Source organism: Chenopodium album, chromosome 17 (assembly GCF_948465745.1).
Source record: "Chenopodium album chromosome 17, dcCheAlbu1.1, whole genome shotgun sequence".
Taxonomy (NCBI): Eukaryota; Viridiplantae; Streptophyta; class Magnoliopsida; order Caryophyllales; family Amaranthaceae; genus Chenopodium; species Chenopodium album.
Window position 1 is genome coordinate 46310084 of NC_137850.1, and position 63661 is coordinate 46373744.

The 63661-nt window shown below is 34.8% G+C and overlaps 9 protein-coding genes and 1 pseudogene across 10 annotated transcripts; 8 read left to right on the plus strand and 2 right to left on the minus strand.

The window, feature by feature from the left end:
• Positions 1-536: 536 nt before the first annotated feature.
• On the plus strand, positions 537-3571 carry LOC145588231 (uncharacterized). The gene is made up of 2 exons (XM_081644880.1): positions 537-1024; positions 2873-3571. The coding sequence occupies exons 1-2, from the start codon at positions 761-763 to the stop codon at positions 3149-3151; spliced, it is 543 nt and encodes a 180-aa protein (XP_081501006.1). The 5' UTR covers positions 537-760; the 3' UTR covers positions 3152-3571.
• Positions 3572-5331: 1760 nt separating this feature from the next.
• Positions 5332-9809, plus strand: LOC145588233 (reticulon-like protein B11). Its single transcript, XM_081644881.1, has 6 exons — positions 5332-5500; positions 5613-5793; positions 5890-6031; positions 6120-6189; positions 6299-6480; positions 9309-9809. Exons 1-5 carry the CDS (start codon positions 5440-5442, stop codon positions 6469-6471), a joined length of 627 nt encoding a protein of 208 aa, XP_081501007.1. The 5' UTR covers positions 5332-5439; the 3' UTR covers positions 6472-6480; positions 9309-9809.
• Positions 9810-10643: 834 nt separating this feature from the next.
• On the minus strand, positions 10644-14129 carry LOC145588234 (protein TIC 21, chloroplastic-like). The gene is made up of 4 exons (XM_081644882.1): positions 13808-14129; positions 12604-12861; positions 11532-11735; positions 10644-10999 (listed from the first exon to the last, which is right to left on the minus strand). Exons 1-4 carry the CDS (start codon positions 14072-14074, stop codon positions 10889-10891), a joined length of 840 nt encoding a protein of 279 aa, XP_081501008.1. The 5' UTR covers positions 14075-14129; the 3' UTR covers positions 10644-10888.
• A 4774-nt stretch (positions 14130-18903) lies between these two features.
• LOC145589919 (receptor protein kinase-like protein At4g34220) lies at positions 18904-23774 on the plus strand. The gene is made up of 2 exons (XM_081646626.1): positions 18904-20840; positions 23050-23774. The coding sequence occupies exons 1-2, from the start codon at positions 19094-19096 to the stop codon at positions 23712-23714; spliced, it is 2412 nt and encodes an 803-aa protein (XP_081502752.1). The 5' UTR covers positions 18904-19093; the 3' UTR covers positions 23715-23774.
• Positions 23775-34800: 11026 nt separating this feature from the next.
• Positions 34801-36110, minus strand: LOC145589148 (F-box protein At2g17036-like). The gene is made up of 2 exons (XM_081645702.1): positions 35778-36110; positions 34801-35691 (listed from the first exon to the last, which is right to left on the minus strand). Exons 1-2 carry the CDS (start codon positions 36108-36110, stop codon positions 34801-34803), a joined length of 1224 nt encoding a protein of 407 aa, XP_081501828.1.
• A 5463-nt stretch (positions 36111-41573) lies between these two features.
• On the plus strand, positions 41574-42557 carry LOC145589149 (F-box protein At2g17036-like). The gene has a single exon (XM_081645703.1). The coding sequence runs from the start codon at positions 41574-41576 to the stop codon at positions 42555-42557; it is 984 nt and encodes a 327-aa protein (XP_081501829.1).
• Positions 42558-46350: 3793 nt separating this feature from the next.
• LOC145588235 (F-box protein SKIP23-like) lies at positions 46351-47892 on the plus strand. The gene has a single exon (XM_081644883.1). The coding sequence runs from the start codon at positions 46506-46508 to the stop codon at positions 47760-47762; it is 1257 nt and encodes a 418-aa protein (XP_081501009.1). The 5' UTR covers positions 46351-46505; the 3' UTR covers positions 47763-47892.
• A 3136-nt stretch (positions 47893-51028) lies between these two features.
• Positions 51029-54363, plus strand: LOC145588236 (F-box protein CPR1-like). 2 transcript variants are annotated; one of them, XM_081644885.1, is made up of 3 exons: positions 51029-52360; positions 53043-53133; positions 54066-54363. In XM_081644885.1, the coding sequence occupies exons 1-2, from the start codon at positions 51168-51170 to the stop codon at positions 53089-53091; spliced, it is 1242 nt and encodes a 413-aa protein (XP_081501011.1). In that variant the 5' UTR covers positions 51029-51167; the 3' UTR covers positions 53092-53133; positions 54066-54363. The 2 variants fall into 2 exon arrangements, with proteins under 2 accessions (XP_081501011.1, XP_081501010.1); XM_081644884.1 differs by having other exon boundaries at positions 53043-53129.
• A 679-nt stretch (positions 54364-55042) lies between these two features.
• LOC145589150 (F-box protein CPR1-like) lies at positions 55043-58455 on the plus strand. Its single transcript, XM_081645704.1, has 2 exons — positions 55043-56238; positions 58314-58455. Exons 1-2 carry the CDS (start codon positions 55043-55045, stop codon positions 58453-58455), a joined length of 1338 nt encoding a protein of 445 aa, XP_081501830.1.
• A 641-nt stretch (positions 58456-59096) lies between these two features.
• LOC145589151 (F-box protein CPR1-like) lies at positions 59097-60308 on the plus strand (annotated as a pseudogene).
• Positions 60309-63661: the final 3353 nt, after the last annotated feature.

Below are 63661 nucleotides of genomic sequence, written 5' to 3' on the forward strand. Positions count from 1 at the left end.
GAAACAGAGTATAATAATTTGTTCAATTTTTACGAAATAGGGTAAATTGTTTTGTTCCATATGTGCGAAATGTTGGTGTCTATTTTGTACAATGTGACCGAAATAGAGCAACTGTTTCACTCGTATAGAACAAAATGTACTCGAAAAAAAAATATTAAAAATTGATAAACTTACATTAATTCCAAGATTTTCCATATCAAAATTATCATCCATTGTAATCCCAATGAGTATTATAAATTGATTTTGGTACTGTTGTGACAAAGTTATTAAATTTATTTAGATTCTTTACCAAGTTCAAAGAGGAGAAGAAAAGATAACTTTTATATTTCTATTAGGGTTAAAAAATAAGGGAAAAAGGGTTACGTCAAGTAAACCTAGGTTGCGTTTAGCACCCCCCACGTTAAAATTTTCTTAATATAATCCAATAAATGATAACGGGGCAAAAATAAAAGAATGGAGGAAGTATACATTTTAGTATTTTACATACCCATCCTATTTTACATACTCCGTTTTTAACCATTGATCAATCGATTCTCTTCTTTTTGTCTGTTCTATAGTCTTTCCGTCAATAATCCGTACTCGTCTCCTCCCGGAAAGCCGCAATTTCCTATCAAATTTCTAGGGATTTCAATTCACAACTTAAACCCAATTTGACCCCCAAATCACTCAAAAATCATCAATTAATCACAAAATCTTCTCATAATACCTTTCGATTTCTCACACAACCATCCGATTTCTTTCAATTTTTCGAATCAAAACAATGTCATCGGGTCAATCGAGGTCGGTGTTAGAAGGCGACTTACAGATAGTTGCAGTAGAAGATAAGCCGTCTACAATGTCCGCTTTGCCGCCTAGACCGCCGCCGTCGACGAGCAACGCGATCGTGGAGTACACTCGCGCTCCTTTCAAAGAAGAAGAGGAAGATATTGAGATTAAACTACGTCGTATTCTTGAGAATGTTCCTGTTCGAGTTAGTAATACTTCTGGTAGTTCTGCTGGTTCTGGCTCCGGCGATTTTCATCAGGTTTCCTTTCTCTAAAACCCTAAGCCCTTAATTTTCATTCATTTATTTATATAACTCTTTATGTTGTTTTTAGGAAATTTTAGTTGTTAATTTTATTTATTTAGTTGTGATTTGGTAGCTAAATGCAGTTTAATTTGCAATAACAATAGATTATGAGAACTTGGGGGAGTAAATATAGTGGTTGAAGTTGATATCTTTTTGAGTCGAAATTAGGGATTATTGTTTAACAGCGAAAAGGGGAAATTTTGATGATTGTGGTATACAGTGGAATCTTGCTAGTGATGTGATTTAAGGGTGATTTTGCTTATTTGTTTAATGAGTTTTTTCTGTGGATATTGCTAATTGTGTAAGAAGTTATGTGCGTAATGTACTTCGGGTTGTAATTTATTTTTGAAATCGAGCTTGACTCCTGCAAAAATTAGAGAAAGTGAAATGATCATGTCCAATTGTTGAAATTTCTTAGGAGTTTATAATCACAAAACAAATTGAGCAAAGGGGCGGTTTTCTAGGTATGAATTATAAGTTGGAAGTTGGAGTGGATAGTTTGGTTTATGGAAATGGTTCAGTTGGGAGCATGAGTGATAAGGAAACGGAGACACATGGTCGACATGGATGATTTGTGTGATGAGGAAGTTTATGATACAGCTCAAGTTCAACATCATGTTTTTTTTTTTCATTGCTTGATGTTGTAGATGGAAGTAATAGGTAGGCATATGGCTCTATTACCGGGAATGGGTGCATTTAGTTTGTCAATGAAAACTATAATTCTATACATAAGCAATACTTCTTATATAATTACAACCTTTATCCACTGGAAGGTTTTAGCAAATAGGAAAATCTAGGGTGGGAGAAAAGGAGGAATCTTCTTTTGCTGGTTTGATCACAAATGCATCTTCTGTTTGCTTTGTGTAACATTCTTCTTGTAGCTTCATTTGTCCCTTATATAAGTCGTTTAGGTTTAAAGGTATCAAAGTTTTTGTTTTCAAACTTTTCACTGCAACTCTCGACTTGAATTAATAACCTTGACTGCTGCTGAATGGTGGAACCATATATTCTCTTGCTTTAGTATATTTGTCATGTTTAGCTGAGAGCCTGTGTGTGCCTTTGAACAACCTTCTACAAGTTTTACTGTTTTAGTATTCATCGTTGAACTACGTGTTTATTCTGCAAGAATCTGACTGTTGTGTGTTAAATATATTTGGCGTTCTTTTTTTCTCATGTACGGGCAATGCCATGCTGTCATGGTTACTGTATAAGCATGAGGTTGAGTTTGGGCATTGCCATACTGCCATGGTTACTTTATTCTCTTCTTTGATGTGCCCATCCTATAGCTCCTCTGATGTGTAAAATGCATTTGCTGGAGAGCCATTGAGAAATGAGTGATTACTTGGTGTTTGTTTGAAGACAAAACAACTGAAACTAAGATTGTGATTGTGTTGGCATGCATTATTGGAATAAAATGCAAAATCTGGATGAGGGAATCAGGGTGGACCTTACAACTGAAGTACATAATTTTCTTTATCTTAGACACAGTACCTCAAGTTAGTTTTCGTCATTACCTTTTAGTCTTTTACTAGCTCCTTAAAAAATTGGTCAACATGTTGAACCCAATTGATGGCAGTTTTGCATAGTTGTGCAGCTGACATTCTTGACTCCTACATTTCTGCCTGTTTATCTTACCTCTGTGGGTGTGTATTTGAATAAATAAATTAATCTATATGGGTTGACCAATGGCCTATTTCAGGTAAGCTGCGCTTATGTTCTTGTGTTTATTCCCCCCTTCCTATTTTTTGTGACCCAAAAACAGATTCTTGTTATCCTGGTTTGAATGCTAAATTTGTATTGCAGTACCGGCAAATGAGGCGGAAAGAGCAAGACAGGCTTGTCAGAATGGAAGTTGACTATCAAAGAAGGAGAGAGGTTGCAGAATTCGAATATAGAAGAGAACAAAGACTGAAAGCTGCTGAAGAACAAGCAGCTAAAAAGCGTGCAAAACGCCAAAAAAAGAAGCAGAGAAAGAAGGAGAAGAGAAGCAAACCCAATACAGCTGGAGAGGAGCATCAGAAAGTGGATGTTTCCGATGATAGCGGGGATACTGATAATGATGAGAAGACAGGAGATGATTGAGCACTTTTGGCAGACTTTCTTCGGCAGTGATTTTTCTCCAATTGCCACATAACACAAAATTGCACAATTTGTAATTGGCTGAAGCAAAGTAGAGATCTCCATTTGTCCTGAACTATGGCGCTGCTGTCCTTGCTAACTCTGAGATCATCCAAATGGAAATTAAAAATTGATAGTTGCATGGTTGAGCCAAGTATGGTTATATTGAACAAACCCTCAGCAGTTCATGTTTTTGGATACTCATGATTGAGCAAATACAATTACATGTATTTGCATAGTGCGGTTATTGGGCATAATAGTATGTTTTATAGATTGCTGTGTTGTAAGCCTCATTTACTTGCTAACTGCTATGTAACGGACTAATCGCTATGTACTTGCTTAATTCAAAGTTTCATGGCTGTGCACAGTTGTGCCTTAGCCCCATATGACTGAGCCACCCATTAACTTTGAAATGAGATTTTGAAATTCAGCTAACAAAAAAGAGTGAAGCAGGGGATTAATAAGGATCAAAAAGTTTGGAAATCATATCAACTTCTACTTGATACTTCGTATGTTTTATCTGTGTAAAATGGTTTGAAGATGAGACTTTATGACAATTACTGTGTTTAGGGCTATGATTTAGGGCCTATTCCGATTTAAATAAAACAACTAAACTGATTGGAGCTGAACTAAATAGAAATTAAATGAATTGTTTATGAGTGAAGGAAATTAGGAACTGAATTGATTGGAGCGGAGCTGAACTGAAATTAAGCTGAACAGAACAGACTCTTACTTTACTATCTTAAGTTCAAATTGTGTTGAAAAAACAGAATTAGTTAAAAATAAGTTTTGGATGCTAATGTGTAGTTACACTTGCTTCACTCTCACACATACGAAGTATTTTACAACCGAAAAAAAAACACCAACAAATGTTTTTATTTTTATTTTTATTTTTATTTTTAGACGAAACCAACAAATGTTAAATCCATTGTAATTAAGTGATTATTAATTTATGGGTTTATTTTGTTTAAAATTAACATTGATATTATTTGATAATGTATGATAAAATTAAACACCGATTGGACTACTAGTGTAATTTCATCATTATACATATTCCATCTATATTATTTACTCATTGTACAATTTATATTTTTGTCTATACGCAAAAAAAAAAATGTCAATAAGAATATATTAAAAAAAAAAAAACTATGATTATGGAGTATATAAGTAAAGGTCACAAATCGTGTACCCCAATGGAGTTTGGGTTGACTCACGATGGGTCGGGGTGTTTGGGTCGAGTTATGACGGGTCATTTTATCCTAACAAACCAAATCAAGTCGAGTCAAGCTTAATTATATTCGAGTCAAAGGTGGGTACAAGTATGGTCAGGTACAAATCGAATTTGGGTCAAGTTAAATTTGAATCGAGTCATATTGAGTTCAGGTGAGCTCGGATTCGGATTTAATTAGGTTTATTTGGGTCAAAACGGAATTAATAGACTTTGGATCATGTTATTTCGGATTCGGTTAGATCTCAGTTCAAATCAATTTAGTTTCGATTAGATCTCACTTTGAATCAGTCATGTAATTTATAACTCATTTTTGAGCTATTTTCTATTCAAGTATATAAATTATCTTTCAATCCTATCAACCCCATTAAGTACACTTTATATTTAAAACCCACTTGGTCTTTATTATAATCAATAAGTTGATAACTAATTAACTAATAAGTTTTGGGTCGGGCTTAATAGAGTCATGGATAGTTTTGGATCAAGTAAATTTAGTTCGGGTAAAATGAGGTATTTGTGTGGGTATAGATGGTTTCGGGTTAAATTGAACTCAGGTCTTGAATTATCGGGTTTTATTAGTTTCGGATATACAATGAATCGATGTCAGGTTGGGTTTGAATTTTAATTTACCGGGTATACAATAAAATCAATTTCGAGTTAACTTCGGGTTGGTTCCACATTAAATTTAAATGTAAACATTCGGATCAAGTAAGTTTTTAATTTTGACACCCCTATATATAATCACATACAGAGTATTTTTTTTTTGACAATCAAATACGTTTTTTGGACAACAATATTTTGTCATTTCCGGTAGCAACAAATTGTATGAATATTCCCTCTATTTTCAATATCCTACGAGTAACGTAAAATTGTCGTCACCATTTCAATTTTCATTTCTATCTCAACTGCTTTCCCTAATATCCAATTTCTCTCTCTCTCTCTCTCTCTCTCTCCTAAGAATCTCGAATCAGAAACCCTAATTCTTCAAAGAATCGGAGAATCCACAAACCCTAGCAATCATATAATGGGCGATTCTCACACTAATCGTCGCATTTCTGTTCATCAAACTCTCGGTGCTGGTTATGGTACTCTTTCTCTCTCCTCAATTTTTCATCCAATTTCGTTTGATCTCTGCAATTTCGATCATTCTTGCTGATTTCTTGACGCAAATTTGATGAATTTTGATGTAATTTTCAGTTGCAGACGTGCTATTATGGAGAAAACGTTTCGGAAGTATTTTGTTGCTAGTCTCATCAACATCATTATGGCTTCTCTTTGAACGTGCTGGTTATAATCCTTTAACTTTCGTCGCTAATGTGCTTTTGCTTCTTGTTGCTATCCTCTTTTTCTGGGCGAAATCTGCTTCTCTTCTCAATAGGTAATTGATTTTCTTTGGTTTTAAGTTTTGATGATTTCTTTGATGTTGGTTGAAATTGAAATGTGGTGAATTTGTTTGTTGTGATTGATGAACTAGACCTCTTCCACCTGTCCCTGATTTGGAAGTATCGGATAAGTCGATCGAGCAGGCGGCTGATGTGATTCGAGTTTGGCTTAATCGTGCATTGGCTGTTGCTCATGAGATTGCTGTTTGTGGGAATTTGAGGGTTCTTATTCAGGTTTTGTGACTTTATGTGATGGGAATTTGTGTGTTCTGTTTGGAATTTGTTCATAATTAGTCTTATTTATTCTGAATTTTGTGTTTAGGTTGCAGCATTGTTGTGGTTGATTTCATACATTGGTAGTTTGTGCAATTTCGTCACATTTGTCTATATTGGTGAGTGCTTTTATATGATCACGCTTTTCACTGCTTTTTTGCGTGCTGCTCTTGGCTTATGGGTATCACTGTGTATTAATATTGATGTTTGATTCGATAAATTGGGTAGGATTCCTTCTTGCTCTATCGGTGCCAGTGTTGTATGAAAAATACCAGAGCCAGGTTGATGAAAAGATGAATGTAGCATGTAGACTACTCGACGCTGGTTACAGAAAGGTTGATGCAACTGTTTTAAGAAAGATCCCAGTGTCATTGTACAAGAAAAAGAAGAAGACTCAGTAGGCTGAAGTGGTAATCTTCTTTCCTGATTACTTTACTTGGTATAGCTTTTGAATTGGAAAATGCATCTTTAGTATTTTCTTCTTATTATGATGGTATGTGCTGGGGTTATGTGTAAGTTTTTTGGCCTTTGAAATCAATGTTTACATTTTTATGTTGATGTTCCTTGTGATCTTAGGTGAGTGACTTACTTAGCCATAGCATGACATTAGTGTCAAAGCATTGAATTGAGAATATTGGGTTTTGGAATTGAAATAGATTTCATCCTGGGCATACATACATCATGTGCAAGTTTTCCTTTGGTGTAGTTGTAGTTTCCTCTCCACACAATGCTGTTATTTCTAAAGAATCGCGGATTATGTTTGTTCCAAGCTTATACTGCACTGTATGTGAAGCCTGAAAATTTCATTGTATATTTGCTCTGGTATTTTGGGGTAGGGAGATATGTTCCTCTGGTGAACCTTAATTAGTAATGTATACTTTTCCTTTTCCATTAGTCCTTCTCTAACAAGGGGGAAGTTGTGCTAACATTTACTTCTGATATTGATATTTTAGGTTTGTGTTTATGTGGTTTGTTTATGCCATAGGTGTAAAATCTAGTAGAAATCTTAATTGGTATGCCACTATCCCAAAGATGTGTAGATTTGCTTGAATGGATTCAACAGAGAGGGCTTTGAAAATTATAATATCTTTTTCAGTAATTGTATTGTAACTAATGTAAGAAAGACTAATGATAAACAACATTAAAGAACACATGGATACTAATACTGTCTTAACTTCATCCAGAGGCTTGTTAATAATGACCTTGGGAGTTTATATGTTACTCGTACCCCAAAACAGAAACAAAATTAGCCCCAAAATAGGCCCGAATAGGAAATCGTAGCTCAAAAGTGAAGGATGGGTTTTGTGTGTGTGTGTGTGTGTGTGGCGCGGGGGGGAAGGGGGGGATTGTATGAATTCAAGGCATAATTTAACAAATTGAATGGATTTAGGAGTTATGTGTTGTACACCATTTACTCCAGTTATTTTGTGCTTCAAGGCTGTAGTGTTGAGAAATTTTCCTTTGATCATTGTGTGTATTGTTGTCTTTATTTCTTTTTCCATCCAGCTACATGTAATGGAATAAGGAGCTACTTGTTGTAGACTGGACCATTTGATGTGGATGCGAGTGTTTTTTCTGTAATTCTGGTTCTATATAATTTACCTTATAATTTCCTGTTTTAGGTATAAGTGAAGTTTAGATTGATTTGGTGCAGTCCTGTTTTATAAAAAATGATCTGATAATATCATGGTGTGGATATTTTGATCAAATTATGCTCTGTACCTGCTCTAAAATTGATTAGTTACCTTATCTCAGTGTGATATCTTGTTGATTATGGCAATAATATGGCAGTTGCAAGTTGCAAATGCATTTAATACCTGACTTAACTGTATCATTCTGCTGTATTATGATATAAAGCTAGCAATTGTGAGAAGCTTTAAACTGACATTTAGTTTTTTCTCTACTAGTGATATGAAGTGTTTTTTTTTGTTTGTTTAGGAAAGGGAAAAGATGTACTCAATTGTCTCTTCTATATTTATTTATTTATTTTTGGCTGGTTTTGACTTTGTGAGGGTAAGGTTTCTTTTCCATTAAGTCACTCCTCCATCTGAAAACATATTTATCAGTCTGGAGCTTTGTAAACTTTGATCTTGCATGATACATCTAACATCTTTCATGAAGTTTTTAATGTGAGACTAAGTTATTATCTAATGGATATTGTTAACATATGTGAAGAAATAATATTTTTTTTCCCCCAATTGAGGTAAGGGAGAGGATGGTCATTTAGCACTATTGATTCTTTTTGAAAGGTTTTTTTTTTTTTTAAGAGATTATGGGATAGCACTTGAGTGAAATGCATGTAACCTCTAAAAAACCTCTTTTGAAAGTTTCCTACGAATCCAATCTTTTGCAAGCCCTAGTGATGGAGGGCTTGATAGTGTACCTTTTTGTAGTCAAGTGATAGTGACTGTCTGATGATATATGGGTGGGAGTGTGGGACTGATGATGACAGCCCTATTTAATTATGAGACTATGGCATAGGAACGTTGCTTTATAAAAGGGGGACATGGATGAAAATTACTGAGCGGCATCATTGTTGAGAAGAGGAGTCTTGAGAAAGGATGTGGAGACTCTTTCATCTTAGTATGCCATGACAATGTTGCTTTATAGAGGAGACGTGTGTGTCAAAAAAAAAAAAAAAAAAAAAAAAGAGGAGACGTGGATGATAGCTTTTTGTGTGCTTATAGAAGAGGATGATTCCTCGACTATAACCTGCTTTTTCTTATTTTAGTTGATGCCATTGTAAATAAGTCAGCGGTTTCAGTTCACACTGTTTCAATCTTGTATGATCGGACGGGAGGGGGGATGAGACTTCGGATGCTGGACCTACACATGTTTATAGTATTTTACTCGCCTTGATAAATCTTCTTTACTAACTAATCACATCAAGGAAAGGAATTTATCTGGGTGGTCTGCATCGATCTTGTGCAACATTTCCATTGTATATTGGCACTTTGATTCGCTCTTGTGGATCTGTTTATTAGAATGTAGTTATGAATTACGGTGTTAAAGATTTAAAGTTGGTGCTTCTGATGGGAGCCTAGAACTTATAAACTGGTAATCCCATGATTGGAGCATTGAACTATATAAACTCATTCTGTTCACTAAAGTTACTTCTGATGTGTCATTAGTCTTTTCATTTTACATCAAATTTGAGCATATCTGGTTTACTCTATTGCACGAAGATTCTCTTTTTGCTTGGCCATTGTGTTCACCTATTATCTGATGTATTTTTCAGATAAAATTCAAGAGGATGTTCGAGCTGTGCATACTACACTTGTCTAGTAACACAATGTCCTAGATTGATGTTCACATTGGTCGTAGCTGGGATTTGGTTTGAGTGACTTGACTTTTTCTTTACAAGGTTTTAAGGAGTGGGTAAATTTTGTAGTTGGAGATCGATTGGCTTTACGGCGCTTCTTCCAGAACTGAGAAAGAGTGTAAGATATGTTCTAGGTGGTGAATTGGAGATCATCACTTTTTCTGATGGAGAAATAGGCACACATTACTGTAAAATCATCAGCATTAGTTTTCCTTTGTATTTTTTCAGTGATCAAGACTACATGAAGCTGGAAATGGTTGAGCTCTTTTCTTGGTGAAAATATAGATTAATAGCTGAAAATGTGTGCTAACTTTTTTTTTTGATGGAAATGTGTGCCCATGTAATTTTAGCAAGCTATAATAGGACTTAGGGCCTGTTCATATTTACTGAGCTGAACTGAACTGAACTGAACTGATTGGAGCTGAACTGAACTGAACTGATTGGAACTGAACTGAACTGAACTGAATTGAGCTGAAATGAATATTTTATGTGAGAGGGAAATTAAGAGCTGAACTGAACTGAACTGATTGGAACTGAACTGAACTGAACTGATTGGAACTGAACTGAACTGAACTGATTGGAGCTGAACTGAAATTAAGTAAATATGAACAGGCCCTTAATGATACCTTTCCACATTTTGTTTGGACAGGTGTTCACAAACAATTCTCATTCATTTTTGGGATTAATCTAGCATTCTGATATACACGCTATACAAATATAATTACGTGTATTGTTAGACAACACATTTTTTTTTGGAGGGGAAAGACTGGGAGAGGCGTAAAATACAAAATGTTGCAATTTAGAAAATAAAACCAAAGGTTGTTTTACATACAAATTAGCCCTATTATATTTACCTTGTGTTTTGCAAAATTCCATTCAGTGGAAATTAAGGTTTGATTGTATAACCTTGTGTTATTAAATAGTTCATCTCCTGCGACCTTATTTTACATATTGCTATAAAAGTTCTGCAAATATATATACATAATATTTTTTTTTTTTACAAAAACCATAATCTTCCTCTTCCTTCTACCATGGCAGCCAGGGGTGTGCATGGATTGGATATCGGATATCCAAAATTTGGGAAAATTTATATCAATAGAATTAGGAGGAATAAAGATAATTAAGACTGAAAAATTGTTGCAAGATAATAGTTGAATGAGCTGTACTTGTAACCCAGAGAGTAGTAGCTCCTCCATTCCTGCAGTTAATGCTGCTAAGCAGAATATATGAATTCCATAATATCAGTGGAAGTCGAGCAAAATATATAAATTCCATTATATTAGTGAAAATTGAGCAAAATACTCTTGAAGTTCTTAGCTTCCTAACCTTTTTGTTTTATTACACCAGTTATTGACACAGTAGTTCAAACACAACTATCAACAGGAAGGAATACAAGATTCATCAGCAAACATTTGTTTGTGACATTGATGAAAACATCATCAAGAACCTTCTCTTGTGCACAGATGAAATGAAGCACATACCCAAAAAAGAAAAGTCTAAGCCATCTTGGCAGTAGGAGCAGATCCAGTAGGCAATGTCACTGACCGCAACAATTCCAAGGAGGAAACAAGACCGAAGAAATGAGACAGTATAGTGTTAGCTGATGCCTGTAAGAGAGATGATCAAGTGAGTAATTGTAGGTAAACATTTCTGCTATATATTCTCACTACCTAAATTTCAGTTCCATCTTTTAGTTTAGGGAAAAGTAGGGGGAAGGAATGTGTGAGAATTGAACTGCATGGTCAGCATGTTTCGTTAGCGTTAACTTTGTTTTCCCTATGACAATCTTAATTTTAAACAAGAAGATACAGCCAAAAAAATAAAAATGGGACACTTTCTAGATCTTCCTTTTACTCCCTCTACTCCTTAAAATGTATTCAGTAATTCTGTCACTTTAATATTATGCAATATTTATCATTTTTGTATGCTAATTAAATAACTACCATTTTTTTGTTCAAGTGCATTAACTCTAATCAAAGCCTGAAAACGGTGGAATAACACCGGACACTTTGACAGATCCCAGGGACTAGGGTATGTTATCTTGCATTTTGGCGGGGATTGTGAAATCAGAGTGAACATATTATCACTAGACGTTATCTGCATCTGAGTGGCTCAATTATATGTTCCAAAGATATATACCTGGACCAAGAATACGTCCAGAGCAAGAACAGGGCTCGACCCAGGGGCTACACCCTGATAGTAAGGATTTGCAGATGTAGTGAGAGCCTTGGCAACAAGTAATCCTACAGTGGCTTGCATTCCCAATATAGCAGAACCCATACCAAGGAGATTCACAGTGATTCCATTTTTCAGACTTCTGACAACATCAGCACGTGGGGGAGCCTGAAATAGTAAGAAAATATTTAAAATTTACTTTGACCAAAATATCAGACTAAAATAGTAGTTCACTAGTCAATAATCAAATCAAACAACACAAAGTATCTTGGAAAGGTTTAAGAAGTAGGAAAATGAGAGATTTACATATAAAAAGACGATTAAGATAAAAGATAAAGGATTTTATAAACAAAAAAGAGTTAAGTAATTGTCAATGCATGGGAAGCACAAAGCATTAATTAAAGACTAGGAGTAGAAAAATCCACAGATTCAAGAATATTGAGGAGTTTCTCACTTCATATGAACTGCAGTCAAATTCCAAGCTAAGTCAAGAGCAAATAACAATTATTTTATTAATATTGCACTCAAAGATGTGAAAATAGATGACAAACAACAGATAATGATACATTTACACCATGATTTGATTGCATCTGTAAGGCAAAAACCAAAAGGATTTTATGCACACGTACTACATGTCTACAAGAATGATGAAACTACAGAGAAACCATGAAAGAACTATGTAAAGACAATAATATTGCTTACACTGTCACTACTCACTACCCAGTGGTCAAGGAAAATTGATGAGATAGTAAACCTGGTACATACAAAGTTCAGGACCAAGATAGTGCATTTCACAATATGAGATTATGAGACTATAACTGAGCCTAGGCTTTCTATTATATGTATATCGCATATTGTGTTATTGTATATTAATGTGGAAAGGGGAAGCAGGATTTGGGCATCCTATTCTATTCTCTCAATTAAAATTCAGATGCTTATGCAAGACAATTTAAGTTAAATGCATAGTAATAAGAGCGACGGCCAAGAGCGGAAAATGCCCATAGCAACAAACCAGTAGTTTTCTCTCTGGTCCTACCTTTGAAGGGTCATTTGCTGATTTACGAAGTTTCTCTGATAGCCGAAGATAACCAAATGACCAAAAAACAGAAATAAATGCGGCAGCAATTCCACCCGCAGTAGCATAGAATGTAACAGGTGAAGTGATCTTCCCAGTGACTACAACGGAAAATGAAAGAATCACAGCAGAAACGATGGTGCATATTAGCTGTCCCCAAAACCCGAATGAGCCCAACCTTTTGAAATATCTCGCTGTTTTCTCTAGTCTTTTAGCCACCTGTGCCAAAATGCAAACATAAAAAATGTAAAAAACAGAAAAGGCATAGGCATGTCACAAAAGCAGAGATTATTACTATAGGTTAATGAGCAACCATGGTAGCATATTCTAAAAATATTCATGCATTTCCATAGTTATATGACTTCTGTGTTCTGTCCCCCTAATTCCTAACGTTGCAAATGCCACAATTGATGATAGGCAAACATGTAAAACCCAAGGGTTGGGGAGGAAGATGAACTCATAGATTCACATTACTTAAAAGCAATCTTGATCACAAATCAACAATCCTCAATCGCCGTTGAACTTTAATTTGACATTCTGAAAGCAATGTTGATTGACTGCCTTTTTAATTCCTAACCTAACATCAAAAGCTATAAACTAAATACAGAACTCGACTAATAGTCAAATCTACAAAAAGAAAGGTTCTGTTCTTACTATGTCAAACAAATTTCAGTAATGAGCATCATCATAGGCTCAAAGACCAAAACATTTGAGTCTGAATTTCGCCATAACAATCCTTAGATAAGCAGTAATTCCATTTCACATCACAAATCTACATTTAACAGCTCCTATTCTAGTTTGCCTCATAATTACAAGGTACAATTCCACTTCGTTTGATCAAATTTAGACTGTTTGAGTCCAAATTTCACAATTACAATCAGATTAGGGTTTAAGCCATATACATGTAATTCTCAACTGCAAAAACTTTGGAATTTGACAAGAATTTCAAATCCAATGTCTAATTAAGCTACATAAACAATTATATAAGCGATAATTTGACATTGAATTCAGCAATTTAGAGGCGTAATATGCACGCATCACTCATATAAACACAAAATTAGTGAAAATCTTCAGCATTTTACACTGAATTCAAAACCTAGAATCACTCACAAAAATTTCATGAATAAGAGCCAAAAATGAGTTAAATAATAGCGAGTTAACTCACCTGAGCTAGTTTAACCTGATCAGACTCATCAACGGGAGAAGAGAAACCAGTGGAAACAGGAGACGACGCCATTAGAGGAAGCCAATGCACCATTTTTATCGAATTTGTTGAGGAGAGAGAAAGGAAGGAAGAAGACGATGATGACGAAGGAGGAGAGAGAAAGCGAGTAGAGACTGGTATTCGCCGGTGTAAATGCGCTGCCTTTGTCACCGCCGGAGACGGCGGCGGAACGCCGGAGCGAGCCGCCGGTAAAAGCAGCGTTTGCATAATTAAAATTTGAAGAGAAATTGAAAGGTAAGAGGAAAAAATAAAAGAGAATAAAAGTGTTGTAAAAAAAGAGAAAATATTGGTTCCTTGCTTCACTAGTCAGTTAGTTAGTGAGCCTAGTGGCTGGAAACGAAAATCGTAAAAAACTTAATTTAGTTATGGGCCTTCTCAATGTTTTGGATTGGGCTTTAAATTAGACATTGGGTCTTGTTACTTGAAGGCCTTAGATTAATTTTTATGAGCTGTTTTTAGTCAAACGCGTAATAATTTTTGACATTTTTCACAAACTCTATTTTTATTACTATTTGTGATTTATATATATATGACACAATATAATCACGTGAGATCTTGAATAACCCTTTCAATGTATATTTTATGATATCAACGTCTTATAATTTTTATTCATTGGTAATTAGAAATATCTATTATTGGATTTGTACATTGGCAAATGTGGTGGTAAAAGTAATTGTCAAATAAAAAGAAATGGAGGAAGTATTATAAGTTTTCTGTAGAGCTAGTAATTGTCAAATAAAAAAGAATTTGGGATTGATTTGAGCTTTAAAAGCATAATTTGTGCCTTTTTTTTTTTTTTTTTTTGGAATGCCAATTCATGTGAGTTTGACTGATGTGTACACCCCCAACAAATCTCCTTCAAATGTGAGTTTCACCATGTAAATTAGTACATATTTGGTGTCATCTATGTTCTCAACGTAACATATTAAAATGGGGCAACACTCCAAGGCTACTTGAGATTGTAGATTTGTAGATAGAGCCTTTCTAAGTTCTACAAATTACTAGAATGCTTATCTCAAAAATGAGAAGAATATATTTCACACTTGTCATTTACTAATGTTTCTCAATACTACCGTTGATCTTTTATTCTATTTTAGTAGCTAAACATCTTGCTAATAGAACAAATAATTTTTTAATTCCAGTATCCCTTTGTCACTAGAGATTTTGTCTCATTTAATTTCACTTATGTATAGTTTTGTTTTTTTTTTTTTTTTAAAATAAATAAATTACCAATGCATGTAACTTATATTGCACTAATTGAATTCCATTAATAATCCATGAAAACCAACAAAACTATGCTGCAATTTTCTGTGACAATAATATGCCACTAAGAAAAAAATAAAAGGAAAAACAATACGAGTAATTTCTGAAAAAGAAATATAAAAGTACACTTAAAAATTCCTTAAAACCTCGTAGTTCTGCCACAAATAATAATTTGATTATTCTAATATTAAAAGATGTAAAAACAAGGTTCATCGGAAGATGGACTGATTTCTGTCTACGGCATCACGGGGCCGGTTAAAATAAGTGTGCACTAACTAGAATCACAGTACTATTTTAAGCATAATTATATAATTATTAATCTTATGTTTTGTCTAATTAATCATTGTTTCAAGCTTTCAAGAGTTACGTGTTTGTACTAATTTCCCAAATATCCTTAGTTGACTACTGACATGAGCAAGGTGTAATTCCAAACAGCGCAGGATCATTTTGTACAAAGTCTATGCATGTTTGTTTATGTTGATTAACTCTCAGCATGTACTATAATTTTATACAATAAGCCAAAATGTAATGTTCATTAACACGTGATGTATCATGCTTCATCGATTTCTACAAATAAACCTGCAACGTTTGCATTTTTGACACTATTTACAGTCTTATTTAATTTAATCACACATTATGATCAATACTTAACGATTAAGAGTTTAGTTCAATTCATCTCAATATATACTTTTCAAACATTGTTTCAACTTTTCAAAATTATAGTTATCTAACTAAATAAGTTTAAGCTTAAAATTTGCTTGAAAAGTGGGTGAAATTTTGCAATATTATGATGAAGTTTCATTTTTAATTGGAAAATTTGTTAAAAATAATACAAACTTTGATAAATCCGCCAAAAACAAGTCAAATTTTTAATAATTTTTGAATAATACAAAATTTGAGGGGTATCTGCTTTAAACAAGATAAAACCGATTAGTTACTATGGAACAAGTGATATTGTATTATTTTTTTAAAACTATCAAACAACTTTATAAGATAAATAAAAAAAACTAACCGACTAAATAAGTTGTAGGTAAAATAACTTGTTTAAAGCGGATACCCCTCAAAATTTGTATTATTTAGAAATAATTAAAAGATTGACTTGTTTTTGACGGACCGCTCAAAGTTTGTATTATTTTTGACAATTTTTCCTTTTTAATTTGACCCATATTTTGTTTTATATTGTTGAGCTAGTTTGTTGTTTTTGAAGGTATTTGAATAATTGCTTAGAAGAATTAGAACATTTGTCTAAATTTTTTTATTGTACTACTAGGACCCGTAATTTGATTGGCGAAGATTGATGGACCCTTCATAATAGAAACTCCAAGATTCCAAGAAATGTTATTAGTTGACTAATTTGAAATAATTGGTTGCTATCTTTGGATTTCAAAAGGTTTATAATTTATGAAAAGAATGAGTTAATAATAAACAAAGGGAATTGTCATTGTGTATTTGTGTTCAAACGCTATTTGCTCTGGGAGGCCTACTAAAAGGGAAATCTCATGTTCTCAGCTCTATAGCTGATTTAAAGTCAAAGTTTTTGTTTAAGTGTAGTCCTTCTTCATCAATTATTATAAGGAGTAGTATAATATAGTGAAAGCTTGGTATATGATAATACAAGGAAAAAAAAAATGTTATTTTCCATGTATAACAAACTTATCATGTAACTTCTTATTCTTTTGAGTAAATTGAGCAATTTAACTTTTAAGATCTCACAATATATATGTCGCACGGCTCTCATTCCTTGTATTACTAAGACTAAATTAGTGTAAAATAAAGCATTACAAGTTTTACATTATATCTATATGTAGTGTTGTAAGACTTGTAACTCTTAAACTCTCAATACATGCTTGAATTTTGATCTATGTAGTGTTGTAAGACTTGTAACTCTTAAACACTCAATACGTGCTTGAATTTTGATCTAGTAGCAAAATAGAGATTGTGTATAATATATATTGGCCAAGAGGACCCACCTAATCTAACTACATTGCCAAATTTTATTACGTAAGTTTATTGATCTGATATTCTGATGCCCATAATTAACCTTATTCTTGATGGTAATGCATGCATAACCATATACTACGTATTATAATCCGTTAAGAGTATTATTATTAGGCTTTTTAAGAAGAAATTAGGGAACATTTATTGGATGTGTTAGGCGGCAGGAGTTGATTAGTTGCACTAGTTACTGTAGCTGTAGTTAGTGGTTAAAAATGTGTAGACAAAATTAGCTTATAAGCTTAGCGGTTGTGACTTGTGAGTTGTTATACCAAAAGCATGATAACCACTCCTATATTCAAACGTACAACAAGTATGTAAGCTGATCTACAAAGACGAAAATCTTATTGGCTTAATTCAAAATTGATACTCATTAGTTACAAAATTATAAATCTTTTTTTTTTTTTTTTTTTTTTTTTTTTTTTTTTGTAAAAACAAAATTATAAATCTTAATTGACCTTTAAAAAAGTAGTCCATGGTTTAGGAGGAGAGAAAATAATTGAATATGAGTTTTTTAATTTGTTTTTTTTGTACATATATGTCATTTCGTTTGTTGTATGTGTCCATTGAGCGATAGCGAGACAATTTGACAACCTTAAAACAAAGATGTAATATATGAAAGGATAGCCAACTAATTTATCCATAACTAATCGTATTATAATTTATGAATTGATAATAATCGATTAATTTATGTGTTTATTATAGGACGTGTGGATTTGATAATGTAACTAATGACATGTTATACGTACAATGGTCAAAATATTTATTGAGAGGTTTTAAAATTCAAAATCTTATGACTGAGGGACCTATAAACTCATAATTTGTTCTCTTGTTATTTTATTAGTGTGCCTGATTTTATCTTCCAAGATTCAACAGTGGTCGGATCCATTGTCCACCTTTACAAATGTTTAAAATATGCCCATGCTAAACATTGTATAAAGATGGGGAAATTTTAGTAAACTCGCTTACTATTTTATGTGGAAATTTATAAACCAGGCCATGCAGTACATTATACTTCAGTATAGACCTTTATATAAAATACGAGTATATATTTAGCTCAAAAATTCATGCTCCTTGTTCAGAGACCTTTACATGCTGAACATGCAAGTTATCTTGTTTGTGGGTAATCTTCATTATCCAATAGGATTCATTGTCTTTAGCAACAATCAGACAGTCAACTATCAAATCTAACCCTGCTCAAACTAGCATTAGCGTTGACACAGATGTTAATGGTACCCAAAATTAACCTAATTTTGACCTAACCCCAGCCAATTAGATCAGAAAACTAATATAACAAAAAATGATTACTCGTGTATGATTTTGACTTAAGTTAAAAAGTTAAATGATTTAACAATTACTTGAAAATAAATAAGAGGCTCTCAAGTCGACATAAATATAAGTATGTGACACACACAAAATCAATCTAAATCAAACCTGATCCATTTCAACCTAAGATGTCAATTCGATTAGCAATTCTACATCCAAGGCCCAAGGGCGGTAACAAAACCAATACAAGTGCGAAAAGTGGACTTTCAATTCCCTCTAAGTGTAAAACCTGCAAGCTTCCAACTCATGTACTTATGTAGTTATGTCCTCTTGCAAAATTCATTCAAAGATTCTCTCTTTTACACCACCACAATAAAAAAAAAAAACACATCACTAAAAAAACAGACTAGTAGTAATAATTGTACACTAGTACAGTTACTACAATATTAATACTTTTGTAGTATTGTATACCTTTTCTATATTAGAGTCATTCTTTGACCCACCCCTCTAAACCCCCCAACTCCTCCTCCATCATTATCACCAAACAAACAAACCACTACTCCTCCTCACACTTCTGGTTACCAAAACAACCTCACCAAAAACTCCTCCATTTCTTCAACCTCTTTTTTTTTCTCTCTTTTCTTTCATTTACACCCCCCTTTCCCTCCTCCATGAGTTCAGAAGAGTGCACGAGTCTCTAAAATGTCAAAAACGGCTCTGAATACGTTTTCCTGTCTACTATTCGCAATCATCCTCTCTTTACAACTCGACCAACTCGTCTCCCTCAACACAGATGGAACCTTCCTTCTTTCCCTCAAATACTCCATCCTCAACGACCCATTATCAGTACTCAATTCGTGGGACTATCTCGACGAAACTCCTTGCACTTGGAGTGGCGTCATTTGCACCCCTGATCAACGTGTCATCACCTTAGCCCTTCCCAACAGTCAGCTCTTGGGTTCTATACCGTCTGATCTCGGCCTCATTGAACATCTCCAACACCTCGATTTATCCAACAATTCCTTCAATGGTACTTTACCACCCACCCTCTTCAACTCTTCTCAACTTCAGCTACTTTCTCTCTCCTCCAATGAAATCTCCGGGGGTATTCCCGTCTTTTCACACTCTTCCCTGAGCTTCCTCAATCTCTCCAATAACGCATTTGGTGGGCCCCTTCCGGTTAATTTCACCTCTGGTTTCGATAATTTGACGGTTTTGTCCCTCAAGGGAAATTACTTTTCCGGTAATGTCCCTTCCGGTTTTCCTCCTTCCATTGAAATTCTCGACCTCTCTTCCAATCTCTTCAATGGCTCGTTACCGGCTGATCTTGGAGTGGGGTCCACTTTGAGGTACTTGAATCTTTCTTACAATAAAATCTCCGGCGAAATTCCGGCGGAGTTCGCCGGAGATGTACCGGGAAACGCCACCATTGATGTGTCTTACAATAACTTGACGGGTCAAGTCCCCGGGTCGAAACCTTTCATGGGTCAAAACCCGGAGTTTTTCTCCGGGAATCAAGAGTTGTGTGGGAAGCCATTGAAGAATTTGTGTGTTATCCCTTCTACACTTTCAACACCACCTAATGTCTCTGCTTCGATTTCCCCTGCTATTGCTGTGATTCCCAAACCCGTCGACAACTCGAACTCAAACTCAGACTCAGACTCAGACTCGAACTCGGGTGGTCATAGCAATGGTCTAAAACCAGCTGCCATTGTTGGAATTACGGTTGCTGATTTAGCTGGAGTTGGGATTTTAGGGGTTGTTTTCTTTTATCTTTATCAGCTCAGAAACAAGAGGGTTAAACAACAACAAAGTCCAGAAAAAGATTTCAATAATATTAGTATTAGTAACAATAATCTTCCTCCAGGAAAGAAGGCGCCAACCACCTTAGGAAATGATCATTTCTTGGTTCAAATTAACAGTAGTGCAACAACAACAGTGGTTCCAAACAACAAGCTACACAAAAAGTGTTTCACTTATTGCATCAAAGGAGGAGATCAGAGTGAAGAAGGGGCAACAACAGATACTAGAACAAGTTCCGAAAGCGAAAATGACGGTTCTGATGATGACAATGATGATCAGAAGAATGGAGAGAAACCGAATGACAGTTCCGGTGGCGGCGGTGGAGGAGGAGGGTCGTTGATGATGGTGGACGGCGAGACGGAACTCGAAGCCGAGACGCTGTTGAAGGCGTCGGCGTATATATTGGGTGCTAGTGGGTCAAGTATTGTGTACAAAGCAGTGTTACAAGATGGAACTACATTTGCTGTTAGGAGGTTAGGAGAGATTGCAGTTGACAAGTTGAGGGATTTTGAAGGACATATTAAGGCTATTGCTAAGATTAGGCATCCAAATTTGGTTCGTGTTCGTGGCTTTTATTGGGCTTCGGATGAAAAGCTCGTCATTTATGATTATATCTCTAATGGCAGCCTTGCTACTTCTGCTTACAGTAAGTCCTTTTCTTGATCTCTTCTTTTAATGATGTTTTAGCTTAGTTTGTTTATGTTAGTGATGCATGTAATTAGATTTGGTCTGTTAATTACTAACCAATTAACCTTGACCCAACCAGATATTAACCCAATGGATTGTTACTTTGTTAGTGTGTTTAACCACAACACTGCTACTAGTAATTAACATTATTTGCTTGGTCATATGTTTTTATTAAGGGATATGATATGCCCTTTTAATTTTTGCATGGTCTATTTTTATTGTAATGTTTTCACTTTTTTGGGTTGTTTGATATGATGTTTTGACAAATTTGGTATCTTTGGGAAATGTTTTAGGTTAAATTGTTGTTAATGTGATTGTTTATAATGAGTCCAGCATAATTTGTCTTCAGATTAGGTGAATGACATTTGTTAGTGTAAATATCTAGAGTGCCAAGTACAGTACCTCATAAAAGAACTAAGAAAATCACAATTTAATGGGGTCTTTTAGCTAGAAAAAAAAAAGCCATTTTTCTGTTACAATTTGTTGTTTACCATAAAGCTAAGTAACTAACAGTCTAACATGCGCCATAATGACATTGCTTTAGCGTATTTTTTTAATTTTTTTTTAATATGTTAAAATTCTTGTGACTTGCCTAAAAACCTGTGTAATTTGTCTAAAGTAGTATGATTGAATGATTATAGTCACAAATAATAGAAGCAACTAAAAAAAAAAAAAAAAACTAGAGGTAGAATGGAGTGATGACCAGTGTGAAGAAATATCAGTCTACCCAGTGCGTAGATTACCACCCAAGTTATGTGCGTCTTTAAGGACGATGTTTTTAGTGTTCTATATCGAAGAACACGGGGGAATTAGGGGAGGAAAAAGGCCAAATACACTCAAAGACGAGAAACTCCTTTCTCTTGGGCGTTTCTAGCCCACTGTCATGTCATTTGTTTGGGAGCTATTGATGTTGGGAGTAAATCTTAGTTCTGCCACAACCATATGACAGATTCAGCATTAGTTATACACTGATTTTAAAGCTGGTCCAGACATCCAAACCAAACAATAGATGAATAAATGAAAAAACAAATCATAGAATTTGGGAAATTTCCTTCCCTTGTGTCACGGGCTAAATACATAGATAAGAACATATCATATCAAAATTTGGCCCATCTAAGAAAACTACAGGACTTTGGTCTCCATAATTTGATTAGTGGTGGCCTGCTGGGTCTCTATAATCACTTATGGCATATTTCTTTCGCGCATTTTATGAATAATATAGTAATGTGTTTAATGGAAGACAATTAATTTAGTTGGTTAAAGTATTAGATAGTGTATGAAAAATTAATGCATCTTTTTTTTACTCCGTAACTCTTAATATATACTGAAAGAAAATAAAAATGAAGAATATGTGTTATATAAACTGCAAAATGCTTTACTATCATAGCATTTTATGCATGCTTATTTTGCCTGTAGTTATACTCAAAGTGAACTCAATCCAGCTAAACTTTTTGTTCTCTTCTTTTTTGTCGGTGGTATTTTTTTCAACCATATTTTTGGTCAGCAAAGTTACAGGTACTCAAAACCAATGTACAACTTTATTTTTATAAAACAATCTTCTTCTTTTTTGATGCTTTCTCTTTCAAATAATGGATATTCATATAGCTAAGGAAGGGATTTAATTTGCTGTAAAAAGTACCATATAATACATTAACACCACTATTTAAAAGGAGTTGTGTAAAGTAACTTTGATACCCAAATACATTCATACCGAAGGAGAGATTAAGCATCAGTTTAGGTAGTTTTATTAGTGTTTTACTGCCTATTACGGTTTTGAGGATGAGGATTCCCTTATCCGTTCTCCTAACCTAGTCACTTTCAAGGGCTCTCACGATCTGCAAAAGTTAAATTAAATTAACACATTAGAGGTTTCTGTCTGTTATTAGAGTCCTCATTACTATGATAGGAATTAAATTACGTGCTAAGGAAAGGGTTTAGCTTTATGAAGTGCTAAAACTTAAAAAGTACACTATATTTGAGCTTAATTTAAGGGAGCTTTGTAAAGATTTTATGGTATTAATTGAGCTCTTTTCATGGTGAAGTATGCTTTAGTTGTGTCATCTTTTGTTGGTTTTGTTATATGCGCTAGCTTTTACTTTCACTAATACAGTAATACATGCTTTTCATGTTTTTTTTCATTTTTTTTCAATCATGGGCGAAAATTATAGAGAAGAGTGGTTCAACGCCGTATCATTTACCTCTAGAAGCCCGGCTAAGGATTGCAAGAGGACTGGCTAGGGGATTAAACTATATTCACGACAAGAGATACGTACATGCTAACATCAAACCAAGTAACATTCTCTTAACACAAGACATGGAACCTATCATTAGTGACCTTGGGCTCAGCTGGCTTGTTTATGGTATCAACAAAGGAAGTGGCTCGGCTCGTCAGTTTGGGAGCAAAAGATCCACGGGCTCATACGACGGTACCCAAGATCTCTCGGTGAGTGGCAGCCCGTATATCAACCCGTTTGGAAACACAAACGGGGTTGGATCGCCTTACCACGCACCCGAATCGTTGAAGAACCTCAAGCCTAACCCAAAATGGGATGTGTACTCATTTGGGATAGTGTTGCTTGAACTTCTTACTGGTAAAGTATATTTGGACAGGGAATTGGGCCAATGGACCCCAAGTTCTGGGCTTGAGGATAGATATTGGGTTTTAAGGATAGCTGATGTTGCACTTAGGGCTGAAATACAGGGCAAAGAAGATGCTATGATGAGCATATTTAAATTAGGGTTTAGTTGTGCATCTTTGGTACCCCAAAAGAGGCCTTCTATGAAAGAAGCACTTCAAGTCCTTGAGAAGGTCTCACTATCTTTTGTTCATTGATGTATCTTCTTGGACTTACTAGACTTTAATATTTAATTCCCTGTCTTAATTTTTCTTAAATATGTGTAGTAGAATGTTTTTGACCTTTGTATTTTTTTTTTCACAAAAAATAGTGAAAAGGAGTGTGAATAGTTGATGCAAGAGTGTTGTAAGAGTTTTAGATAACATTATGAAATTTTTATTTATAGAATTGATAGTGTGTAAATTTATATTCTGAGAAAGAAGATGAAAATTGCTAATTACCTGGAAGAATAATGACTCTCATGGAGTAGATATGTTATACTCAACTTTCTCTAAACTTGTTTTCTCAAACTATCTGACTTGTTTATATACTTGTCTGAATGAAAGTATATTTACTTATGTGAACAAATCAAAGCTCATTCTTTCATCAAAAAGTCTTATTCTATAATATGGCTATACCTCCACTGCCTTGACTCAAGTACTCCCTTAAGCTAAAGTAGACAAAATTACGAAGGTCAGACCCCTATGATTTTATCATAATCCACCCTTCAGCTCAACTTTGCCAACTTTTTAATCTTCGCATCTTATATCCTTAAGCCATGGAACCTCCTCAGGCAACTCACTATATTAGCACAAGATTGTTGATAGTTGATAGTTGATACCTCATACAATATGCTCAAAGTTGCAGTGGTTTGAGTTCACGGTGGAGTGTAATGGCCAAGTGCAAAGCTAGCAGTCATCTATGATGTGATTGATTGGTCAAGTACCGTTTTCTGATTTACCTAATGGCGTTAATAGCATATTTGATTTGTCCTTAAATGACAAGAATGCTAGATGGTCTAGGCTTAAGTTCTACAGCATTCTGTCTCAGTTCTCCCTGTGCATAATCAGGCTGTTGTTCAGTACAGGCAAGATTGCAAGAAAAGGTTGGATTTGCTATGAGTTTCATCGTTTGCAGTTGCAGGACAAGTTAGTTGAACGGTTGAACAACACAACTCTTCAAGCTATTTCAGGGATGTTTTAATTAGATGGTTAAAAAATTAGCAATCCTAATTTCTGATCATTGTTCTGTCAAATTGTTATATGAAAGACATTCATCTATCCTTTGTCAGCCCCCTACCACCTTAAGTAATGTACCATCTTCCCACCAGGTCACGGCACTGTGGTGTATACTTCAGTAGATCAGAGGATCATGTCTCTTCAGGTCCAATACGAAAGAAATTAATGCTGTTGAAGATGTAGAATCTACAAACAGAGGTGGTGATAACTAGATAACAAGGTGCCCTATATTTGATTGTTCAAGTGTTGGCAAATTACAATATTTATCTGTTTTCATTTTATGCAAGGATAACCAAGTGTCACTAAACGAGCTTCAACTCACAGGATGGTTTAGCAATTTGCCCGAGACAATGGATAATAAAGGGGAAACTATGGTCGATGGTTAGAGGAATTAACTATTGAAACTCTACCTAGTCTACCATGTCGAGTTCTAGACCCAAATTAAACCAAGTTGATCCATACGAGGCCTCAATCAAATTGATCCATACTAAAAAACAGCCCTACTCTGGCTAATCTAACAATCAACCATTATAAAATCCAACTTTTGTGTAGTATTTCCAATTCAAGATCACTCATTACAGTATTACACCATCCAACTATCCTAGCATTCCATACTTCAGTCTCATGACCAGTTTCAGACATTTCGCTACAATAACAAAGCTTAAACAGGGGAAGAAGGTCAGGTCAAAGTCATTTTATGAGATACAGGCCTAAATTCAACCAAGATGCATTATACTTCTATGTAACTACCACTTCTACTTATTGTAAATCATACAATACGGTAAACAAATTCACTGATTTAAGTACTTCAATTAACTAGATAGATCATCAAATTTACCCGTAGTTTCATCACAAACACTTATGTAAATAACAGGGGGAAAAAGATCATACCAGAATGCCATATTATAACTCCACAAAGTAGTCAGCACCAAGTTACTTAACAACCATTAGTCCACTACAGTACTATTTAATTTACTTAACAAGCACTACTAATTAATTAGCAAACACCAAAATATGACACCAGAGCTCAATACACTAGACAACACTAATTCATAAAGCTAAATTATACTTAAAGTAGTAAGATTTAGCAAACTTAACCTTAACATTGCCTGATAAACAACTTCTTTAACTTCACATTGCAACCAAAACTACGGAATTTCTTCGAGCAAATCAACACCACCAGCAGCAACATTACGAGTCCCATGATTATCATCAGCATCAGTAAACTTGAGATTGTGCAATTGTACAGCAACATCATTGAGCGAAAGAGAATGCCACTTCATCCAAGGAGGAGGAGGAAAGAACAGTTTAGTATAAGCCTCTTTATCATCAAGATCTTCTAAAGGAACAACACCTTTCTCCTCATCATTGACGTCGAACACATGAATTAACTTCCAGTACTTGGGATAGGTGATGGAATCCATACACTCGGCCCCCTCGGGCATCTCATCGCCTAAAGCCTTGACATGCTGATCGATAAACCGTTTACATGTCCGATCAAACAAGCAAACAGTCCCACTCTTCCACCCGGCTGGAAGGCGCTCAGCTGAGACAGCAAAAGAGACATCAGACCCAATGAAAAACACATTGTCACCAATATTGGTAACGCGTTTCCATTCCCATTCATTTTCATCTAGCATAAATATCATCAGCTTTTCCTTGAAATCAATCTCTTCGAACACCTCGAACACCAAATACAAATCATCTTTAGCAGGCACAAAGTAAACACCACCAACATCACTCATCGAAACCCCGAAATCGAGCTCCGGTGCATCGATGAAATCCATTTCAGGGGACTCTTTGAAATCGCAATCAGATGGATCAATAATTCCAACATGCCAAGTATTCATCTCAAAAACATAGAAATCATCCTTGAAAAAAGCAATATCAGCAACATTAAGAGAATTGCAAATATTATCATCATCCTTATCAATTTTACCCCATTCCAAATCCCCCAATTTCATAAATAGCAACCCCCAACAACTTTCTTCGATAAAACCTAGCTCTTATTCCCACTCGAAATAAGCGAGAATGGCGAAGAAAGTTCTAGAACCCTATGATCCAGCAAGCTGATTTCGGAGCTAAGACGTGGGGTGGAAAGAAAATACGGGTCGGAGCTGTTAACCGGGTTAAACAGGCGCCATTTTCGGGTCGCAATCCCTTGGATTCTCACAAGCCAAGGTGAGTAACAATGGCCGCCATTAACAGGGGAAATGAGATAAAAATGAGAAGCAAGAAGATAACCGGATCCGGGTAGAGTGGTTTTGAGGTCGAGTTTAGGGATGGAACCAAAACCAATGGAGTAAGAAGGGAGGAGAGAGAGAGAAAGTTTGGAACGCCATGAATGGCAAACAGCTCGAAGATGGGGGATGTCGGTGCTGATGTCGAGGTATTTAATGAGGCCGTAGAGGAAATTCACTGGAAGTTCCGACCAGTTTCCGGTGGTTGGGTGGTGGGTTTGGGTGGCGGAGGTTAAGTCTAAGGGAAAGACTGACGGTGATTGGGTGACGACGATGATGGGAAGAATGGACTCCATTGAAGAAGAGTAGTGTACTCTGTACTGACTACTGTCTGATGAGAGAGAAAGTGACAGTGTTGTTTTAATCACGGAGATTGCTTGCGCTCCACTCTAAAATTCTGATTTTTTTTTTTTTTCTTTTATTGGGGTAGTACTGTTGTAAGACAGTAAGAGGTTTTTTTTTTTTTTTTTTTTACTGTGTAGGTAAATTTGTAATTTTGGACATTTTTCAAGATTTAATTGCCAAATTGGTGAAAGAAATCTATTGGAGAGGAAACCAATGAAAAAATTGTAAGCAGGCATGCTATTATCAAAAGAGTGGGTCTGTAACTCTGTAAACAAAGTAGCCAATCCACACTAATGTAAAAAAAAATCAGCATAAATGCCTACTAATGCAGTAATGCTAGTGTTGGTTTATGTAAACAGATTTAGATATTGTAACGATTATTATTAATGAGATGCCCTGCTTTAGTTTTGCTGCCATAAGCAAATTTGCAAAGAGTTACTTTGAAAATCATCTAGTTAAGAAAATCAACACATTGAATTGTAATACGAGTGTGTTATTTGTTAGTAGTAGTGAAACAACGTAAAAGGGGAAATAATGCTTATTAATCAAGTGTAAGAAAACTAACCATGCCTCTGTTAGGATATATACTTGTTCACATAATAATCACGCCAAGTTAATTTTGCAAAATCAGTCCTTAGACATAAGTATGGCAGCCTGGATGGTTTGATGAATTAAAATACTCGGATGGTGCTATGTATATCCCCCGTCCTCCTAGATTATAGTTTCGGAATGAGTTTGGTTTTCATTTCAAAAATACTTGGATGGTGCTATGTATACTTGAATTATTGATCACTTCAAGCCAGATAATTGGTTAGTATATAAAAACAGAACTTTAATTATAACATTATTTATAATCACCAAGTAAGTAACAATCAAGAATAACGTTTCTTTTCATTCCAAAACTAAAATTAACCGGATCAACTTCAATTAGCCTTCTACTAATTAAATAGTCACTACCCCAAGATAAGCAAAATGAAAAATTCCATCAAAATTGAAATTAAATGCTATTCCTTAGTCTAACTTTACCTCCTCTTCACCATTTTCCCTTAACTTTACCCAAACAACGAACCTGTAAACTTCAAGTTATGCAAGATGGCTACAGCATTATCACGACTTGGACAACGCCATATAACGCAAGGAGGTGGTGGGAAGAACAACAATGTATAATTGTGCTTACTCAACTTCTCAAAAGGCACAACACCTTTTTCATCTTCTTCTACTGTGTTGTTCTGGTACATCTTCAAATACCTCCAGTATTTTGCAAATGTGACATTACTAAGACCCTTTGGCTTACCATAGTCAAAAGTCATTGGAAACGGCCAGGTAAACATGCAAATAGACCCAGGTTTCCACCGGGGGAGGTTCTTCGAAGCCGAGGGTAGCGAAAACGATGAGTCGTACCCAATAAAAAAGATGTTATCCCCTATATCAGGCACCCTTTCCCAAGCATTATACTCTATTTCTCGTCCTTCATTCAGAACATAGAAGAACATGATTGATCTCTTGTTCGCATCATCAACCTTATCAATCTTAATCTCACTTCCTTCCACCTCCTCACCGGAATCGAGCTCTTCCACAGGATTAGCAACAAGAACCATAAACAGACGCCCATTCGAGGGAACCAAGTATACTGTCTCAAGTAAATAAATTCGACCATCCATAATCAAACTGTAACAATCCCTTATGTTTACGCCTTTAATATTAGGGACATTGAAGAATTTCATCTTAGGAGTTTGATCACTATTATAATAATCAACATCCACGACACCCATTCGCCACGCCGCCGCATCGAAGGCGTAGAATCTCCCATTATGATAGGCAATGTCAAGTATACGCCAAGTATGGTCAAATGTTTCTTCAAACCTTGTAAGGTTTTTGTCACCCATCCTCCATAACACCAATCCTCCTACATCATCGGTAGGTTCGAGCTGGGCTAGTACAGCAAAGAGATAGTCCGATTTGAAATTCCACCCACCCACAACTTTCTTCGAAGCGGGTATGAGGTCATCCGACGACCCCTTAGCCTGAAAAACAGACCAGGAAGTACAAAGTTGTTGAACCCGACAATTCAAAAGGTTGATTTCTGCAGTAACAGATGGGAAGGAGACGAAGTAGTCAGAATATTCATGGAGTTGAAAGGGGTTGAAGAGGTGAAATTTGTTGGGCCCAATTTGAGCCATTCTAGCGACCCATTGACCACCAAGGGAGGGATTCAAAGGAGAGAGAAAGTAGAAGTTGGTTTGGTAGAGAACAAGAGGGGGGCTAGAGTCATTGATTCCGGGGATGTCGAAATAAGTGGGGTCTTTGGGGATGTCGGAGAGAGGGAGAGCAGATCTCCATGACGTACAAACACCTCGAAGGCGAGGAATGTCGCTTTTGAGGTCGAGGTATTTGATAATGTTGAAATAATAAAATAGAGATGAGAGAAGGGAAAGAATAATAAAAGTTGTACTCAATCCATTTAAAATTGTACTGCAACATATATATAGTGCAAAATATAACTAAAAATAAAGAACATAATCCCATGATCATTGATCATGCTAACATTAACCCCCACTAAACTAACCCACAACTATTATGACTCCACTAACATTAGGAGTTGACTAACCACTAACAATTTGAAGCAAATATTCCAACATATAAGGTCTGATATTATGTCTGATGGTAAATCTTCCCATTTGCGTGACTGATAATCATCGGCTGAGGTGGTGGTTGCGGCGGAATTTGTGGTGGTTGCGGCGGAACTTGTGGTGGTTAGGGTTTTCGAGGGTTTTGCGGTGAAAGAAGCCATGGAAGCGGAAAGTACTGGTTCACAGGTAGGGTTTATGAGCTATATACGAGTAGTATATATGTATTTTAATTTAATGAACAAGTAACCCTATTTGGAGACGCATTTGTGTAAAGGTTTCAGTTATTTTGTATTTTTATATTTTTTATTTAAAACATCAGTTTGATGTTATGTATACTTCAGTTTTGTAAGTTGAACCGCTTCCTTTATTTCTACTCTCTCCGTCCTCGAAAGAACGACCCATTTGGCCTAATTTTAGTCTAAAAAAAATGACCCATTAGCATTAAAATACACATCAATTTGCAACAATATTTGTGTAAAATTAGCTTCCCCATACAAAATTTTATTTTTCCATATACTTTTATTACTATTTCTCTCTACTTCTTTATAAACCCCATATAAACTTTTACTTCTTTTTATTTAACTTCATTAATACCCACGAAATCAATCTAAAAGGGTCGTTCTTTTGGGGACGGAGGGAGTACTTTTTATCTGTGTAGACTTCTTTTTTATATTAAAAAAATAATTTTTCTTCCAAAAATAAAAAATATAATAAAAAAAATAGACAATACATTAAATACACGTTTCAAATATTTTGAACATACCATGGACTTTTGTTAAAAAAAAAAAGTTAAAATCCCTATTTTATAATGTAAATTAGAGTTTATACTTCGTATAACATTTAACAGAAAATATTAACTTAAATTTGGACAATAACAGAAAAAAAAAAATAACTTTTGGTTTTTGATCTTGGTGATTTAAAATTCAAAACAGCCTCCAATAAGGTATAAATTAAACTTAATTATAGAAACTATTTAATATAAGTTAATAATAGTACCCCGTCAAAAAAAAAAAAAAAGTTAATTATAGTATGTGTTAAGTTTCATATCAATTTATTCCAAATATTGCTTGTATGATAATAATTAATTGTTGATTGCTTATTTTAAGGAAAACGATAAGGAGTAGTATTTTTAGTAAAAGATATACTTCATATAAGGTATCCCTTATAATTTGGTTTTTTTATTTGATCAAATCTTTTTGAATATTCCATTATCTAACGTTTAGTTTAGGAAATAAGTCTTCTTAACTCATTGGTTATCATAATTAGTATGGAGTATATGAATAATATATATTTATCCTATTTTTATGATTTTTTGGTCACCATATAATGTCAAATTTTTGACAAAATAAAACCCGTATAATATGTATCACTTAATATCTATTAACTAACTAATACTAAAACAAACTTTGCTGACATCATGTCTTTCCCAAATGATACATATGTCACTTTGACATAAATTTTTTTTCCCGCCAATTTGCTTTGATGATGTCATTATTTTTTATATTTTATTTACTTTTGCCTTTTTTTTTATTTTTTATTATCTAATGTAGTTTACCTTTCATATGTTTTATCCTTTGTCCTCATTGACTCCCTTTTTTTTTTTTTTTTTTTAAATATGTTAATATTTCAATGTTCAAAAGTGTTCATTGTGATTTTTTTTTTATTTTATAAATAATATGCTACAGTGTACACAAAAAATTAACAAAGTAGTAAATTTCTTTCTCCCCATTATAAACAAATGTCATAAATCATAATATGTTTGTTTAAAATCGTGCATCGCAGAGGAACTAAACTAGTTTATTGTTATTTTATACTCCTATTACAACAAATTATCACTGATAAATTAAACCAACCAATTAAACCAACCAAGCATTAAGAACAAAAATGCCATACTAAATAAAATAGGACAACAAAATCAAATGACACTAGTCACACTACATTTAATTATTAGTATTACAAATAAGTTAAAGTTATGATCACCCATATATTCCTTTATGTACCCTATCACTAATAATTGGATGCTTTGTATTATACATCTACTCTAGAGGTGTGAATGAACCGAGTTAATCAATACTAAATAGGTGTTCGGTCTTGTTTGAAGCTCTTCCATGTTTGTTTATGTCATAAATGATATCGAGCTTGAACAAATTTGAAGCTTGTTTAATTAATGAACTTGAACGCATTTAATGAATGGGTTCAACTCATTTGTTATTCAATTAATTACTCCCTCTTTATTTTAATGAACGAGTTTGAACTCGTTTATTATTCAATTATATATTCACATACGTCCTATAATAGTATATGACATTACTTTTACATTTATAACTAATCTCAAATGCCTTAATTTATACGAGTATATAATAAAAGATAGATGACTCATTTTAATACCAAACTACTGAACTAGACCAACTAGACCAACCATTGAGTTACACAATGTACAACTAATTTGTCAATGGAATTTTCTGTAAAGGTGGGTGTTTTAATTTAGATGATTGAAGGATTTGAAGGTGGTCATATTCACTAACAATTTAAAGAATATAATGAATTATATTAAGAGTAATTGGCAATGTCTAAAATGACATAAGGTCGTAGGCAATAATTAAAAAAAGATGTGTGAAACAGGTAATGGCATATGAGTATTTAGGTGAATACCTTTTATAAAAACAAGATTTAAAATTTCGTCTTCGTTTTTTTTGGATCGAAAAAGGTTTCTTAGATGATATTTTGCAGTTTCTTCCACAACTTGCCTGACCAACCCAGATTAGAGAAAGATTGAATTTTTTTTTTTTCGTTTAATTGCCTATTTCGCATCCTTTGAGTGAGATTATCCAATTAAATAGTATTATTCTAGGATTTAAAACCAACCCAGATTTGCAAGAACCCAAATTCAGACAAATTTAAATTTCGTAGACGTTGTGTACATTGGGGTTTATGTTCAATCTTCGTCGATGCGTTATTGTATTTACGGGACAAAGATGATGAATTGGTGGTTGATTGCATCCATGGATGAGAACCTTTAAGAACGTTGAAAAACAATGAAGAACATTGAAGTACAATTTCTTGATTTTAATTTTTTTTTTAATTTAATCTGATATTTTTTTTTATTAAATAGTTATTTTAATAAAATAATTAAGAAAATGAATTAAAAAAAAGAAAATGAATTAAAAATCAGAAATTAATTTTCAGAAAAAAGAAAATGAATTAAAAAAAGAAAAAAATAAAAAAGAGGTTTGACCAAGTATTTAAAATAAAGAAATAATCGATCAATAGAATTAAAGAATAGTAATGGTCACATTAAGAATGACCATAGTAGAATTTTTTACTAACGAAGGTTAACACAATTATATATGACCTGATATTTGGCCAGCATGAGCCGATCCGTGCAGGCCGTTCACTGTACCCCCTTGCTGCCTATATAATACTTCGTTCGATCTATGTTATGAAGTATATATGCAGAGATTGACTATGATTTCCACTTTGGATTTGTCAGTGTTACTTCCCTTGCTTATATATGTGAAATACAAGTAGCGAAAACAGGTGCCGCCAATAAATTGCATAATCTATCTAGTATCTACACACTAGTAATTAATATTGTAAACTTACTTAATTTCAAGACAATGCAGGGCAATCAAAACACATAAATAAATCTTACTGCAATCTAAAGCCTAGCAGACAAGACGTACTACTATTGAAGTAAAAATTTCCCTTTGCTCGCTCAATGATCACCTTATTATGCCGTTAAACACCACCATGGCCAGCCGGCAACCACCATTGATATAATACTAAACACGAACCTACACAAGACACAAAAATAGGCATCGATCGACTTACAACTTGCGACCTTGCCCATAGGGCATTAGGGCCTAGGTTACAATTTTACACTTTTGGGAGTAGTCCTTAATTACTCCACTTGTTATTGGCTTTATTAAATCAGCTTTACTCTACTGTATTAGAGTTTCGAAACAGACACAATTTGTGCACCTAATGCAAATCTTACCTTCTTAGAGCATCTCCAATGGTTCAATTATAAGGACTTGCTTGCAATTTAAATAAAGTTCCTAGCTACATGCTTAACATTGGTGAATAAAAAATTGAGCAACATGCTAGCAATTGTAGCCTAACCAAGCTACATGCTTGATTGAAAAAGAGACAAATAATCTCCATTCATATTGGAACATGTGTATAATTATCTATTATTTTTTTAAAACTTTATTTTTTTGCAAACTACAATATGTTGTGGCTTACCATTGAAACAAGTTGTTGCTTAAAAAGTGTTGTAGCTTAGAAATTTATGTGGAAAAGCAAGCTACAAAGCATTGTAGCTTGCCATTGGAGATGCTCTTAGGATACTTATTCACATAATCACGCCAAGTAATTTTTCGAAATCAGTCCAGAGACTTAAGTATGCAATGGCAGCTTGGATGGTTTGGTAAATGTAAATACTTGGACGGTGAAATATGGAGTAACAAAAACATAGGGATTTGCAGTGTTACTTCCCTTACATATGTGAAAGATATATGTAACAAAAACATAAGGTGCTGCCATAAAATTGTATCTAAATTCTAGTACAAAGTAATATTGTCAAACTTATCAACACATATAAATTAAATAAATCTTATTGCAAGCTAAAGAAAATAACGCACAAGACTACTACTGAGTTCTCATTATGGCCTAAGGCAAAACAAATTCCCTTGGTGAATCATTGACTGGAATAGGATTTGCATAAACCTTGTGCTAGCCGATTCCATGCTCAGTAATCGACTTATCAACACTATCATGGCCGCCATTGATAAATTAATAAACACGAACCTACAAAGAGAATGGGATCTATCGACTTACCAATTCACCACATTAGTTTTTACTAAGGAGCCAATCTGGAGGGGCCCAGAAAATCTTGGTGAATTGAGCGACCTCTTTCATACCAGAATACATTTTTAAATCTTGTAAACTATAAAACCCCAAATAATCAGCAAAATATTGTAAATTGTCATCATCATCATCTATTAAATTTTCATCTACGCTAAAGAACAGATGAATGCGTTGTGGACCGAAGGGATGAAATGGCAAAATCACATAGTTACCTTTGGACCAGCCTAAACCTTCTGCCGTGATAGAGAAGGTCACATAGTCGGTAGCAAAGAACACACGATCTTCTAGGTTTGTTACAACATTCCAAGTGCATGTCTGATTTTTATTTATCCCAGTGTGAGCCTCCAACATAAAAACACTAACATATCCGTGCTCATCGGGATCACATGATAGGAAATGATCTTTATAAATTAGATAAAGCCGTTTATTAGATTCAACTAAATACGACATTAAGAACACATACCCCAAATCTAACCCTACTGTGATCAAATTCCTTACTTTGTAAGTTGTGGGATCAATCATTATTAACCTTGCTTCCTTGGTCGTAGCATAAAATTTACCCTCGAAACTGATAATATCGGAGAAATGAATGTTTTTGATTACAAATTGATCATTTTCAAAGACAGGATCTGGTATAATACTCCATTCGGCTTCTCCTGGCCTCCACAAACCCAACTTTCTTTCTTTAAACAATACCAATACGGTGAAATCACCATTCTTACTGTCTTTAGGATTAGTATTCCAACATACAACTGCTTTAGCTTTTCTCGGGTATGTTTCAATAGATTTACCATATTCAAGCGAATAAGACCTAGTAATTTCACTGACATTGCAATCAAACATATCGAAAGATCCTTTACGCAATGTAGGGTCCTTGAATGATGCAGACATAAAAAACAACGGGTTTTGTGGTGCAATTTACTCAATTCAACCCGCTGTTCAACCTTTACAATCCAAACACTTTCTTGGTGTCCTAGACCTGGAGGAGGGGGAAATAATATAATATTGCTTCGCGAAAGGTATGAAGTGGTGAAAGGTTTATTGGAGTCATATGTTTTGTTTAACAATGAAGGCGGCGGTGGGAGTTTAAGAGGAAACTGAAGAGGTTTCTTTAGAGGCAAGAGAGAAGAGCGCCATGAAGTGCAAACAGAACGCATCCTTCGAAGCTCAAACTTGTTATCAGTCTTATCATCATCGATGTGTTGGTAAATTTCGAACAATATATCGCTTGGAAGATTTCTCCAATCCCTTTGTTCTTCATCAAATTTATCTTCCCTCTTCATCAAGTCCATCTTTGACTCTTTGAGGGGCGTTTAAGCCAGGTTAAGCTTGAGAAAGGAATTGAATAGTTAATTACTTAATGATGAAAAAGATAAGTGATTATCACATATAAAAACAAATCACGTCTTGTTAATTCTATTAGCCCAATACGGACTTACGGAGTAGGTTTTGTTTTTTTTTTAAAAAATTTATTTAAGTGTTTTGAATTGAAAATATAAATTATAGAATTTTAAGGTACTCGTAAGAGAGGGGGTGATTTTTGGGAGGTGGGGGGGGAGGGGGGGGGGGGGATACCGGTGGGTCCAGTATGTGGAGGGAGCTACCAGAAGGTGGAGGAGTGGGGAGGTGGGGCTGCCGGAGGAGTTAGGTGGAGGGTGGCGTGGGTGGGCTGTTTTTTTTTTTTGGCAATTTTTTAGATTTTTTAAACAATTATATGATGACACGTGTCTATCAAAGTTGGGATTATAGAAACTAAATTTTCCTTTTTGTTTTTTTTTTTTCTAAACATGGTTTAGAATAATGCTACTATACAATATATAATTCATATATTTATTTTTATATTAAAAAAAATCATGCCTAGATAGGCTTAATGATAATCACATTGTCACTTTGATATTTTCGAATGTGTTAGGGAGTATTTAATACTGCACTTTGATCACATTGTCACGCCAAGTTAATTTTGCGAAATCAGTCCAAGGACTTAAGTATGCAATGGCAGTTTAGATGGTTTGGTCAATGAAAATACTTGGATGGTGACATGGTGTTCTATACTTCTGTATACATACTCAGTTACTGAGCATGTTTTTAATGTTGCCAAAAGGCCAAAAAGTTTGCACTCTTATGTATGAGTCTTATGTAAAACCTGTTACAGATCCATAGTCGACGAATGCACCAAAAAGGTGAACCCTGAGTATTACAGGGGAAATGGATATGAGCGGAAGAGGGCACCGCAAAGAGGGTATCAGAGGAGAAAGAGATAAACGCCATGAGGTGCAGACACCACAGAGCCTATGATGATCAGTGACGATGTCATTGAGGCAGTTAAGGAATAGGGAAATTATATTATTAAGAAGATTGCTCCAATCTCTAAGATTTTGGGGCAGAACTTCCTTTTTTTTTTTTTTTTTTTTGATTGCTTGGTTATTTTGAAGCTAAGGGTGTTTTCATCATCCATTTTTTGGTTGGTAATCTTGAAGCTAAGGGTTACATTTATATAATGTGCTTATATCCCTACCTTATAAAAAGTATAAAGTTGTTCTTATGAATAGTGTGATCCCAATTTTACCCTTCAAAAAGTTTATTTACATTTTTATCCTCCATTAATATACCAAAGTCATTTTGATCTCCTTCCTCTTTAAACGCCCCTTTCTTTTTCTTTCTCCTTCCTCCTCAATGTCTGTGCTCTATTGAAGCGACCTATGAGTTCTCCATGGAAGTGCGTACTGAACTTTCTCTCTTCCATTTAATCAGTTTATAACGTGAGGTAATTTTTGTAAAAAAAAAAAAATTATTGAGTATCACTTTCACAATCTGGATTTATTAGTAAGCTTTCTGTTTATGTTTTTGTTTCAGCAATTTGAATAGCGAAAAAAATTGAAATGCATGCATCTGAATCAATTGATAGATTATGCTGAATCAATGCATGTATCTCTAAATTGGCGTTTAATTATGCTGATAATCGCACTTTAAATTTCATATTTTCTGCTTTCATTCTTCACCATTTCTCTCCTTTGGTTAGATTGAATAATCGATTGATTGAATTTCACAACCCTTATTCAGTCTATCAATTGAATTGGGACGAATTGATTATAATATATATTTTATCTTTTTTTTTTTTTTTTTTTTCCAGTTTTCAGCTAAGCAGGCTTCTCCCCCGATGGTGTTGTGGGTAAGCAAATGGAATTTGGGCTATCATCATAGATTCTTTTGCTGAAGAAATATATTCTCGTGCTCTTCATAAGAAAATTTGGTGAATGTGAGTTTGGTGTTGAATTTGATCTATTGTTTTAAGATGTTTCCCTTAACCATTTTGAGGTGCGGCAGAGTAACTTGATCTACATATATATTAAAACTAATTAGGCCTTAGAATTTCATGTTTATTTATGTGATTTTGCTAAAACAGAATGTATGCCGGGTTTAATTGAACTTATTTTTGTTTGGAAGTATTAGTATAGTTTCATGCATGTTTTTCTGTATGTATCCAACCAAACTAAAAGCCATTGGGGGGAGGGAGTCGTGGCATCTATCTTTTAGCTTACCCTATACATGCCCATTGCTTATACTTGAATTTGGTATGTGACTTTTTCTCTGGGGTATTGGGAGTTAATATCAAACATGGGTTCTTCTTCCAAGACATGCCTCACAGCCATGTTGGAAATTTATCATTGATGAAAACTTTATATATCAGACTACTAAAGCCTTGTTCATATCTGCCTTTTGGTCTCATAGGTCAAACCTCCGTGGAACCTTGGTCCTTCTGCGATATATTGGCAGAGTTGCTGATAAACTGACTCTATATGCAAAAGATTTATATTAAACTGGAAAGTTTTTTTTCCCCTATATTCTCTATACAATTTGGTCTAAATAGCTCAGATGCTTTAACCTAAATTGTGGTTCTGATGCTGTATGCTAATCTGTACAGATTGATCTATTGTTGAAGTATCTACTTATTCTAGGATGGATCTTAGTTTGAAGCAGGTTGCAGCTATCTGGATGCCTACTTATCTACTAATACCTTATTGGTTGGCCATGATGTGTCGATTGCTGACATCTTTTTGTGGGCTGCCCTTGCTGGTAATGAGTCTTTATTCTCACCTTTGAGACCAAATATGGGCTGAAGGAGTATAAGAGTCATAGTATGAGGAAGAATAAAAATCAATATTTGTTGGCTCTGGGTAACAAGTGGGAAGTTATATTATCTATGCCTAGAGTTCATTTGCTCCTAAAGTTTCTTATAGGTTGATAGTTCAAGTGAATATATTTGCCAGAAAAATTCAACTGACCTGATCAGAACTAAAGTTCCTTCTGATAAATAGTTTAGTTCCTTCTGCAGTATAAGAGATAGAGAAAATAGTTGTTGTTGTAGTATTAATGCAGTGCATCCTTTTTTTTTTTTTTTTTTCTCGTGTATATTTCGTTTTTGGTCTTTTGACTCTTTTCGTATTATATGTAGTTGTAGTTGTAATAGTAATGATAAAATTTTGGAAACTCAATTTAAGTGTTCTAACAGCTACTATGAGCCTAATTGTTGCTTTAGTGTCGAATAAATATGATGCATACTAGAGTTGTATTCCTATATGTGTCAAAATTTTGGAAAAACTTGCTAGAAACCAGGGTGTTCCACATGATTACACAGGGAACCAGTATGTTAATGCTGCAATTTAGGGTAATAATGGTGTTGGCCGAAGTGTGATTACGTTGTAAGAGTTGTGGGCTACCAGTTGTCAGGTAAGAAATGCAAGACTCTAGCATAGCGAAGGTGAAATTAATTGTCTTTTAGGTTATAAATGTCAATGAGATACAATTACAATGCTACTTCCGTGGTGGTGGAATGTAAAGGTCGGAGTAATTGCTTGCAGACCATTAAAATGATCAAGGATAATAAGTCGTTAAAGGGGTCTTATGTTGGTGTTATTGTAGTAATTTTAATATAGTTTCTTTTAGTCGAGTTTATAGGGGAGTCAAACGAAGCAACTTTGTAGATGAGTGTTCTTTGACTCACGGTTATTATGTCTCACAGATGTCTTATAGTCTAATGTATTTAAATAAAGAGGTTTGAAGATATATTTTGCTTTACTTTTTGTGTTGTTGTCCTAAATTAATCCCATGAAAGGCACTATTTATATATCTACTATCTCCTCCATCATATGATCCAAAGACTATCTAATTGCAAGTAAATATATTTCTTTACATCACCTTGTGTTTATTGAGGAATTTGTATCTTCGAATTTTATTTAGCTTTCAAAAGTTTCAATATACATAGCCCTGTGGTTTCCCCTCTGAAAATAAGTGATTTAATTTAGTCAACTTTTACTGAACAACTCACTGTATTACTCGAAATCGAATTTCAGGGATTATATATCGTACAAGGATTAGGCTTTGCCATTAATCCTTGAGTGTTGTATTTCTGCACTTGTTAAACTAGAAGAATATCTAGAAAGGGGTGCTTTTGATAATTACCTCATTAACACTATCCAAATTTCCATTGATTTGTGTGAGACAACACCTCCCCAGTCATGGAATGATGTATAAAGTTCCAAACTTATGAAACAATAGCTCAGGGTTCTCTTTAAAAATATTTCATTTTAAAAAATCATTGAAACATAAAATATGTTTTTATAATATAATGTCTATGGATCAACATAATTATATAAAGAAAAATCTTACTAAATAACTGTAATTCAAAGGTAACAAAAAAAAGTCTGTAAACTCTGAGATTCTAATACATAACATCCCCCGTGATGGCTAGCCATGCCGCGCGCATCGCGCGCGTGAGCTCCCCTAGTATATATAAAAGAATGTTTTCCGTGAATCGTTTCCTCCATTGCTCATCAATAAAAAAGGAATAATCTAGGCATAATTCTAGGCAAATAACTAGGAAACAATATTAAACTTATCCTATAAACTAGGTAACAATATATACACTTTGACTAAGCTAATTATTTACATAATTATCTTAACAATATATACGAGTTGTTCTTAGTTATATTGGTTTTAATGCAATGTTCTGAGAACATCAACAGACAAGTAAACTAGACTTCGGGAATACGAGAGAGGAGAGAGCATAAATCATGCTATATTGGGGAACCCAATGGGCAATGTCCGCTTTTATTGGAAACAAAAAAATTAAACATAGTTTAACTTTTCTTAATTCTAATTTCTACATTAATGAATGATGAACCATGAGTGCATCACCTCATATTAATACTTCTAGTCTTCTTTAGTAAAATATTATGGTAGTCATATTTCAAATGACTACTGTTAAATTTTCAAAAAAAATGACTTAGCATTAGTGTTTTGCATTTGGTAAAATGCAATGCACTTGATATTGGACATGATAGAGTATAAAACATATTCTTGGGCCTCAACCATCAGTTTAAGCTTTTGGTTGAGATGGTCCACTAACAGGACATGAATTAATTTGAAAGATTTTGGTTCATGTTATTGTTATATAGGGAACGAACTGATTAGTTTTGAGAGTTGTGTGGGTATATGCATGAGGAGACGTGCAATACAACAATTTACCAAGATGGGTATATATCAATTGGAAGTTGTGCACTTTGACATTTTCCATTAACTCTTCAAATTCTTTAGGTTGCTTCAATTTTTATTGGAAATATGTACTACCAATTCTAGATTAATCAAGCATATAGTATGGTGCAGACTGCAGAGCATCTACTTACTCTATAAATACCACAAGTCCACAAACAACAACTAAACAAGAACAAATTATTATCAGAAACTAAAAAATAAAAATGGAGGGACAATGGAGTAGTTTGCCTAGTGATATTTTAAGCATGATTGCTCAACGCTTGATTGGTAGCCATGAGATAGAGATACTTCGTCTTAGAGCTGTCTGTTCTTCATGGCGTATTTCGGTTCCCCCCACCGGAAATTCCCCCTTTCAAGTTTCCTTCACAAAACCAATCGACAATACTTTTTGGGATGCAAAATTCCCTCAATCTATAACACAAAAATCTCTTCTGCTTATCTCCCCGTTGGACAATGATTCCAATTCAGATTCTGCTACTCCTTGGATCATCCAAGTTGTAGAAACTGGTCCTAAGAAGTTGTTAGTATATGATCCCTTTTCATCCAGATTCTTCCCCAAGAACGAACATCCTCGCCATATTAATTTGCTGGATTACAAGGTTACTGAAGTTCATCGATCTTACAACCTGAGAATTCCTGGTTTTGTGGATTCTTATGCATTTCAGTATTCAAATATTGGGAAAGTCATTTTGGTAAAAGATGGCATTACTAAGGCAGACGATGATAGTTTTCTAATGTTTGCTTTACTAAGGGGTGGTGAAGTAATGGTTAGGAAATCTGAATCCAATGAGTGGATTCACAGACGTGTGGTTGACTTCAGTGTTCGTGACATGGTTAATTACATTCTTGTTGTCGAAGGCGGCAAGCAGGTAATTAAGAATCTGTGTGCTTATGTGTTGAATGAAGAGAATGCGTGTTGGGACCGTAAGTACGATTTGGATGGAGGGGTTTTCATTGTTGGTAAGGATTCTATGTTCTCTGTTTTAGCCAAGGATTTTGGTCGAAGCAATGTTATCTTTTTTGATGCTCTAGTCAGGATTAAGTATAGGCCCAGGTTTCGTTATAAAATTAATAGGTGTGGTTGTTCGATTTTGTACAATTTACAGTCTGGTAAAAACACTGTCTACAATTGGTGGACAAATCGTGCACCGTTTTGGCCTCCACCAAATTGGTTCAACAAGCTTTAGGTTGAAACGTTGAAGTATTGGTGAATCGGCTAATCTGCACAATACTGTAGTCTAAGTGATGCTTCGATTGCTTCTGAGTTCCTACTGTATTATCTAATTCTTCTGGCTTTGTTTATGCATGATCTCATTAAGGAGACTCTAGGTCTACCTCTTTCCTTATATTTCTGTTTTTATGTTTATGATCTCCCCTTTGCAAATTAAGTGTTTTGAATTAATTTACTCCGTTCTTTCTTTTGATTAAAAAAAAAAATCATGTATGTTATATTGTGAGCCAAGCTGCCCTGCTCTATAAATCTTTTGATAATAAGTTCATGTATGCTATATTGTGAGGGAAGCTGCCCTGCTCTATTATGATAGACTTGAACACTCTTTAAACTCACACGATCTCAAGACTTTTTGCTTGATCACAACATTAACAATAATGAAATTAGTTTTTTACAACTTCCATTTGTAATAGGGAATATTATTAGCAGTTATCAACATTACTGAAATAAGGATCCTTGAAAAGTCTTATATTTTGGATCGGCAATTGTATCAAAAGGCATTTGTATCTGGTGAATTACAGTGTTGTTGTGGAAGCCTTTATAATACGAACCAACAATGTCTGTTGAAAGTTTCAATTACAACCATAGGTAACGCTAGTTAACAGAAACAGAGCTTAAAATTGCTCAAGGATTCAAAACTGTATAATGCATATGAGTTTATCCAATTTAAAACATAATTCACCATGATCGACTTTAATTTAATTTTGAATTGACATAATAAATTCATCTGACTGGAATTCATAACAAAATGATGAAATTTCAAAGCAAAAATTTACTCTTAATAACAGAAAGGCGCCAAAATAAAACAAGTCCTATTAGATCTTATGATTCTTATCTAACATTGCCTAGCTAGTTGAAATGGAGTTCAATCAACCTGGAACAGGCCAGAAAATGTTGGTGTACTCAGGAGGCGAACAATCAGCAGTGATAATTTTACCATCTTCCAAAGCATAGAGTCCACAGAATCTGTTATTTTGCTACAATACTTCAGGCTTGTAAAAACTTCAGGAGTTGAAACACATGTAAAAAAAAAAATTTGGATTTGATTTAAGGGTATTTGTAAAGTTGGGCACCACCCTAAGATCAAACTTATACAAGACTCGAGCCTTGCTAAGTAGCTACTCCGTATTACCAGGCCCGTTCCTAGCTTTTTAGTGGCCTATGGGCGGAATGATAAATTGGGGTCCTGATTATCAAGTAGAGTAAAAAATGTAAAATAAAATTTGATTTTTTTGCTTTGCTATGAAATGATCCAATTATAAAATACCAACTTACAATAAACAATCTCGTTCAACTTACAATAAACGAAATGAAGAAACTAAATTACTTAGACCCCCTTGGTCATTCAAAATTCACGGGAATTCTAACTTTCCATGAAATACCACTTTCTATGGGAATTTATTTCCCATGTTAACCAAATGAGGCCTTAAAATTAAGTAAGATCCTGTCTAATTTTTTTTTTTAAAAAAAAAAAAACAAAAACAAAATAATCATATCATACAAAACATAGTCTACGAGTATTTTTAGATGCATATTCACCAATAAAAGCATCTACAATAAACTCCAATATTTCAACTCCAATTCCGCAAACAATGAACTATAAAATATGAATTCACACAAAAGAACATATAAAATCAAAATAATACAGTACTAATTTACTGAGGATGGAAGCTATTCAAAAAAAAAAAATTTACTGAGGATGGAAAATTGTAAAAATAAATTAAAGGAGATAACCAGTAAAATGGAATTGAGAAGACATTAAGACCATGACAAGAATTATTTTGGAAGGGAAATTGAATGACTATCACTGGCGGATCCAGGGGTACATAGAGTTACAACTGTACCCCCATTCTCAAAAAAAAAAAAAAAAAAAACATACACCGTTTAGAAAAGAGACCCGATTTCTGAAATAGGCGGTCTCTAACATATGAACTGAAATTTGGTGTGAAAGTGACAGGCTGACCGCTGACATATGCTAGGCCTGGAAGGGAGCGGTAAACAAATAATCAAAGAGACCAGTTTTGTGTAAAAACAGGTCTCTTTAATGTACCAGTTTTTTGCCTTTTTAAAATACCCAATTTAAAATTTTTTTTTTTAATTATAATTTAAGTAAACCCAATTTTCATCTCTTTTATTTACCTTTGTATTATTTATATACTTGAATTTGTATTGTAAGAAAATGGTTCTTAATTAAAATTTTAACTTTGATAAACAAATTATATACAGTATATTACAATGGTCATCAATATAATTTAATTTTTTTCCTTAAAATAAATCAAGATCCAATACTATTGATTGTAAATAATTTTATTTACACTATACTTCACATATAGTACTAACTACAGTGTACTATGTTAAAAAAATTGTGTGATTAATCATATGGAACTGTATATTAAATTGTTATATTATTAGTTTTTATTTTATTTGCCTCAATATACGTTGTTAATATTGGAAATAAAAACTCAAAGTTTATATGGCAGATATATAATACTTCATTCATAAATTAAAGTATATTTTAATAGGTACTTTACTTGAATTAGGTAATTTCCGTACCCCCATTACCTAATTCCTGGATCCGCCACTGATGACTATGGTAATTAATAATCTATAGGGAATTAATTAGGAAAGAATTTAAGCATTGATTATGCTTGGAAGTTGAAATTTGGGGAAAAGAATATGTGATATTGAAAGTTACGTATAGTATAATTGGAATATTTTTCTTTTTTTTTTTTTTTTTTTTTTTTTTTTTTGTGTGTGTGTGTGAAAAATCTGAATTATTAAATAATTTGGGCCTTCTTCCCTTAGGCCCGGGGCGATGGCACCTGTTGCCCTGCCTTAGGGACGGGCCTGCGTATTACTCGTATACTTAAATTGATTGGCTGTATTAGAAATGTTGTTGCTGAAGCCAATCATCAAATACTCATTGTGCTATATGTTGTGAATGGTACTCGTAATAAAACTAATAATAGGGGAGATTCGTATGGGGCTTATTAAAAAACTTCATATGTACAACGTAATATAATAGAGAACACAAATGCCGAGTAATCGGCTTCATTGCAACTAAATTTAATAATTTTTCAAGTGTATAACATACTCCTATAATTTTTTCCCTAACCTTCAAAAAGGGTAATTCGGCTCACATTTTACCACCACACCTTTATTAGCAGCATTACATACAGATGACGTGGAGCTCCATTGTGGACTATGTAGCCTAAAGGCTATGTATAAGCATTAAAAATACTTCTCAAAATGGAATTAAATTGGGAATTCATGAGAAAATCACGCGCAAATCAGTGGGATTGCTTTGAGAAAAAAAATAAAATAAAAAAAAATCCAAAATTAGGATTATTAGTTTTCATTTTTCCAATCAAAAAACAAATTGACCAATAGACCTAATTCTTCTACAATTCAAAATCAATAAACAAGTTGACCTTACACTTCTAGTTCAGTAAGATCAAAATAATAGACAAAATGACCAAAAATTCCTAATTCTCCTATAATTCAGTAAGATCAAATCAATAAACAAATGAACCATCAAACCTAAAATTCTTCTATAACTAAGTGTCTAAGTAGTATTAATTACTTCGAAAATATGGCTAATTGCATAAACAACATGAAAATTCGATAGTAGCATTTAATATCTGAAAAACTAGTAGCCAAATCACAGAAAATTCAGCATATGAATAGCAGATCAGCATATTGATCACACTTAAACCTTGCGGATGAAAACTAATTAAGATGTTATAGTAGCAATTCTATATATAACCGGTGATTGCTTACAAAGAACGCACTTACCGTGATTGCTTACAAAGAACGCACTTACTTTGGTAATTTTATTATATTTGACCCAAATGCTTCCCTTTCTCCTTCAAAACCATTTCTCAAAATCCTGAAATTTACAGAGATGACGATCTCCCACGAAACTGAGAAACACGATGAAGAAGAAGGGCAATGGAAGAATCTGACCAACGATATATTAGCCTTGATTTTGAAACGCCTCAATACCAAAGCAGATCTCTGCCGATTCCGCTCAATCTGCAAATCATGGCGATTTTTCGCTACTCCAATTCAACCCCACCTCATTTTCCCTCTCACTCTTCCTCCTCTTAACCCTAATTCTCGCCCTTTCTCTCTCTCTCCTACTCTCTTTTACATTATCTCTCCCCAATTTACCCACCATAATCTCAGCAACAATGTCTGGCTTACCAAAGTTTCAGAAACAGGGGAAAACAAGTGGGGCCTTCTTAATCCTTTGACGAAGCATAAAATGTATTTTTCTTCATCTGGGGTTTTTAGAGAGAGGATTGATTTACTGGGTTTTCGGAATCTTGAGGTGGGTCGGTCGTATCGGCTTCAATTGATCAACGATCATGGAGATGAAGATACCTTCGATTTTGAGGAATTTAGCTCTTCGATTTCTTTGAGGAAGGTTGTTGTTCGAATTGGGGAGGTAATATCTGTATTGGGTTTATATGGGTATGGTCAAATTGCGGTTTGGAATTCTGGGGATGAAAATTGGAAGATTATTGAAACTGGGAAGAAGGAGAAGAAGAATGAATTTGATGATGTTATATGCTTTGATGAGAAATTCTATGCCGTTGATCGAACCGGGAGGTTGGTGATGATTAATCCGGCAGCTCGGGAGCTCGTTGAGGTGGTTGGAACTTCAACTGCAGAATGCAATGGTCAGTATACTTATTTAGTAGAATCTAATTTTCGCTTATATTTGGTTAATAAGATTGTTAATCCAATGCCTACTAATTATTATGATGATGAAGAAGAAGAGTGGGTTGTGGATAAAAGTAGTGTAGGAAAGCCTCTTGGCTTTAATGTTTTTGTGTTGAATGAGAAGGAAAAGTATTGGGAAAGAGTGAGTAGCATAGGGAATAATGTGTTCTTTGTTAGTCGTGACGCGAAGTTTTCGGTTTGTGCTAAGGATTTGGGATGGAGTAAGGGGAATTGTGTTTATTTTGAAGGTGTGACAGGTTATGATGATGAAGCTGATATGAGTTTTGGGTTGAATGCTGGTGTTTATACATTGGAGGATGGAGCTATTTTGGCCTTTGATTCATCGGTGGATCGTTGGACCGGGATTTTCTGGCCGCCTTCGAGGTGGTTTGTGGAAAACATGGAGTACCCTGAATGTGAAATGTTGGGTTAAGTCGTATGTTGGTTAGTGATACCTTCAGCATTATTTGATTGCCTTGTATAAATAATCAATGGTATGCTCTTTTTGTAATGAATTATTGATAACAACGAATAATAGCAGTTGAGATTACATCTTACATCAATGATTGCACCTGATTATTACTGGATTTTTCGAATGAATAGTTGCTTCGACTCTTGCTTTTGTTATTTTTTTTGTTGCATCCTTTCTTGAAGTTTTCTTTGAGTTGAATGAATATAGTGGTCGATTCTGTAAAACTTTAAGACTGTATCTTTGTCACGTTGGATGGACCAATTATCTTAATTTTAGCCTCATCCTTGGTTTTGAGTTTAAACTAGATATATTTTAATTTAAAAACCATTATATCTTTACTCCAAGTCTGAACAAGAGGAAGGTTGTGCTTCTGTTGGTAACTTTGTAATAGGGGAAAATTGTTCTATTCTTTTGCTGAATTTTCAATTTGTGCCCTGAACTTTGAAAAAGGTGAATGTTGATTCTGATATCCTTACCAGTGGGGTGCCCGTGGTGGTATGTTGAACAGTTGAAGCTATTTTTTTTTTTTTGGAGGGAACAGTTGAAGCTATATCATCCAGGATATATTAAGCCAATTAAGGTAGTCATTACTATTAAGCCTGTGATAATTTGCAATTTTTTCAAAATTTTCTTGTGAAGCACGGAGTAAGCTGTAACCTGTAAGGAGTGTAAGCTCAAGTTCTTTGCAATCGAAAAAAGGGTATGAATTTGCAGAAATTCAACTCTGTTGATCATGCCCCACATCACGAACTCTATGCTGTGATTAATGACGTTGCAGAAATTCTCAGGACAAATGGAAACATCCTAATCAGGCATATCCCTCGTGAAAGAAATCTGCTTGCTCATAGCCTTGCTGCCTATGGGTTAGAGATGAATATTGCGCATAAAGACCATTTTTTGGTCCCCTTTTGCCAAGCATATATATGATGCTGATCTGGGTGCTTCCACTTCCTCTGGCTGATCTCTTTGGTTTTCTTTTCGCTGCTTTGGATGTCTACTTATGTTATGTCCTAGTTCCCTTTATTAGCTTTCATAGTACTAGTTTGTATTATAGTTTCCCTTCCAGTGTTGCTTTCTTATCTCGGCTATTTTCTAATAAGCCTCCTTCTCATTACTCTTACATCATCATCATGTTTTGGGTTTGTCTTGATTATGATGTTAAGAGAAATGCTTTTGTTGTACTTAATGCTTTTAGGCCTTAAGTGGCAGTAATATATTTCCTTCGTTTTGTGTTTTTTGAAAAAAGGGTATGAATTTATGAATTGTTATTGGGAAAAAATTGTCTCTTTTTTTAGTTTCAATTCATTTCATTTCTTATGAAATGCTACTTGACTGATCAGCTAATTGTGCCAAATGGTAGTCCACGACTATCTAAAGAGAAACCTCTAAAATAAGTTGGGACTTGGGAGTTGGTTAGGAAACTATAGATATTAGTATATTACTAGTGTTTTTTTTTTTTTTTTTTTTTTTTTTTTTTGAGGTAAAGGCAACGGAACCTTTCATTAATCAGTGTCCATAAGAACATACGGTGTTACATCGCTAGGACAATGATTAATCTATATTTGCTCAACACCAAAAGGCACCAATTTAGCTAAATGGTGCGCTATCCAGTTCCCTTCCCATTTAATATGAGACCAACCAAAAAAAGAAAAAGCTGAACAAACATCAAGAACATCTTCAAGCAAGTTATCTAAATCAGAGAGGAAAATAGCAACAGAAGAAAGGCACGCACGGTTTTAATTAAAATCTAGGCATCTAGCGTAAGTTAATTATTAATTATACTGTTAATTCAACAATAATTTACCAAAAAATTATCTTTAACAAAAGCTTGAATTTTAGTTATACCAATGAAACATTGTATTGTATATAAAAAAAATGATAATAGGAATTAGAAGATACAAGGTTCTATATAAGAAAACAAAACTATTTTAGTATCCGTATACGTAATCACATATATACATTTGTCTCTATTTTGTTGACACACTTTGACCGGCATAATATGAAAATTTAGGTTATTTTATTTTTACATTTGGTTGAGTTTTCCAATTAATATTTATTATACTACCTCCGATTTTTATTATTTATACCTTTAGAATATTTTATATCTCACAAATAATTCCCTAAATTTGCAAATAATAAAAATTGAAGGTAGTACAACAAAAATATTTTGTTCACATAAACAATGTATAATCTCAAAATTTATACAAAGTATGCTAACAAAAGGAATTTTCTCTTTTGATTAAAATAAATTTTATTATCAAATGATAATGTTATAAATAATTATAATAAACTTAGATAAAAATATTATTCTAATACCTTTTTTTTTTAATCTTTATTATTAGTTTTTTATAACTAAAAGTTTCCTAAGATACGTAAATAAATAATAATAATAAAAAGTATATTTGAATTAAATATGTTGTGAAAATGGAAATCTGCTGAGTATATATGGATTATATATGTTGTCAAAAATTGAAATTAGTATTATTATGGGTTATAAATTTGATGTCGTTAAAATCTGAATTTGATGCAATATAGCGTGAATTTTTTATTTATTTACTATAAATTAAATCTATGTGATTGTAATATATCGGGAAAAATTTAAAATATCGCAAAATATACTACTATATACTGGAAAAAAATATATATCTGGAAAAATATCGCACTTAATACTAATATTAGTAAAAAGAATCTTTAATTTAATTTCTATTATAATATATAGGGTAATGTTATATGTAGCCCTAAGGGCTATATATAAGCATTAAATATACTCTTGGAAATTGTATAAAATTAGGAATTCATGACAAAAACACGCGTAAATCAGTGTTATTAGTGTTTATATTTTGATAATTTCTCAACTTTTTACGATTTTTAAGTGTAAATTTAATGCTTATATGTAGCCCTAAGGGCTATGTATAACATTTTCCTAATATATAAACTAAATATATGTAGAGTATAATTTTATTGTCTTAAATAAGTTGTCAATCAAAAAGACATAAAAAGAAATATAAAGTTAGCATTTATTTTATTTTATTTTATTTTATTTGTATTTATGGAAAATGTTGTTTTGGAGGAAAATAAGAGAGAGTGACATGTGTCATCTTAGTATCAGTTTTAGTATTATGTTATTAGTATTAATGATGACTCACAAATATAGTTGGGCTTAGGCTGGTCCACTTTATCCATTATGCAATAGTTCCTATGGGCTAAAGCCCAATTCTTTTTATTTTAAATTTTATTATTTTATTATTTTTTATTTTTTATTTTTTATTTTTTATTTTTGCATATAAACCAAATTGCCAATACCCGTTACTTTGCTATAAAGCCTTGCTAAACCCTCAGAGCTTGAGAAATTTCGATTGAGCAACTATGGCGGAATTTCCGACAGAAATAATATCCGAAATTCTTTCACGGTTACCTGTAAAATCACTACTCCGCTTTATATCCGTCTGCAAATTCTGGAATTCCTTAATCAAATCCCCTAATTTCATCAAATCTCATCTCAATCAAACCCTAATTTCCAACTCCGATCGTTATCTCCTCAAATCATCAGCAGACTCCTCTTTTTTCATTTCCAAGATCGACCTCCACCATAACCATTTCTCCTTCTCGGGGCTCGACCTCCCTCTCGAATACGAGGATGTCGAATTTTTTAATTCCTGCAATGGCGTCATTTGCATTTCTGATTACCACAAAATCGACGTATTCTTATTCAATCCTCTTACTAAATCATATCGTAAACTCCCTGTCAAACGTAATCGGAACCCAAAACATGATTTTGTGTTGTTCGGATTTGGGTATGACTGCAACAACGACGATTACAAAGTTTTGAGGATTCTTCAAAGGTATAATTGTGGCAAATCTAGTTATGATGAAGTTCAATTGTATAGTTTGAACAACAGTTCATGGAAATCTGTTCAAGGTATTCCGCATCCTTATTATCTCCCTTTTGCTGATTGTCATGGTGTTCTTGTTAATGAGGTTTTACATTACATTGTCAGTTCTGATGAATTGGAATTGCAGCAATGTAAGATGATTGCTGGTTTCGATCTTCGGACCGAGAGTTTCTCGCTTATAGACTGCCCTATCCATGATGAAAAGATAAAGACTTATTGGGAATTTGTGGAATTTCATTTGAGGGAATTGGGTGGGTGTTTATCTGTTGTGGTAGCGTATCTTACTAGAGATAATGCTATTATGATGCCTATTTTTTATGATGATGGGTGTAATCGTGAACTCAAACGAGCTGATTTGTGGGTGATGAAGGAGTATGGAAACAATGAGTCCTGGGTTAAACTGTTTAGTGTGTGCAACCTGCCTGATATTCAGAGATTTGTTGGTTTTACCCCTGTTGTCTACTCCAAAGACGGGCGGCGGATTTTGATAGTGATGGATTGTTTGGAGGCTGGTTGGTATGATTTAGAGTCCGGGAAATTTGAGAAAGTCACGGTTCGTGGGCTGCCTGATACTTATTTCGACACTGATTATTTCGTGGGCAGCCTTGTTTCACTTGAATTTAAGCCGCACCCGACTGGAATTGTGAAAAGGAAGAACAAAAACTAGTAAACTGTCTAAACACTAATAAGAACATTTATTGATTTTCTGTGCATATATAACTTTTTTTAAAATATTTGTGCTTATCCTGTGTCTTATGACTTGTTTGGTTCCTAATTGCTACAGATATAGATCATGGAGAAATTCCTAATAGCTTTTCGTCCATGTTTGCTAGGGATGTCCATTGCTCTGATCAAGATGAAAGTCATTAACCTGTTAGATTTAATAATGTATAAAAGTGCATTTCGTCTGCTGTTATCAGAGATTACTCTAAATTGTTGTGTACTCGTATATGATTTTTCTTGCGTCTGGAACTCTAGAATGCAGAGGCCACTAGGTGTCTAGGTCCGCTACCCATGTTTCCCTTATTGTTTAAATTGGAGATATTCATTTGACAGTGTTTCTTCAATTTGAATCCTATTATAACTTGATGTAGGATATGTTCAGTATCTCCTTATTACTGATAGATAATTTCGATCTTTAACACCTATGAGTAATAATATTATGTCAATTATTAGTATTATTGTTATTATTTTGTTATACTCTTTATTATAAAATTGAAACTAAATAAATCATGTTAAGTGATTTTGCATCTATTTAGTTAGCATTGTTATTATCTTGGAAATACCATATTATATGCAGTGAATAGGACTTAATTCACACTCTAAAGCTCTGCTTTCTTTTCTGCAGTAAAGATTCAGATACTTTTCTTGCTAAGGGTTTCAAGCTGAAGCTATGATCCTATTGTTTATGCTGGGAGTTCAGAACTATATTACTGTAAGTAAGTATTAAAGTTTTCTTGTTCAGTTGCTTCATTAGCCCTGTTGTATCCTTGAAGGCCTTGACTAAATGACTTTGAAAAGAATCATAGTGTTCTTGTGTTGCATGTATTTTGCCTAAGCAGAAAACCTGAATATTTGCTTACAAAATCCATATACTTCATATACTACGTATTATATTTAAATTGGACAAAACAATATGTTTCAAGCTGATAAATATAGAACGGGCATTAACCTATTTAGGGGTGATACTAAAAGTAAAAACCCTCAACGTGTTGGTTCTATGCTTTGCTTAAATTTTAAGAGTCTTTTAACTTTTGCTTCTTCAAAAGTATTGTCTTCAACCCTTGTTTTTTACCCTTGATTGTTTTCTTTAGCTAGACTTTAACAGAGATACCTTTCGATAACAATACCTTGCAAATACCAGAGTCAGTAAGAGAACCAAACTGATATTGGAAGGGGAATGGTATTAATCAGTCTTTTGTGAATAGAAATACTCTGTAAAATCTGGTTTGTTGGTGACAATATACTCTTCCTGTTTATTTGCATCATCTTAGAACTTTCTAGATCCAAAACTTCGTTACGTATCTTGTTACTGGCTTCTTTGCACGTTGTGCTTGCAGTATAAACTGGCAGAGTACTACTGATGCAATAGATCTTTCCCTTAAGTGGTTTTACTGCATTTTATTAAGTTTGTCCTCCTTTGATTTCCATAAGATGTGTAAACTAAATCCAAGGTGATCTAAAAGTCATAAATTTGGTATATTCAAGCCGTTGATCAGCTTGTTGGACTATCCACTGCAAGAGAGAACCTTTTGGATCTCTTGAACTTTTGGACCCATGGTCATCAACTTCCAACTTGACTGTTCTTTTAGGCGTGTATTGTTATCATAATGGGCATTGTTTCTAACTGAAGTAAAACTCTATCCTGTAGGTCTAGATAGGCATGCCTACTGATGCTTGATTTCTCGCCGTCCATGAATTTCTTGACGGCTGAATTACTCAGTGTTCCAAATGATATATGACCCAGATTTATGATACAAGGTGACAGGTGCCAATCTGATGTGAATATGCAGCATGTAGACATTTCTTCCTTTCAGCTTGTAATAAGAGATGGTTCTCTTACTGATAGAACTGTGACCAATTTTAGCTGTTGTGTTTTTTGTTGCATTTGCAAAGAACTGAAAAGGTTGATCATTTGCAGTAGATTGGCTTGTTGATATTTTGGTGATGAGATTATGAGGTATTGGATATTTATTCTGTCCTTCCTAATAATATGCTCAGATTGGCACCTTATGTCTAAGACACTTTTATGAGGTAATACACTTTTCATAACTGCTACACCTTGCATAAGTTTTTTTAAATGTTGAAAAACAATGAAACTTGACCTGGTACGAAAATCAATCAAATAATGATGTAATTGTCCTGTCAACTAGTTTATACTTTCTTAAAATTTAAGTTTTCAAATGTTACTTCTTTTGTCTCAATTATTTGCTCCATTTTGAAAAGAAAAAAATAAAATACTCACAGAACTTGGTCCTACAGCACACATCACCAACTAATCTATGCAATTTTATTGTTCATTTTATTATTACATCAATAATTATACACTAATTGATTTTTTTTCATCTTTTTTATAAGTTATTATACACAAATTCTATGTCTCTGTATCATCAATTATAAAAAGTATATTCAACAATTGCATTAAGAAATAAACATTTCCTTTCATATTACTCCATAAATTCACTTATTACATTAATAACGGAGTATTAGTAAAAAAACATGGATACGAAACATCAAAGGAATGTCAAAAGCTTGCTAACGTCCGTTACGTTTCCCAAAATATATACTTGTATATAAGCAAAAATATAAAGGATTTCAAACTAAGCCAAACTTTCAACTGGAGCAACAATGGCGGCACTTCCTACTGAGATAATCACTGAAATCCTCTCACGATTGCCTGTTAAATCACTTCTCCGCTTCAAATGCGTCTGCAAATCCTGGTATTCCTTAATCAAATCCCCCAATTTCATCAAACTCCACCTCAATCAAACCCTAATTTCAAATTCCGATCATCATGTCCTCAAATGGTCAGAATGCTCCTCACTTCATTCCGCCGAAATTGACCTCAATCTCCACCATAACCACCTCTATTTCTCTGAGCTCAACCACCCTCTTGAAACCCAGAAACTCTACTTGTTTGGCTGCTGCAACGGCGTCGTTTGCATCTCCGATCCCTCCAAAAACGATGTCGTCTTATACAATCCTCTTACCAACTCACACCGCAAGCTTCCCGCCGATCGAACAACTCCAAATCTTATCCATGAAGCTGTATTATTTGGGTTTGGGTACGACAGTAAGAACGACGATTACAAGGTTTTGAAGATTGTTCAGGGGTTGAAATCTGAGGTGTCTTTTAACAATGAAGCGAAATTGTATAGTCTGAAAAATCATTTATGGAAATGTGTTGAAGGTATACCGTACTATGTCCTCTATGGTGATCGTCATGGTGTTTATCTTAATGAGGTTATACATTTCATGGTGAATTATATGGAGTCGGATTCCAAGTCGTGTAAGTTCATTGCTAGTTTCGATCTTCGAACCGAGAGTTTCGAGCTTATGGACTTCCCTAATTATGATGCTACGTTGAGGAATCCTTTGGAGTATTTAGAGTTGTACTTGAAACAATTGGGTGGTTGTTTGTGTTTAGTGGTGAATTATCATACTGATAATTATGCTCATATGTTTCCTCCAGGTGTTGAGTTAGGTAATCAAATACTATATCGTGCTGATTTATGGGTAATGAAAGAGTTTGGTAACAAAGAGTCTTGGGTTAAGTTGTTTAGTATTTGCGAGATGAACATTATTCAAAGTTGTCTATGTCTTAGGCCTGTTGTCTACTCCAAAGACGGGCGAAGAATTTTGATGGAGAAAGACTATTCTGAGTTTGCTTGGTATGATCTTGAGTCCAAAGAAGTTACGGAAACCATATCCCACGGGCTGCCAAATAAGTTTTTCGATGCTGCACTTTTTGTGGGCAGCCTTGTCTCGCTTGAAGATAAGCAGCGTTCTAATACGGAGTCCTTGCCAGTAAAGAACAAAAAGAGGTATACAGAATTTTCAGCTATCTTTTGTGCCTATTGGCCTATAATCGCAACCCATGTCTCGTCTTGAAATAATGTCTTTGGAGTTGTTTAGCTTGTTATTTCAATGTAGTTATGTACTTATGTAGACTAATCCTAACAGCTTGGATGGTCACAGTGCATGTTAGATTAGATCATGTTTTGGGCATTTTTATTGTTGTTTTCAGGGTATGCACTAACTCGCTGCTATTGTTATGATATTTGTTGGAAGTCTAGAACGCATAACACTAGGCGCTTTGGCCTACTACCATTGTTTGCCTTGTCTCACCTAAGTATATAATTTACTAATTTCGAATAATAGATATATATATATATATATATATATATATATATATATATATATCATAATGTTTAAATCTGATTAAAACTAATTAGAGTATATTCAGTATATATCTCTTTATTACTGGTATTTGCTTTCTATTCTTTACTTTTTCTAATTTGAACATCTTGTGTAATATGTTTGTACTAAGTATCATTCTTGTTTCTTTTTGTTTGAAACTACATTTAGCTTAGTAAGCATTGCTATGATCTTGGGAGGATCAAATTGTAACTTCGTAAGCATTGTGCAATGGAAGTATTCATTCTGAAGCTTTTTTTTTTTTTTTTTTTAAATCTGCAGTAATGCTTCAGATAACTTTCTTTCTGCGGGTTTCAAGCTGAAGCTATGAGCCTATCAGCCTATCACCTAACTGAAGATGGGAGCTCAAGGACTATGTAAGTAGGTATGCAAGTTGAATTTGCAGTCTAAATTTCTTTTAGCACTACCTTGTCCAACTGCTTGATTAATTAGTGCCATGACTATTGTTTATTAAAACCTTATAAACCAGTTATGTTTGTGATTCTTAAGTACCGTACCCTCGCAATTCCAATTGGGACTAAAAGAGTAACTAAGGATGAATACATGTGGCATGTACCATTAACTAGAGAGACTGATTAAGGGTAAGAGCTGGTTCTTTTTTTTTATATATATAAATAAAATTATGAAGGAAAGGTAAATAGATCTATATAGTCCCCCTATCTCCTGGAAAGACCCATCATCTAAGTGCTATGGGATAAACATAAACGTAACTTCTGTGCATGCTGGACCTTAATTGGGTTTCATTGCATTGTAAATATAAGAACCTTAATTGGGTTTCCTTGCATTGTAAATATAAAATCCATGAAGTTTATTTGTTCTTTCTTAATTGCCATCTATAATAAGATGTGTATACTGGAATACTGGATCCCCAAGGTGGTAACATTAATAATCATAAACTTGGAATATAGGAGCCTTTATTTAGGTTGTATGTTGGACTACTTATTTCAACAGAAAAACCTTTTGGATCTCTTGGACCCAGAAGCTAACCACACAATTGACAATACTACAAGGAGTGTATATCTTAATGTCACCGGCTTCTGGTTCAAGAAGAATTCTCTGCAATAGGTTTGGATATGCTTGCCAACTGATCTGCTCACCTTCCATAACTTTCCCAATAACAGGACTAAATAAGAATCACAAGGATAAAGGTGGCTGGTGCTTAATTTGATTGTGAATAAGCAGTTTAGGCATGACCAACCCTGACTCTTGTGTTTTTGTGGCCTTTGCTAAACCCGAAAAGGTTGAGCCCGTGCACTTGATTGAAGCATATTTTCTTGTGGGCTATATATGGTGTGAGATATGGAGGCAAATTATATATGGCCTTCTGTATTGATAATAATTTGCTTTTATTTTTAGCTGTTTTGCCTTGTTGTTTTTCTATGTTTGAGTTCAAGGATTCATGAGCTGAGGCGTAACTCAACTTAATTGTTTTCTATTCCAGGATTGACCCATGGCCGAGGGCCTGATCGAGGTGGCCATTGGAGCACTGGCTACGTAGTGATTCCATAGGAGAGAAAATTGAAAAAGACAGCGTAGTAGTTTGGTTTTTCTTTTTGATAGCTACTGTGGGTAAATCTTTTCTACTGTAAGCCATGCTAACTTACAAATAGTACAGTAGATTATGAACTTCTCGTAGTTTCTTGTGTTAAATCTAGTTATTTGAGTTTAATCCTGTCTGTAGTTTTATAGCAACATTGAGTTCGATGGAAACTTATGTGCAGCATTCAGTGGAATGGTGTAGAATTGAGCTTGAAAAGCAGTATACAGCAATTATTCCTGGATGGCTGGATGTAGGGAGTTTATGCTCGATCTATTTCTCATAGATAAGCTAGAAACATAACCAAAATTCACAATATTTTGTATTTCAGTCTAAATAAGTTGATAGTTGAGTCGTCTATACTCTATAGTGGATTAGTGGGGCTGAAGTGTGTAGTTTGAGGGAAAATTCATAAAGGAATCCCAATGACATTAATCTAAACTATTATATTTCTTAAAATTAATAATAAATATGACAAAAAGAATAAAAATAATACTACTAGATTTACCAATTTGAGCTTTACTTAGAAGTCCTCAAGTATCATCTAGAAATTCCTAAAGAGAAAAAAAAAAAAAAAAAAAAAAAAGTTATAATCTTAAAATGGAATGATAAGGAAACTTATGAACATTTTGAACTTAAAAAAAATGAAAACAAATTTACAAATATCGAAAGATAAATTACTACGAAATACGTGTATAGCACGGGTGTTAACCTAGTAATTATATACATCAACCCAAAACCCAATTCAACCGGCACGTCAAACAAGTGTAATCTAATTATGTAATACTCTACTCGTACTTAACTTATATAACCCGTAAAAGGGAGGGAAAATCAAAACAAATATAGCAGTAGTAGTAATACTACTGGTATTAAACTGCTGTTTTCATTTTCAAACCCTCAAAAACTGCCATAGTTTGAGCAACAACAATGGCGACTCTCCCAATTGAGATCATCACTGAAATTCTCTCTAGATTACCTGTAGAATCACTTCTAGAATTTAAGTGCGTCTCCAAATCATGGCATTCCCTAATCAAATCCCCAAATTTCGTCAAACTTCATCTCAATCAAACCCTAATTTCCAATTCCAATCGTAATCTTCTCCTCTCCTTCTCCTCTGATCATTCTTCCGATACCAATTTCCACCATAATCATCTCATATTCTCAGATATCGATCTCAACCACAATCACCTCCTATTCTCGGAGCTCGATCACCCTCTTAAACACCGCGAAATAAACTTTGTAGGATCCTGCAACGGCGTCATTTGCATCTCCGATAAACCCAAAAACGACATTTTCTTGTTCAATCCAGTGACGAAATTTCGTCGAAAACTTCCGCCCAATCGTACTCATAACCCTGGGAATGATAAGACTTTGGTGTTTGGGTTCGGTTTCGATAGCGAAAACTATGATTATAAGGTTTTGAGGTTGATTTAGGACAGTCATTACAGTGAGGTTCACCATAGTAAGGCTGAAGTGTATAGTTTGAGGGAAAATTCATGGAGATGTGTACAAGGAATCCCATATTTTCTGTTATTTGTGTATCGACATGGTGTTTTTGTTAATGAGGCTATGCATTACATTGTGGTTACTAAAGAACTACAAATGCAATGCAAGTTCATAGCCAGTTTCGATTTTAAGACCGAGACTTACTCGATCATGGACTGCCCGGATTATGATGATAAGTTGGGTGGGTGTTTGGATTTGGGTGAGCTGGGTGGGTGTTTGTGTTTGATGGTTATGTATCGTACATTAGTACCTGCTTCCCCTTTCGAGGATCCGGTTGATAGAATTGATTTTCGAATGAATCGCGCTGATTTGTGGCTGATGAAAGAGTATGGGAAGAAAGAGTCCTGGGTTAGGTTATTTAGTATTCCCCAGACGGCGAGTGTTGGGATGTATCTACAGATTAGGACTATTGTTTACTCTAAAGACCGGAGAAAAATTTTGTTGGAGTATGATTCTTTGGGGCTTGGTTGGTATGATTTGGAGACCCAGAGTTTTAGTCCGTTTAAGGGACTGCCAGAAGCACCAATATCTTCTGGGTTTTTCGTGAGTAGCCTTGTATCCTTGGAGATTAACAAGCAGAAGTCTGATTGTGGTACCAGATCGTCAATGCCAAGAAAGAACACTAAGAAGTAACAAAAACTTTTTAGCTTATGTTCCTTGCATAGTTGCATATATTCAAAAGATCAAATGCATAAATTTATTCACATATATGAGGATGTCTTGGATCCTCACTAGCTGTTTAAAGTTCTTAATATTTAATTGTTATTTGATAGATGTGTTTAACTCCGCCAGTGGGTTTCCCGCTGCCAGTCCCAAGCCTGGATAAAGGAGGAGGGTTACGGTAGGCCAGTGACAGCCAGTATAAAACTTCGTCACATCCCATGACATGAGCCAAACAGATATTTTCGTGGGGGCGTTCCCTACTCAGCGACGCGCTGCACTTCCTAGACCCGGGTGTAGTGATAAGTATGCAAGGGTTGCTAGGTCGTCGCCCAGAAGCGACGCGCCACATTGCCCGAGTGTGGTGTCAAATGAGCAAGGGCGTGCCATTGGGGCGTTCCCTACTGAGCGACGCGCTGCACTTCCCAGACCCGGGTGCAGTGATAAGTATGTAAGGGTTGCTAGGTCGTCGCCCAGAAGCGACGCGCCATATTGCCCAATTGTGGTGTCAAATAATCAAGGACTTGGAGTTGGGATCAGGAGGGAGCGTGGGAGAAAAGAATTTAGTTTGCGGATTGGTTCTTGGAATGTGGGGTCTCTTACGGGAAAATCAGCAGAATTGGTAGAAGTAATGAAAAGACGACGCGTGAACATCATGTGCCTCCAAGAGACAAGATGGACAGGAGAAGGAGCTCGAGGCTTGGTTTTGGGGTATAAGGTATGGTATGTTGGGCAAGAAACGAGCCACAGAACAAGGAATGGTGGAGCTAGGAACGGAGTTGGTGTGGTTCTCGATGAGAGGTTGGCAAAAGAGGTGATCGAGGTCTATCGGAAGAACGATAGGTTGATAAGGCTGAAGTTGCTATGTGGCAAGGAGATTGTGAATGTTATCAGTGCTTATGCTCCCCAAGTGGGTTTAGATGCAGAAGAGAAACGACAATTTTGGGAGGACCTAGACGAGGTGGTGCAGGGTGTCCACCACTCAGAGAAGTTATATATTGGAGGGGATCTAAATGGGCACGTTGGGGCGAGCCGAGATGGCTATGAGAGTGTCCATGGAGGCTTTGGGTATGGGCAGAGGGACGCCGGTGGTGAAGCTATTATGGATTTTGCCCAATCATATGATTTAATTTTGGCTAATACTTGGTTTAAGAAGAGGGATTCACACTTGATAACTTTTCGGAATGGAGCAAATGCAACTCAAATAGACTTCCTGCTCACAAGGAGCATAGATAGACAAAGTTGCATAAACTGTAAGGTTATCCCAGGGGAGAGTGTGGTCACCCAACACCGGCTATTGGTAATGACTATTCGTCTGAAAGAGAAGGCGAAGAAAAAAGTTAGACAAGAAGAACCAAGGATAAGATGGTGGACCCTAAGGGATGCAAAAGCTAAGGTTTTTACAGAAAAGGTAATTGAAGAAGCGGATTGGGATGGAGAGGTGGATCCGGACATGACCTGGTTACGAATGAAGAACTGTTTCCTAAGAGTGGCCAAAGAGGTCTTAGGGGAAGTAAGGGGAAGAACTTCGGTACAGAGAGATACTTCGTGGTGGAATGAAGAGGTGAAAGCAGTAATTAAGCAAAAAAGGGAATGCTATCAAGCCTTAGGAAAATGTAGGAGTGATGAAACCTTTGCAGCGTATAAGGAGGCTAAGAGTAAGGCAAAGGCAGCTGTTCGCCAAGCAAAAGAAAAGGCATATCAGGAGGTTTATGAAAAGCTTGATTCCAAGGAGGGAGAAAGGATCATTTATAAGATGGCAAAGAGAAGACAAGAGGCAAGGAAGGATATTGGCATGGTGAAGTGTGTCAAAGATAAGAACCAAATGGTCCTAGTGCAAGAGGAGGGCATCAAGGACAGGTGGAAGGGGTACTTCGATGAATTATTTAATGGAAGTAATGGAGTTGTGATAGGAGATACCTCTATGAGTGATGAAGAAATCAACATGGAGTATGTGCGAAGGATTAGGAGAGTAGAGGTGGAGATTGCACTGAGGAAGATGAAACCTAAGAAGGCGGTTGGCCCTGATGGGGTACCGATAGAGGTGTGGAGGTGTTTGGGTAAGATTGGTATTGATTGGTTAACAAACCTTTTCAACAAGATATGGACGGCTACAAGGATCCCACAAGATTGGAGGAAGAGCACCTTGGTCCCGGTTTATAAAAACAAAGGAGACGCTCAAGATTGTTCTAACTATCGAGGAATTAAGCTTATGAGCCATACTATGAAGTTGTGGGAAAGGGTGATTGAACAAAGGTTGAGGGCATGCACAAGCATTTCAGATAACCAATTTGGTTTTATGCCTGGGAGATCTACTATGGAGGCAATCCATTTGATAAGACAAATGATGGAGTTTTATAGGGTAAAGAAGAAAGATCTTCATATGGTCTTTATTGATTTAGAGAAGGCATATGACAAGGTGCCAAGAGAGATACTTTGGTGGGCAATGTTGAAGAAAGGTATCCCACGAAGGTATGTAGACCTAGTTAAGGATATGTATCGGGATGTGTCAACAAATGTGAGGACATGCGGAGGGTTGACAAAAGATTTCCCTATTACAATCGGATTGCATCAAGGGTCTGCATTAAGCCCTTTTCTTTTTGCAACGGTTCTAGACGAATTAACTAGACCAATTCAAGATGAGGTTCCATGGTGTATGCTGTTCGCAGATGATATCGTTTTGGTGGATGAGACTAAGGATGGGGTTAATGTCAAGTTGGAGCAATGGAGGCAAAGGTTGGAATCTAGAGGGTTTAAGCTAAGTCGAAGTAAGACTGAATATTTGGTATGTCGTTTTGGCACTCAGAGGGGGACAAGCAATGAAGTGGTGAGTTTGGATGGAAAGGATTTGACCATGAGTGAATGTTTTAAGTACCTAGGGTCGATCATCCAGAAGAATGGTGACATTGATCAAGACGTGACCCACAGGATTAAGTCAGGGTGGCTTAAATGGAGAGCGGCCACGGGAGTGCTATGCGACCGCAGCATTCCCTTAAAGTTGAAGGGAAAATTCTACAGGACTGCCATAAGACCAGTGTTGCTCTATGGTACAGAATGTTGGGCTTCTAAGAAAGAGCATATTAAAAAGATGGAGGTTACGGAAATGCGCATGTTAAGGTGGATGTGTGGAAACACTTTAAGAGATAGAATCAGAAATGAGGTTATTCGCAAGAAAGTAGGTGTGGCGGGCATTGTAGATAAATTAAGGGAAAATCGTCTGCGTTGGTTTGGACATGTAAGACAGAGACCCGAGGGTGCACCGGTGCGAAGAGTGGAAGAGTGGGACCATGGAGGGATTAAACGAGGAAGAGGGAGACCAAAGATGA

Bases quoted from the DNA above. Each gene is read 5' to 3' on its own strand.
- LOC145588231 (XM_081644880.1), top strand. From the start codon at position 761: ATGTCATCGGGTCAATCGAGGTCGGTGTTAGAAGGCGACTTACAGATA. The intron at 1,025-2,872 runs GTTTCCTTTCTC...TTTGTATTGCAG, and splicing joins GCTCCGGCGATTTTCATCAG to TACCGGCAAATGAGGCGGAA.
- LOC145589149 (XM_081645703.1), top strand. From the start codon at position 41,574: ATGGAGGGACAATGGAGTAGTTTGCCTAGTGATATTTTAAGCATGATT.
- LOC145588233 (XM_081644881.1), top strand. From the start codon at position 5,440: ATGGGCGATTCTCACACTAATCGTCGCATTTCTGTTCATCAAACTCTC. The intron at 5,501-5,612 runs GTACTCTTTCTC...TGTAATTTTCAG, and splicing joins AACTCTCGGTGCTGGTTATG to TTGCAGACGTGCTATTATGG. The intron at 6,190-6,298 runs GTGAGTGCTTTT...TAAATTGGGTAG, and splicing joins CGTCACATTTGTCTATATTG to GATTCCTTCTTGCTCTATCG.
- LOC145588235 (XM_081644883.1), top strand. From the start codon at position 46,506: ATGACGATCTCCCACGAAACTGAGAAACACGATGAAGAAGAAGGGCAA.
- LOC145589148 (XM_081645702.1), bottom strand. From the start codon at position 36,110: ATGGACTTGATGAAGAGGGAAGATAAATTTGATGAAGAACAAAGGGAT. The intron at 35,692-35,777 runs GTTTGGATTGTA...GCATCATTCAAG, and splicing joins GTCTAGGACACCAAGAAAGT to GACCCTACATTGCGTAAAGG.
- LOC145588236 (XM_081644885.1), top strand. From the start codon at position 51,168: ATGGCGGAATTTCCGACAGAAATAATATCCGAAATTCTTTCACGGTTA. The intron at 52,361-53,042 runs GTAAACTGTCTA...TCTTTTCTGCAG, and splicing joins AAAAGGAAGAACAAAAACTA to TAAAGATTCAGATACTTTTC.
- LOC145589150 (XM_081645704.1), top strand. From the start codon at position 55,043: ATGGCGGCACTTCCTACTGAGATAATCACTGAAATCCTCTCACGATTG. The intron at 56,239-58,313 runs GTATACAGAATT...TCCTGTCTGTAG, and splicing joins CCAGTAAAGAACAAAAAGAG to TTTTATAGCAACATTGAGTT.
- LOC145589919 (XM_081646626.1), top strand. From the start codon at position 19,094: ATGTCAAAAACGGCTCTGAATACGTTTTCCTGTCTACTATTCGCAATC. The intron at 20,841-23,049 runs GTAAGTCCTTTT...CGAAAATTATAG, and splicing joins CCTTGCTACTTCTGCTTACA to AGAAGAGTGGTTCAACGCCG.
- LOC145588234 (XM_081644882.1), bottom strand. From the start codon at position 14,074: ATGCAAACGCTGCTTTTACCGGCGGCTCGCTCCGGCGTTCCGCCGCCG. The intron at 12,862-13,807 runs GTGAGTTAACTC...ATTTTGGCACAG, and splicing joins ATCAGGTTAAACTAGCTCAG to GTGGCTAAAAGACTAGAGAA. The intron at 11,000-11,531 runs GTATATATCTTT...TCTCTCTTACAG, and splicing joins TGGACGTATTCTTGGTCCAG to GCATCAGCTAACACTATACT.